The 72,089-nt window shown below is 39.7% G+C and overlaps 2 protein-coding genes and 2 long non-coding RNA genes across 4 annotated transcripts; all 4 read left to right on the top strand.

Annotated features, from left to right (window-relative positions):
- Positions 1-40,038: 40,038 nt before the first annotated feature.
- On the top strand, positions 40,039-41,045 carry LOC147614145 (uncharacterized). Its single transcript, XR_015263072.1, has 3 exons — positions 40,039-40,212; positions 40,352-40,442; positions 40,600-41,045. It is a non-coding gene; the product is annotated as an uncharacterized LOC147614145 (long non-coding RNA).
- A 3,316-nt stretch (positions 41,046-44,361) lies between these two features.
- Positions 44,362-45,495, top strand: LOC147614144 (ricin B-like lectin R40G3). Its single transcript, XM_086780367.1, has 4 exons — positions 44,362-44,560; positions 44,732-44,851; positions 45,002-45,236; positions 45,320-45,495. The coding sequence occupies exons 1-4, from the start codon at positions 44,447-44,449 to the stop codon at positions 45,493-45,495; spliced, it is 645 nt and encodes a 214-aa protein (XP_086636493.1). The 5' UTR covers positions 44,362-44,446.
- A 55-nt stretch (positions 45,496-45,550) lies between these two features.
- LOC147614143 (uncharacterized) lies at positions 45,551-46,771 on the top strand. The gene is made up of 3 exons (XM_086780366.1): positions 45,551-45,763; positions 45,934-46,047; positions 46,178-46,771. The coding sequence occupies exons 1-3, from the start codon at positions 45,551-45,553 to the stop codon at positions 46,544-46,546; spliced, it is 696 nt and encodes a 231-aa protein (XP_086636492.1). The 3' UTR covers positions 46,547-46,771.
- Positions 46,772-53,294: 6,523 nt separating this feature from the next.
- On the top strand, positions 53,295-54,310 carry LOC147614142 (uncharacterized). The gene is made up of 3 exons (XR_015263071.1): positions 53,295-53,468; positions 53,608-53,698; positions 53,854-54,310. It is a non-coding gene; the product is annotated as an uncharacterized LOC147614142 (long non-coding RNA).
- Positions 54,311-72,089: the final 17,779 nt, after the last annotated feature.

Here is a 72,089-nt window from a genome sequence, read left to right as displayed (position 1 = left end):
AAAGTTGATTATTTTATTATAAAAGTGTGACTTTTATCATATTTGGATTTCATGCATAGAGGTATACATAAAAGTTGATTATTTTATTATAAAAGTGTGACTTTTATCATATTTGGATTTCATGCATAGAGGTATGCATAAAAGTTGATTATTTTATTGTAAAAGTGTGACTTTTATCATATTTGGATTTCATGCATAGAGGTATGCATAAAAGTTGATTATTTTATTGTAAAAGTGTTACTTTTATCATATTGAATTTCATGTATAAAGGTATGCATAAAAGATATTCTTTTTATACTAAAAGTGTGATTTTCATCATAAATGGATTTTATGCATAACTTAGATGCATAAGAGAAATTCTTTTATTCTAAAAGTGTAATTCCTACCAAATTGAATTTATGAATAAGAAGATGCATAAAAGATTGATTTTTAAATTCAAAGTGTCATTCTCATCTAAATTGAATTTATGCATAGGAAGATGCATAAAAGAATGAAATTTCAATTCAAAAGTGTTATTCTCATCCAAATTGAATTTATGCATAGGAAGATGCATAAAAGATGGATTTTTAATTCAAAAGTGTCAATTCTTATCTAAATTGAGTTTATGCATAGGAAAATGCATAAGAGATGGAATTTTAATTCAAAAGTGTCATTTTCATTTAAAATGAATTTATGCATAGGAAGATGCATAAAAGATTGAATTTTAAATGAGATGTGATAATATGTGATAAGATGCATATGGGAAGTGATAGGATGTGAGAAGAGGTGTATGAGATGTGATAAGATGTGATAAGATGCGTATGGGAAGTGATAGGATGTGGATGTGAATGTGAATGTGAATGAAGATGTGGATGTGGATGTATGGATGTAGATTCGGATGTAGATGTATGTAAATGAATGTGGATGTATGAATGAGGATGTGAAAATGGATGTATGTATGTAGATGTGGATGTATGGATGTGAATGTGAATGAAGATGTGGATGTGGATGTATGGATGTAGATTCGGATGTAGATGTATGTATGTGAATGTGGATGTATGAATGAGGATGTGAAAATAGATGTATGCATGTAGATGCGTATGTATGAATGTGAAATTGGATGTATGTATAATGTGGATGTATGAATGAGGATGTGAAAATAGATGTATGCATGTAGATGCGTATGTATGAATGTGAAATTGGATGTATGATGTGGACGTACGAACATGGATATGTATGTAGAATAATGAATGTGAATGTGTATGTGAAATAATGTGTAGTCTATATGAGTGAATGGATGAGAATGAGTACTCATTGAATGGAATAGGGAATAAGTAATGTGGTCCGAGAGTGGATAATGTGGAAAGACGAGAGTTCGTTATAGAAACTGTATTTTATGACTGTTTGTAAATGACTGTTTTATGTCAAGAATGCTGGGGAAGCATTTTGACTGTCTTGGGGATTAAGGTCATGAAGACCGAACTAATAAAGTTGCAACTGCTGACGGAGAGTCAATGGAGGACGTCTCGCGTAGCAAGGTCGATCGAGGTCTTGACCAGCCTCGATTCAATTTAAATGGTGAGCTTCCGGTACGGTGGATGAGGGACCAAGGAAGCGGCCTATGAGTGAAGAGCTAGGTCACCTGCGAAGGATCCTAGAGGGTGCTGACCATACGGTGCTCGGGCTCTGGGTCGCCGAAGATACCCACATGTGCGTCGTGGAAGATATTGGAACAAGGAGTAAGAGTTGTTTTCTGAAACCGGGCATGGATCTGGTTGATTGACATTGCTGGTCCTCAACGGATGAGTCCATGGCTCTTTTACATGGATCTGTGGGTTGATCTTGCTGATCTTCCACGGAGATTTCATTCTATTATATGAATATATTGCCGGTTACTATGAGCTAGGAACTATGAAAAAGGCCCCTGAGTGAACTGGTGGTGAGTGTTCTGGTTGCCAATGATGCCATAAGTACACCGATGAATGAATGACGAGAAATAAGGATTCAACCAGAGACTTTGAGGATTGTCATCAGTGACATAATGGTTTCATTAAAGGATTGTTTGAAAGATAATTGATGCTGAGAAAAAGGCAATTTCATATTGGGTGTGTAAGTGGTATGACTAGTTTTATGTTTGTATGAACTTCCGGCTAGGAGGCCTAGGAACTCTTTTCCCCGGTACCCGGGACAAAACCTAACCAAATTCCTAATTGGATCCCATCACTACAGTGGTTGGGCGGTTGGCTCCTAACCCATGGGACTGAGGCTGGACTGATGGATCTGTAAATCGAGACTCAATTTCTGTTAAGTTCTTTCTCTTTGCTCAGAGCACTACATAGACCAATCAAGAAACTAGAACCCACCCAACCATCCCAAATGGATAATGATGATTACATGACATATGCAAAAAGCAAAAAGAAAGCTCAGGAGAGCATACTTAGCTTGGTTGAATGTCTTACAGAGTCACCGGTTGTGATTGAGCCTCATAATGCCAAACCTAAAACAGCAACCAAGATACAAAACCTAGAGGAGTACCACTTTCCCTTTCAAGAGGGAGACTACTCTCCACACAGAAGAATCATTTGAGACAGATTGTACAAACTATAGGCTTCAAAAAGCATATGAGGAATCGATAATTCCCTTACAAGATTAAAACAATCTCTCAAAACCTCATTCGGAGGAATGCTCTTCTCTCATGATAAAGCTAGCATCACATCAACACTTGCACCTTTAATGGCTAAACCAGAATTATACAAGGACATAACGAACTACATAAAAAGGACTGTCAGGATTTGCAAGTTTCCAAACATCCCTCATTAAGAAATGTTAGAGGTCCAAGTGTTCCATTGTACGCATTGGGTACTCTTGCAAAAGCTAAGACCCAAACAGAGGATGAAAGTGAATGGGAATATGAAACAGACATAGGATCTAAAGTTGAAACAATAACCGAAATACCCATGGTTCCTTTGGAAGATTCTATCATGGTATGGTTGGATTTCCCTACAAGTAATGATGTTCAGCACAAACACGCATTGATTAGTCCTCGAGCAGGTCATAACATCATGAGGACAATAGACACTTGGGTGTCATTGGGAAAACCTACACTCACCCTAACAAGCAATAGTCTTGCAAAAGGAACCAATGAACAAAACATTGAAGTTCCAAGTTATCTTAGATACACTACTCAAACAATCGATGGGGCGATATGGAATTTACATTTCATGTCACCCTAGATTCCCTTGAGTATGATGTTATCATTGGCAAACCTTGGATAAGTGAATCACTGTATTCACTGGATGAATTCATGCAAAGAGTCATCTTGAATACTCATGCATGCAATGTAGAATTGCTATTACGGGAGGAAGAAACCTTGCAGAAAAGGAGCTAGAACTTCCAACATATCTTATTGAAAAAATTCCTAGGATATTGGTTGGATTGGAAATTTCAAAAAAAATCACCATAGCTCAAGCACAGCTTTATCCAACATGAGAACACGATCTCATGACTCTAGAGCTATGGAATTTATTAGGTCAACCAACACTCACGGCACATCCTAAAAGGATTACTTTTACACAAGACTTGAATATGCCATGTTTGGGATACTTTGAACATACAATGTATATTAAAACTAACCCCCTCAGTTGCAAGATTTTTGTGGTTGAGTATGTTGGAAGTAGGTTTGATTTTGGGGCATAAATGGACTCTTTTGCTGCCCAAGCACACCACTGTCCTTTGCTAGTGATAGAGTCATCATGTCGATCAACGCATGTCGATTAACGATAAAAAGTTGACAATACCATACTGCTAGGAAGAGGATCCAACTTTAATGGATATCTATGATGCTGAATGCAAAAAGATACAAGCCTCTTCCACAAAATCTCCTCTACACAATGACCACTATCTACACCAATGACTGACTCAGATAAAGCCTCTACTCCTTAAACCCCATCCTCACCTATGAAGTTTGATGCCAAAACCTTGCAATCAGTAGCTATTCGTAAAGAAGTTTTCGGAGCCCACCAACCATCTAACTCTAACAGTAGGGAACTCAAAGGAAAGGCCTCGGCTCCTATGCATCTTCATCAACAAACCTCATGAAAGGCAACAACCACATGCTCAAAGGCTTCATCATCGACAGCTACTCCACAAGAGACTCTAACCTCATCATCAACAATGCCAATGAGTCTTAAACCTGTAGCCTCAGCACCAACCCAAGTCAAGGAGGGCCCCAAACCATCCACATCACCCCAAAAGAAAACTCCACCACGACAACCACAATCAAGATATCTTAATAGCATCAAAATGTGGGTGGAGAAGCAGCTACTTGTAGCTCAACGCTACTATGAAGGTGCCAATCAAATTTGGGTACCTCGACAGTCAAAACCTCTTCCTCAACAAAGCACTCGAAAGCCAAGGAAGAAGAAGAGTACTCCACAACACCATCCACAAAAGCCTATGCGAGTTCCTCAAAGAACTCAACCAATGCAACAAGTGTGGGTACCAAAAACATTGCTGCAAGCGCAAGGGTACTACTAAAGAAATACCAAAGCTTGGGTCCCCAAGTGCATCACAAAGTCCCCTAAGCTTGCACAAAGAAGAAAGCCTCAACACCAAGTACATCGGCAACCAATCAAAGATGGGTGCATGTGCATGTACTTCAACAACAAGGATACTATGATGGTAATTCCATCATATGGTTGCCAAAAATTGAACAATGTGAAGAAAACCTCACCATGGACTTTAACCCCAACAACTTCACCTAAAGTTCGATAAAAGTGGAGACCCAAGCAATAGCAAGCAAATCACTCAACCACTCTCGTGCATTCAGCACCAACACAAGAGCTTGTCTGTTCAAGCAAACAATCAGCAGTTTTTCCTACTGCCTCGACATCATTTCAGCAACAACAAATTCAAGATCAAATACGGAGACTTAAGAGAACATCAAGAACAAAATAACAATGCTCTTGTCACTCCTTTGGGAATGAGAAATGAGTGCACAAGAAGCTGTTGTTTGTAAATCATGACCTAGATGAAAAACAAATAGGGTCAAAATCTGCAAATTCACGAAATTCTATCTCACGGAATTACAATTCACAGAGTTCCATCTCATGGCTTAAGAACCTGAACTTTCACATTTAAGCCTCATCATGGATAAAGCCATATCACACAATAGTCACTATATATCTGTTAAGTTTATTGCTTATTATTCTTTTGGGCTAAATTGATGTAGCAGCTGCTCCATGAGTACATATCCATACTCATGCAGCACTGGAGAACATTTGCACCAAAGCCTTACCCCATCGACAACTTCCAGGTACATCTCTGGAGATGGGGGAGCCATGGTGGGCGAAAGCTTGGTCAATGGTACAACCCATCGCCTGGAATTTTCATTCAAATTACAAACCTCTCCAAACGATGCCACAATCTTCAACTCAATGATTTTCAATCCCTAGTGAAGATCTCTATATTAGTCTCACAAGTCAGCGTAATTCTTTCAATCCTCAGCAAATGGCTACTTCAATGCAGCTCAATAAGAGTCTATATGACTCAATTTTTGTACTTTATGAAAATTTACTTCTAAGAGCACTTAATTATGCATAAAAACATAAAAAGGACATGGGCAAATGCAACATGGGAGTTACTTACAACCTTTGCCTAAGGATAAGAAGGCAACGAGATGTAAGTGGGTCTATAAGGTGAAGCATAACTCATATGGATAACTCAAATGGATTTGTGAGGTGGTATAAGGAAAGATTGGTTTGCCAAGGATTATATACATACATATGGCATTGACTATGAGAAGACATTGAATATGGTTCCAAGGATGGTATCCATGGAGGAGACATTGAATGTGGTTGCAAGGAAGGCATTTATTATGAGGAGACATTGAACGTGGCATTCATTATGAGGAGACATTGAACATGGTTGCAAGGATGGTATCCACTAGAGCTATAATTTTGTCATGGCTACTATGAAAGGTTGGTCTTTATATCAGATGGATGTAAAGAATGCCTTCTTGCATGGTGATTTGTAAAGATGGTGTAGCCACCACGAGGTTATAGAGTAATGAACACCCAAATTTTGTGTGCAAGTTACATAAAGACTTATATGTCTTGAAGAAGGCCCACCTAGAGCATGGTGGAATAAGATCGACACCTATATTGCTACTATAAGTTTTTAGATATCTGCTAAATTATGCATGATTTCAATCTATGTAAGAAATATAGATAGTGGGATCATGTTGTTAGTCATTTATGTGGATGACTTGATCATCAATGGGATGACTTGATTATTATCAATGGTGATAGTGATGCATAAATATATGATATCGAGATGCTCTTATTAATGCAAAAGTTTAAGATGAAGGATCTGGGTAAGCTGCGATATTTCCTAGGTATAGAGGTGGTGAAATCACATGATGGTATTTTTATATTATAGAGGTAGTATGGCCTAGACATGTTGTCCAAGTATGGTATGAGAGGTTGTAAGCCTATTTATGTGCCATTGCAGCATAACACTAAGCTCTCTACAGATATGGGTGAGATTCTAGAGGACCCCACCATGCAGGGGAATATAATGGGAAGTTTGATCTACATGATCATACTGGGCTCATCACTTGCGTGATAATGAGACGCCACATGCAACCTAGTTGAGACGCCATCTATTGTATCAGTTTTTACTAATCAAAAATTTTGATTCTCCATATTCTCTCTCTCTCTCTCTCTCTCTCTCTCTCTCATCTAGAAAGATTCTTTTGTGTTATGTAGAGTTGTAATTTCTTATGTGTCTAAAAACAATATGCCTCATTTTTTTTGGGCAAAAGTAGTAGTTAGTATCTCTCTCTTGTCTACAAGATCGTGCTGTGTTTATACTGTTTTATAGAATTATAATTTCTTACATGTCTGAAAAGAATATGCCTCATTAGTTTTGGGCTAAAGCAGCAGGTAGTATCTTAGAGATAGAAGATTTACTAGTAGATTTGTGTTTTCTTTTAGGAGTGCTGCTTTTAGTTGCAGCACCAAGAAGTAGCCTATAGTTGCCTTGTTGAGTAGAGAGGAAGAGTAAAGGGGTGCTGCTATGGTAGCTTGATGCGTCAGCTTAATGGCTCTGAGAGCCTTGATAAGGTTTGACTCCTTAATGGCAATTAGATGTAAGTGGGTCTATAAGGTGAAGCATAACTCAGATGGATAACTAAAATGAATTTGTGAGTAGGTATAAGGCAAGCTTGGTTGCCAAGGATTATGGAGAGACATATGGCATTGACTATGATGAGACATTGAACATGGTTTCAAGGATGGTAACCACAAGAGCTATCATTTGCCAAGGCTGCTATGTGAAGGGTTGGTCTTTATATTAGGGTGGTTGCAAGATGAGGTTATCTAGTTTCATTGAGTGGGTGCCCTTGGGTTTAGCCTGAAAACAGGTAATTTTTTAAGAAGAATAGCCAATCTCTCCTAGTTAGCCAAGGAGTTTCACTTTAAGGTCTTCTAATGAAACATCACACGCAAAGTTAGGTAACTAAAACTATAATATGATTGAATATCCAATAATTGCATAACCCCTTTTCTTTGGGAACTAAAATTGTATGCAAGCCCTGTGTTGGAGGTTTAGATGGGTACACTAAATGTGAGTAAATTTCCTATAACTTTTACGTTATTACTCATATGATGTTCCCACTTTGCATATCACAAATTCACATAACATAGAGCTTAACTTGATTTATCGAGTAATTTTTGATACGTTATACTATTTTTTATATTATTTAAAATGCATTAGAATTGTTAAAAAACATACTATTTTATCCTCCCACCACATCTACCATTTAAAATGCTCAATTTGTATGGATCTAGTGGTGATTAGATTGGAAAAGATTAGTAGAATGTGAATCTAAGGTAAAATTACAAATCTAACGGTTGGATTTTTATAGATTTACTTTGTAAAATTTGTTCTGACTATTGAGGTCCATTAAATAAATTGTAATTTAATTCTAGAAAATTAAATATTAAATATTTTAATCTAAAAACTCTAAGGATCAATATACTTGTTACCGTGAATTTATAAAAAAAAATGTGGCTTAATTTGAGTATGGGAAGGTCTATTTTCAATCCTCCCAAGTGAAAATTCCCTATTGTGTTCACTCTCCCCTTTTCAAGTCTAAAACCAATCCTAGTTAGGTTTGGAAATCTAGGCTTGGTAATCTTCAAAGCCTAGATATCATTCCATGTGTGAGGCTTGGGTATGCACAAATCTTATATGTGCATGCCACTTTATGTCCACATCAGCTTTGAGAGGATCCACATAAGCACCTTGCCACCTCCACCGTCCATGTCAACATGGTCAACCTAGTTGACTTCCCATCTCTTCTTGTCACCTTTGCATGTCACCTCGCACTTGGTGACACGACATGTCACATCATGGAATACCCTATCCACCAAGTTCAAGAGGAGGAGAGGAAAAGGGTAGCTTGTGAGAGAAAGAGTGGAGAGCATGTCAACAAGCAACACCTTTCATTTTGGCGATGATCCAAGCCTTGTGCCTCCTCTTCCTCTTCCTCTCCCTCCGTCCTCTTCTCCCCCACTATCCCTTAGTTTAGATAATCCACATGAACTAGCCCTTCTTGAGCTCCCTTCTCTTCCACACCCTCCTTTGGGCGCCCATAGTGTGGATAGGAAAGAACTATCAAAGTCAGGGGTGCATTGTTGTTTTCCCATGCAATATTCCAATCCTATTTCAAAGACCTCACACCTCCATCAATCACAAGCATGCATGCTTGATGCTTTGATCGATCTGCCCAACATGGCCAACTACGTGATTTCTCACATTGGAGGTCAAAGAGAGAGGAGAGATGGCATGGCGGTGCTACAAAGAATTCGTCGTTCCTATACAATTAACAAGAAGAGGAACTTTACGTAGGCTTTAGCTTCTTGATGGGCTATTGTGATAGCCATTAAGTAGCTCCCAAATGAAGAGTAAGGTGAGTGCCACATCTCGCATCCTTTCCATAGCACCACAAACACTTAGATTCGGGTCTATTAGACGACAAAGTTTAGATGCCAATGAGGCTGGTTCTTTGTGGGGGGAGTAGTGGTCGTGTAGTCAGGCATGATCGCCTACTAGATGAAACTACTAGAGCCTTGATAGAAAGGTTTTGGGAGGAAAATTATCATGCCTCTCCAGTTTTCAAGAAGAAAGCTTTGCGTAAGAGAGTCACATGAGGAGTGTTCATTGAGCACACTGCTTGCTTTCTTGAAATGACCCAAATAGAGTTGTATTCTCAATTTGTGGCATCATATCTAGACCTTAAAATTGGGCAAAGGTCATTTGAGGGGTGTAAGTCTTGGTTTGTGAGGTACTCACACGACAACGTGACACATGTCATTCGCTACCATGTTGAGTTCCAACTTTTCTATGATGTGTTTCGTTCCCTTATTGGGCATAGAGAGTTGCCTTGCAGTCCTCGTGATTTCATCCACTCTCTTTTGTGTGGATGCACGAAGGATGCCCATTTCCATATGATGCCTTGTGTAGAGAGCAATTGCACATCATGTGGTTCACTTGTGTAGAGAGCAATTGCACATCATGTGGTTCACTTGCACATCTACAGATGGTAGATCTTGATGCAAGTGACTAAGAGATAGTGCCATGGCGACACTTTGAGTATGTGATACACCAGCTCTAGAGTGGTGGGGGTAGTCCATGAAGTTGAAGCTCGTGGAAAAACATACACCACGTTGCCACTTCACAGCCACATTTAGGGAGCAGATCTACCCCTATATACGACATAGTCATCATGCCAAGTGGCAGGATTGTCAGTTTCGAGCACCTGGTAGAGTTTCCTATTGGTGTGGTCGTCTCTGTGGTTAGTTTTGCAGAGAACTAAACCTTCACACCTTTTTAGGAGATACAATCTGAGTATTACTTCTTGGAGCAGGTAATGGTTATACTTCATAATATTTGTTTCATGTTTGAGCTATATTACTCAATTGATTTTTTGTGTCCTAATCATCACTCTTCTTGGAGCAGGTAATGGTTATACTTCATAATATTTGTTTCATGTTTGAGCTATATTACTCAATTGATTTTTTGTGTCCTAATCATCACTCTTCTCCTTACCTCACTGGGTTGCTATGGTCCACATTAGCTATTGACATGTAGAGGTACATGTAGATGGGATAACGAGTACCCCCAAGGCTTGTGTCATTGTTCAAGAGTATCATTTCTATATCAGTGATGATCGTTCACATGATGCACATTTTGTGCAACACTATTTTCGTCTCCATGATGATTTTTTATGAGATTGTGGAGTCACATGGAGCCAGTGATTGATGAGTCTGGTCGGATGGATGTGGTGCACAGTTCAAGTCGACAGGACTGAACTCTATTTGCTCTACAGGTAGTACTTATAGCTCTCTTGGATTCGTTAACTAAACTAAATTCACTAGAACATCTTAAAGAAAACAATAACTAAGACCTGTGTTTATGGGTTTATAGGTGGCATGTGCAGTCTAGTATCCCAGTGATTTGGTCATTCTTTGAGACTGGGGAAGGGTGAGCATGATGGTGCGGATGCGTGTGTGAAACATGCTCTGAGAGGTCATCAACTGTTGTAGGATGCTAAGCGGTTCAGAGATGTGTGCCATGTGGTCGAGTGCTACTCCCAACATTTGTGTGGTAGTGCTGCAACATCCTATCCCAAACATGATGCTTGGATTGTCAGGAGATTTTATTGGTATGTGGATGGTGGCATGATTGACCGTAGAGGCCCCCATGATTCTAACACAATATCTGGCACCTTGGGCTTACATTCCATCAGAAGCACGTGCATGGCGGCTCCCATGATCTACACACGACAGTTTTCATGCTTTTGTGGAGCATGTATGGATGACAATTGGTTAGATTGTGCCTCAAGAGGGATGGGCAGATACATGGATACAAATAGTCCTCTCCCCCCCCCAAGCATCCTTCACATCCAGTGTTGTCCGATTAGCACATTGGTCCTGTGTTCATGGCCAACTATGATGACCTGACAGATTTGATACAGGAGAGTGATGTATTTGCCGTTATGTAGGTGAGGGCAAAGCAAAGGAGTAGAATACTTTCTGATGAGTTGCACTAGGCCAAAGTGAATCCTTGACCAGGATACAGTGGATGATCATGGGTTTTCTTTTGATGCCCAAAGCATGATTATGGCAAGCCGGTTCTACCAGCATATATTGGACTTTATCGGGGGAGTCTTGAGTTCTAGCAATGGCAGTGGGAGCTAGAGGCATTTCCATACTCTCATCTAGTGCTTGCTACCCAAGCCCACTCTTGATTGAGTACAAAGCCAAAAACAGAGATCTCGCCCGCATTTTCAGCTTCGAGTGGATGACCATGAGAGCATTTTAGAGCATTTGAGAGTTAGAGAGGGTGCTAATGACTAGATCTCTATCTTGATAGGTGACTAAACTTAGACTAGCTAGATTAGCTCATTTACATTGTACTCGAGTTTATTGGCAGTGACTAACCTCAAACTAGCTGGGGTAGCTCATTTACATTATGCTTTCATCTATTGAGTTAGTGGCTAAACCCAGAGTAGCTGGGTTAGCTCACATTCTGATGTACTTAGTTGATGTTTATATCTTATGAGTTATGTCTTTATTGAGGATCATTGCATTTTGGTTTATGTTCATGGTTTATGGACTTTTTAAACACTTTGGCTACCATATTGTTTGTTTAACACTTAGAGGCCATGGAAAATCCTACTCTTTCCCATGCCATCGTACCTAAACATGCTCTAATGGTGACCAAACTTTGCGAACATGTGGGGGTGGGTACAACCTACATGCTCGTAAAGTTTGGTCACCATCAGAACAAGTTTTGGTAGGATGGGGAAGAGCCGGATTTTCCATGGCCTCTGGAGCACTAAGAGACTGAAAAATCCGCACTGGGTGCTAGTTGCTAATCCAAACATGCTCTGATGCCAACCAAACTTTGCGAGCATGTGGGGATGGATCCCTCCCACACCTTGGCTAGAGTCTATTTTACCCAAGGAAAACTAGGTGAAGGCCCATCGGCCCCATGACCACAAAGTGCCACGGATGGATGTATCCCTCCACATGGGTGTCCACACATACATAGTGTGGTTGACTCCCCCATCATATCGCATCGAGATCTAGTTGGTGTTATGGTAGTAGCCCTTTCCCCAATGTAGATCGACATCTTTACATGGTGCGAGGAGGGTCATTTTTGATGATGTAGGTCACAAGATGCAGAGTTGTGTGAGGGAGCTATGTGGCATAGTGTTTTCCCATGACACCATGACCAAATTACTCCACCTCCCATCGGAGAAGAAAATAAGAATCTGTAATCAAATCAAGAATGAGTTCAAGCTGCTTCAGCTAGTGCGGAAGTACCTAACAAGTGGATCTACGATCTCATGAGAGACAAGCTGAAACACAAGAGGTCCGATGTCACCCAAGAGGTGAAAATGGGGGGAGAAAAGCCTTGGTTTTGTGGTGGCCAAGAGACATGGGATGAGGAGATGAGGAAGCATGTTGAAAACACTTGACAATACGCACAACAAGAGGAAGCAGCGGCAGTAAGGTGACTAGAGAGCGTGGCGACCTTGCACCTCGGTAGTAGATGGGACTCATTTTATGAGTATTTTGTAAGTATCCATGCTTTCTGTAGCCTCTTGTTTATATGTCAACTAGTGCATATTTGTATATTTTTATTTATGTTTTGTTTTCATGTATGCAAGAGAGAGTGGTTGGACACCAGGCTACCAAGGTGGAGGAGCGTTATGCATTGAAGTATAGAACTTATGCCTTGCTTGAGTGCATTGAGAAAGGTGGCGGAAATGTAGATTGGGCAGTTGTGCTTTTGATAAGTGCTTCATACCATATGCCAATTTGAGGTTTTGGTAAGTTTGTATATGCTAATTTGTGGGTATTACATTGTTTTTGAAGAGAGCTATGCTTGAGCCTCCCTGTTGAGGCTAGCTCACAGATTGGACACCACTTTAGCTCGCATGTTATGCACATTTTTGGAATTGTATAGATCTTTTTTGCACCCCCTTTTGGGCATGTATAGTTTGCTCGCATATGCGAAAACTTTTTTGTATACAACATTTATTGTATAAGTATTGATATCCTGCAATTTATATCAATGTATCTCTGTGGTTTGATATCCAATTGATTGTGTATCAATGTATCTTTGTTTGCCTTAATTCTTTAAGTTATTGTAAAACTTCAGTTGAATACAAATGCAATAAAGTCTCTACATATTTGGCATAATGGTGTATCCAGGTACAGAACTATACCTGGATGCACCATTATGCCAAAAATATATTTTCCTACATCCATCGAAAAAGGCCTCAGAATGGGAGTCAAAAATTGGTTATATCCATCGAAATTTGCATCGAATATTTGTGTGTTGATCGGTATATAAGTGGGAATTTACATCATAAATTTCCTATGTCCATCGGTAATAAATGGCGATAAAAGCATTGAAAACATTATATTATGACATCTTTTTCGACGCTTGTTTTGGACGATGTTTCCGATGGTTTTATAGTGACGCTATTTCCAATGCGCATATAGATGATCATAAATTTTACAAGCAATTCTTTTTCGTGTAAAAAAAAATGTCGGTATATGCTTGTCTTGTAGTACTCTTTCTCTCTCTCTCTCTCTCTCTCTCCCTCTCTCTCGTCTACAAATATCCTGTTGTGTTTACACTTACATAGAGTTGTAATTTCCAACGTGTATGAAAAGAATATGTCTCATTATTTTTGGGCTAAAGCAATAGGTAGTATCTCTCTATTGTCTACAAGATCCTACTGTGTTAATATTGTTAAATAGAGTTATAATTGCTTACATGTTTGAAGAGAATATGCCTCATTTTTTTGGGGCTAAACCCGTAGTAGGTAGTATCTTAGATAGAAGATTTACTAGGAGTGTTGCTTTTAATTGGAGCATAGAAGCAGCCTATAGTTAGTTGCCTTCTTGTTGAGTAGAGAGGTAGATTATAGGGGTGCTACTATGGCTTAAGAGCTTGGCATCCTGTCTGTTGTGCTCTTGTTTTTGCACAAAGAACCAAGATAGTTTTGAGGACACTTAGTATAGTGATCTATGTGTACACAGGTCTACTTGGCTTAGATAACCTATTGATAGGTTGAGATATGATGAATTCATAGCCCATCATTATGCCTATATGGTTAAGGAAATACAAGAGGTAGAGCCCACTTATTTTGAGTAGGCACTTGGAATCCAAAATGGGAAGATGCCATGCATGAAGAGATGGTAACACTAGATATAAATGTAACATGGGAGTTACTTACTGCCTTTTTCGAAGGATAAGAAGGCAACTAGATGTAAATGGGTGTATGAGGTGAAGCATAAATCAGATCGATAACTTAAATAGATTTGTGAGGTGGTATAAGGCAAGATTCATTTGCCAAGGATTATGCACATATATATGGCATTGACTATGAGGAGACATTGAACATGGTTGCAAGGATGGTAACCACGAGAGCTACCATTTTATCATGGTTTATGTGAAGAGTTGGTCTTTATATCAGATGGATGTAAAGAATGTCTTCTTGCATGGTGATTTGCCTGAAGAGGTATACATGGTGAAGCTACCAAGTTATAAGAGTAATGCACACCCAAATTTGTGTGTAGGTTGCATAAATCCTTATATGGCTACAAGCAAGCCCACCCATAGCATGGTCAAACAAGATCGATGGCTATCTTGTTAACATAAGATTTCACATATCTGCCAATGCACGATTTCACTCTATGTGAAAAAGACAGATAGCGGGATCATGTTGTTAGTCATTTATGTGAACGACTTGATCATCAATGGTGATAGTGATTCAGACATATATGATATTAGGATGCTCTTAATGTAGAAGTTTAAGATGAGGGATTTGGGTAAGCTGCGATATTTCCTAGGTATAGAGGTGGTGAGATCACATGATGGTATTTTTCTATTACAGAGGTAGTATGGCTTGTACATGTTGTCCAAGTATGATTTGACAAGCTCTAAGCCTTTTTATGTGTCATTGGAGCAGAACATTAAGCTCTTCGTAGATCCCAGGGAATTCACTTTCCATAGAAAGGGGACGTCACCTACATGGATGAAACTCATAAGAACCTCCTATTTAAGTTTCTCTAAAGAATAAACTATACCTCTTTCTAAGCATATGGGTTGCAGCTATGAAATTCAAGTACCCCTTATTTAAGGTTTAAAAATCAAATAGAAGATATTGATGTTATACATGTGACAACTTGCAGCCCATGTAAGTAGCATGGGTGTAAGTGCTAGAAGCACAAAGACCTACATGTATTCTCCAAAAATTGTTCCATGTGTGTTTAGCTTGAAAGAGTAGTAAACCAATCAAGTTTTCAAACTACACCACTAGATCACATATTGTAAAAACTATAAGAAGAAACAAAACCCCTACTTTCATTCTCCCCTACTCCCTTGTTCCTTGCCCCACCATAAATTCCCCTCACCCCCTAACATATAAGCTTACGCCCCCCCTTCAAAAAACCCCCTCCCTTACACTCATGTGATACCATAAGATATGGCTTGTGAATCCCTCGGGCTACAGATATAGTTGAGCTTTTGGAGGAGAGATATAATTGCGGTGTTGTGTATGTGGGAAAGCACCCTAGAGGTGCAAGATATTATGGAAAGATAACAATGGCACATGTAATATTGAATGGTGTGTGAGTGTTTACTAAAAGAGTGGAAAAGGGAGTGCCAAATGGATGATGTTGTGTAAAGTGGGATAAGGCTAGAAAGCCTATATCATTGTATTGTGAATGCAATAGAAGAAGAGAAAAAGTGTTGAATGTGCAATCTCTCTCTCTCTCTCTACTCATGGAGTTTTTAGTGTGGTTTAATCCACCCTAAGTATGTTGCTTAATCTATGTCTATCACCATGATCAATCCCATTTTAGGATTGTTTAACATGGTATTAGAGCTTGGGTGGGCTCTTGGTCATGGTGAATATTTATGTATAGATTTCTTGGTTATGTGTTCATTTGATTAAGCATTATTTTTAGTTTATTATGAAAAAAATTATGCACACTCATATTGTCATTTGGATTTGCATTTGTAAGGATTTGAGGGAGATTTGGAGCTGCCATTCTCAAGTTTGAGAGGAGATTTGCAAGGAGGTTGCATAGAAGCTGCCCCCAAGAGAGTTGCAAATGGGAGTTTTGCAACCTCGAAAGCCTGCTCATCATCATGGAAGCTGAAAATGGAGATTTCAGCACAAGTATGAAGGCTATATAGTCTTCGATGTCAACAAGGAAGCTACCAAGGAGACGATGGTGTCTCAAGATATGGTATGGTTGCAAGTTCCATTTCAATTTATTGGTTGCAACAAATGTTGTTTCGGTGCTCATATTGGTTGGGCACATGGAGAGATACTTCAAAAGGGAGTCACATATATGTTGCTGTATGCAAATTTATGTTGTTGGTGTCAATTCCTCAAGAAGGTTGAGTATGTGAATGCTTTCACTTGGAAGAAAGTATGGTTGAGTGCTTCAAGAAGAAGGCAAGCATCATGGTAGTGCACAAAAGGGTGCACAATTGGAGCTTGGCAAGCAAGCTTGAGAGAAGAGGATTGTTCCTCTCCTCTACCAGTAAGAAGAAAGCTATAAATGGCCATGGATTTGGCTGGAAATTCATGTGTTTGGATACCTCAAAAGAAGGTAGGTAAAGCATGGATAAGCTCAATGGAAGAGCTTGTGGCCTTGGAAGGAAGGGAAAGAAGTGCAACGAGATTATGGTAGAGCTATGGTAGCCATTATAAATGGTAGAGCTTTGGTAGCCATTATGAATGGCTTTGAAAACATGTAAAAGAAGCTCTTGAATATGAAGGAAGTGGAGCAGCAACACCTTAGAGAAGATGGTGATTTGGAAATGCAAAGATTAGCAATATGATGGCTGCAAGACGAATTGTAGCAACATTGTAGGAAGGCAGCCATTAGGCAAAATATGGACTCTCATTTTTGCCCCATACAGATTTCCACACTCCTCTCTCTAGAAAAATGGGCTCATTGGTGAAATTTTTGCAAATCAACTCAAACGTGAGTGGAGCTTGGACATTTGGAATCTACTTTTCGAGACCTTTCCAATGAAATATAGCATGATAAGCAATTTTGAATATTCAAGAAGTCCCCAAATTAGTGATGACATGGCATGCCACATCATCCCCATATTTCTGAAAGCATTGAAAAGCTTTTTATAAAAAAGAAATCTCTTTTTTTATTTGAAAAAAATAAGCTTTAAATAAAGCTTTTTTAAATATAACCTTAATGGTTTAAAAAAATGAATAAGGGGGGTGGCGATTTTTTGCCCCCGCCACCCCCCCCGTGTTGCAATTTCCAGAAGAGGGAGAGAGTGTCTTCTCTTTCCACTCTCCTCTCTCCATCTTCTTCCATCAAACCTTCTCTCTCCACCCCCTCCTTCTCTCTCTGTTGTTAAACAGAGAGGTTAATTTTTAATTAATATTTTTAATAATATTTAAATCCTAATTACGATCAACATTAATAAAAAATGTGTTTTTTTAAGAGGTGTTTATACACACGAGAGAAAAATAGAAGGAAAATTCCAAATTGAGAGACGAAGAGGGTTCCACGCACACGGGAGAGCATTCAATGCATCAACATGCTGTCCCCTAACTGCATTTCAGTAGAAAATCGACAGAAATTTGATTGCATACCCGCGGAAAAACCTGCAAAAATGTATTAAAAATATAATTTAACCATAAAAATGCTCAAACAATTTCTAAAAAATAAGGAAAAAATTCCTTAAAATTTTAGAAATTTAGGGAATCCATTCTACCAAAAATATCCACAATAAAATATGTGGTACTTTTGTAAAAATTTCTATTGATGCTTATTTTAAACCACAAAAAATAGAAAAAAATAGCATTAAACTCACGGAATTCCTCCGCAACGTCGATTTGTCCATTGAATAGTAGTAACACGCTTTCTAATCGCCATATCGACGATCCACGTGCAAATCATCAACACAAATCAACAGAATAATATTTTTATTAGTAAATATCAAAATTTACTTCAAAAAAATACAAAAAATTATAATAAAAAAGAAAAATCAACAACAATTAACTAGAGATTGCTTCGATACCACTGTTAAAACCCTAATATATCTCTAGATAATTGTTATGCATAAACATGCATAAATCAGGCATAAACTCATCCACCCGCCGACCACCCCCGCGAGCCCAAGGGATGTACACATGAAATATAATAAAATACATCATACCTTTACCTTGATGTCCCATGTATCAGAAATTGCCTTTGTCTGTTGGTATATAAGTTGGAATAAACATTGGTAAAAAGCATCAAAAACATTTTATTTCCAATGTTTTCTCCGATAATTATTTCGATGTATATTACAATATCTTTTTTGATGCTCGTTTCGACGATGTTTTCGACAGTTTTACGATTCTATTTTCATTGTGCACATAGACAATCGTAAATTTTACAAGCAATTTTTTTTGTTGAAAGAAACATTGGAATATGCTTGTCTTGTAGTCTGTGTGTGTGTGTGTGTGTGTGTGTGTGTGTGTCTCTGTCTCTGTCTCTTTCTCTCTCGTCTACAAATATCTTGTTGTGTTTACACTTACATAGAGTTTTAATTTCTTACGTGTATAAAAAGAATATGCCTCATTATTTTTGGGCTTAAGTAATAGGTAGTATCTCTCTCTTATATCTCTCTCTTGTCTACAAGATCCTATTGTGTTAATACTGTTACATAGAGTTATAATTGCTTACATGTTTGAAGAGAATATGCCTCATTTTTTCGGGGCTAAACCAATGGTAGTATCTTAGATACAAGATTTACTAGTAGATTTGTTGTTTTTTTAGGAGTTGCTTTTAATTGCAGCATAGAAGTAGCTTATAGTTGCCTTGTTGAGTAGAGAGGTAGATTATGGGGGTGCTACTATGCCATCTTAATGCATCAACTTGATGGCTGAGAGTAAGTCCTTGATTAGGAGCTTGGCATGCTATCTGTTGTGCTCATGGTGTTGCACAAAGAACTAATATAGTTTTGAGGAAACTTAGTATAGTGATCTATGTGTACACAGGTCTACTTGGTTTAGATAAATAGGTTGAGATATGATGAATTTATAGCCCATCATTATGCCTTTATGGTTAAGGCAATACAAGAGGTAGATCCCACTTGTTTTGAGTAGGCAGTCAGAATCCAAAATGGAAAGATGCCATGTATGAGGAGATGGCAACACTGGATATAAATGCAAGATGGGAGTTACTTACCGCCTTTTGGTAAGGATAAGAAGACAATTAGATATAAGTGGGTCTATGAGGTGAAGCATAACTTAGATGGATAACTCAGGGATTTGTGAGGTGGTATAAGGCAAGATTGGTTTGCCAAGGATTATGCATAGATATATGGCATTGACTATGAGGAGACATTGAACATGGTTGTTGCAAGGATGGTAACCACGAGAGCTATCATTTTTCCATGGTTGATGTGAAGGGTTGCTCTTTATATCAGATGGATGTAAAGAATGCCTTCTTGCATGGTGATTTTCCTGAAGAGGTATACATGGTGCAACCACCAAATTATTGTTAAATTTGCAGCAATGTGATGAAATATGGTGGATCAAATGCTAGAATCAACATCATTAGAAAAGAGATTAGATGATAATTAAGACATGATTAATGAGCAATTAAGTGATAGCTTAATGTAGGCATGGATAATAAAAAACTAGCAAATTGTCATTAGACCAATGCTTCAATTTATAGAGTTTACATCCAAGCATCCAATCCCACTGATTAGTGAGCAATTAACTGATAGCTTAATGTAGGCATGGATAATAAAAAACCAGCAAATTCTCATTAGGCCAATGCTTCAATTTATAGAGTTTACATCCAAGCATCCAATCCCATTGATTTCTCCTTGATTCACTCCACCTGTTTTGCTTGATTCTCTCCACCTCTTTCCAGAATATCTCCACACCTCCTAAATCTCCTTATGTTATCCTTTATTCTCTCTCAGTACTTCTCACCTTTTCATAGCTTCTCTCACATTTACAGATTCTCATTTATAGCCTCTTGCCAAGGACTTGTTCTCGCACACACCCTATTCACTTGTATATTTCAACACCTCCCCTCAAGTGAATACTTCTAGCACACCTAGACCCTATCCCAAGTTTCCTTCTTACTTGATAGTCCGTGACCAGTGCCTCAAGTCCCTAAACTCATAGTCTTTGACACTCTCTCTCTCTCTATGTGTCCAAGGCTACTACAAGTGCCCATGATCTTGACTAAAGTGCGCACCAGTGGCTCAAGTCCCTAAACTCATAGTCCTTGACACTCTCTCTCTCTCTCTATGTGTCCAAGGCTACTACAAGTGCCTCTGAACTTGACTAAAGTGCTCACACATACATCTACCACATGGCCTACATCATCGGTGGCTCAAAGGCGGTTTTACTTTGTTGGGGCAGGTTACATTGGGTTGTGGGGTTTCACTCTCTCTCTCTCTCTCTCTCTCTCTCTCTCTCTCTCTCTCTCAGAAAAGATGATCTGACTCCACTTCCTTAGGAGCCTCCATGAAGTTTGCTGAGGTCGTTCCTTCTCCACTAGGTTTGCTGTAGCAGTCTCTTGCCATGTGTCCTGGTTTTCCACAGTTGTGGCAAGTGAAGGTCCTTCCTCCTACTCTGCCTCGTCCTCATCCTCATCCTTGAGAGAATCCTCCTCGGGTGAAGAATGCTTTTTCTTCTCTTGCTGTTGAGTTCTGTCATTTCTTCTCTTTGCCTTTGGTCTATTGCTCTAGTAGAGCTCCTTCTATCTCATGTAGCTTCAATTCAAGTACATTCTTTAATGTTGCTACAATGTTTTCATATTCACCTTTGTCCACACTCTTCAGAAGCACTACTAGTGCCTCATCACACCAGTTGTTGCTTAATGCTTTTATATCTGTTCAAGTGTATCAATTTGTAGAATTGCATTAAAAGATTTATCTTTGAATTTTTAGCTTGTGTGCCAAATAGTTTATTGAGTTCATCCTATGCATCTTTTGCCCATTGTATCCTTGTGATTGTATCCCTGTGATGTGATGAATGATTTCATCATTTAAACTGAGTGCAATAAGTCCCAATACTTTTTCATTCCTGCTCTTCCACTCATTTTCCCCTCTCACCTCTAGGCATTCATCCCTTCCCTCAACTAGCCCCCATAGATTTTTCCTCATCATGCGCAGATACATGGTTTTTGTCTGCCATGTGTAAAACTACTTCCCATTAAATTTGGCTATCTCTTGTGCTATACTCATGAGTGATGATGTGAAGGGGGTCTTACCTCTTGATCCAATTTCAAGATTCAAGGAGGGAAGTGTCTACCCTTTTACAACTCAATTTGGTATTTAGGTGATGATTACAACAGATTTATCAGCATAATTTTACTAGAAATTACATTAAATCAAGGGTAACAAATCTGTATGGAATGGTTGGAGTGTCAAACCATCTCCGAATTGCAATATGAAGTTATAAGGATCTGTATCAAATACCTAATGGTTAATTTAAACCCTCAATCACACCAAAATATAGTGATTAATACTGATTAATCATTGATTAGTAAATTAATCCTTTATTTTGTGTGCAGAAAACAGAGTATGCAGGGAGTCCAGATGTGAGGCCTTAGAGTTCAAATGAGCTCAAATCCTTTCAAGGCCATCAATAGCAATTAGTCTAGTAGAGGATTACGCCAAGAAACACAAGATTGGACCAAACATTGAATGCTTAATCTTTGTTTTACCAAAGTCACCTCTGCAGATTTAATGAAGAGCTTGGATCTCACTGTAGATTTGATCAAATCAAAATCTGTCTTCACCATCTTGTAGAGCACCCTTGAAAACCCCTAGGGCCAAGAGGAATTAGACCCATTGCATTTGTGGAAGACAGGATCTCCATTTTCTTCAGAAAAAGAGACGCTGGAAAAAATGCAAAATTTTGCTACTTGTGTTGGCGGTTTGCTTGTTTGTCTTGATGGGATGAAGCACAAGGCTTGTGGCTATGTGTGGCTAAAGTGGTTTGGGCCAATTTTATGTATGAAGGGAGAGAGAGATCCTCCACTAGCTAGGGGTGCAGAGAGCTTGTTGAAAAAGAGGTAAAAATCTTAATTATCTACTAATCCTAATTAGCTAAGTGATTAGCAAGATAATGGGCTCATAAGATTGATGGATTCTAGGCTAGGCTCTGATACCATGTTAAAACTCAAATGGATTTGTAAGCAGGTATAAGGAAAGACTCGTGTTGCCAAGGATTATGCACAGACATATTCAGACATTGACTATGAGGAGACATTGTACACGGTTGCAAGGATGGTAACCATTAGAGCTATCATTTTACCATGGCTACTATGAAGGGTTGGTCTTTATATCATATGGGTGTTAAGAATGCCTTCTTGCATGGTGATTTGCATGAAGAGGTATACATGGTGCAACCCCGAGGTTATAAGAGTAATGCACACCCAAATTTTGTGTGCAAGTTACATAAAGCCTTATATGGCTTGACGCAGGCCCACGTAGAGCATGCCTATCTTGTCACCTTAATATTTTAGATATGTGCCAATGCAAGATTTCAGTTTGTGTGAGAAAGATAGATAGAGGGATCATGTTGTTAGTCATTTATATGGATGACTTGGTCATCAATGGTGATAATGATGCATACATTTATGATATCAGGATGCTCTTGATTCAAAAGTTTAGGATGATGGATTTGGGTGAGCTACAATATTTCCTAGGTATAGAGGTGGTTAGATTGCATGATGATATTTAGCTATTACAGAGGCAATATGGTTTGGACATGTTGTCCAAGTATGGTATGACAAGATGTACGCCTATTTATGTGCCATTGGAATGTAACTCTTCATATATAGGTAAGCTTTTGGAGGACCCCACAATGCGTGGGAATATAGTGGGAAGTTTGATCTACATGATCACAGTAGGCTCATCACTTGCATGATGTAACCTCCCCAATGATGTCCCTCTCCCCAATGCAGATCAACATATTTACACGATGTGGGAAGGGAGGGTCATTTTTGATGATGTAGGTCACGAGATGCAGAGTCGTGTGAGGGAGCTATATGGCATAGTGTTTGCCCATGCTACTCTGAACAAATTCCTCCACCTCCCATCGGAGAAGAAAAAAAGAATCTGTAAACAAATCAAGAAAGAGTTCAAGACTGCCCTACGTAGTGTGGAAGTACCTAACAAGTGGATCTATGATCTCATGAGAGACAAGCTGAAACACAAGAGATTGGCTAAGAAAATATAGGAGGTAGAGCCCACTTGTTTTGAGAAGGTACTTGGAAATCCAAAATGGGAAGATGCCACAAATGAGGAGATGGCAGCACTGGATATAAATGCAACATGGGTGTTACTTACTGCCTGTTCCTAAGGATAACAAGGCAATTAGATGTAAGTGGGTCTATAAGCTGAAGCATTACTCAGATGGACAACTCAAGTGGATTTGTGAGATGGTATAAGGCAAGATTGGTCTGCCAAGGATTATGCATAGATATATGGCATTGACTTTGAGGAGACATTGAACATGGTTGCAAGGATGGTAACCACGAGAGCTATCATTTTGTCATGGTTGATGTGAAGGGCTGGTATTTATATTAGATGGATGTAAAGAATAATGTTGTTGAGTAAGACCTGATCTTGTCTTCTTCTGCCCATGTCCTTTTTATGTTTTTATGCATAATTAAGTGCTCTTAGAAGCAAATTTTCATGAAGTACAAAAATTGAGTCATATAGCTGCATTGTGTTGAAGTAGCCATTTGCTGAGGATTGAAAGAATTACGCTGACTTGCGAGGCTAATATAGAGATCTTCACTAGGGATTGAAAATCATTGAGTTGTGAAGATTGTGGCATCGTTTGGAGAGGTTTGTAATTTGAATGAAAATTCTAGGTGATGGGTTGTACCATTGACCAGGCTTTCGCCCACCATGGCTCCCCCATCTCCAGAGATGTACCTGAAAGTTGTCGATGGGGTGAGGCTTTGGTGCAAATGTTCTCCAGTGCTGCATGAGTATGGATATGTACTCATGGAGCAGCTGCTACATCAATTTAGCCCAAAAGAATAATAAGCAATAAGCTTAACAGATATATAGTGACTATTGTGTGATATGGCTTTATCCATGATGAGGCTTAAATGTGAAAGTTCAGGTTCTTAAGCCATGAGATGGAACTCCGTGAATTGTAATTCTGTGAGATAGAATTCCGTGAATTTGCAGATTTTGACCCTATTTGTTTTTCATCTAGGTCATTATTTACAAACAACAGCTTCTTGTGCACTCATGTCTCATTCCTAGAGGAGTGACAAGAGCATTGTTATTTTGTTCTTGATGTTCTCTTCTCCGTATTTGATCTTGAATTTGTTGCTGAAATGATGTCGAGGTAGTAGGAAAAACTGCTGATTGTTTGCTTCAACAGACAAGCTCTTGTGTTGGTGCTGAATGCACGAGAGTGGTTGAGTGATTTGCTTGCTATTGCTTGGGTCTCCATTTTTATCGAACTTTAGGTGAAGTTGTTGGGGTTAAAGTCCATGGTGAGGTTTTCTTCGCATTGTTCAATTTTGGCAACCATATGATGGAATTACCATCATAGTATCCTTGTTGTTGAAGTACATGCACATGCACCCATCTTTGATGAACACTATAATTTGGTTGCCGATGTACTTGGTGTTGAGGCTTTGTTCTTTGTGCAAGCTTAGGGGAGTTTGTGATGCGCTTGGGGACCCAAGCTTTGGTATTTCTTTAGTAGTACCCTTGTGCTTGTAGCAATGTTTTTGGTACCCACACTTGTTGCATTGGTTGAGTTCTTTGAGGAACTCGCATAGGCTTTTGTGGATAGTGTTGTGGAGTACTCTTCTTCTTCCTTGGCTTTCGAGTGCTTTGTTGAGGAAGAGGTTTTGACTGTGGAGGTACCCAAATTTGATTGGCACCTTCATAGTAGCATTGAGCTACAAGTAGCTGCTTCTCCACCCACATTTTGATGCTATTAAGATATCTTGATTGTGGTTGTCGTGGTGGTGGAGTTTTCTTTTGGGGTGATGTGGATGGTTTGGGGCCCTCCTTGACTTGGGTTGGCGCTGACGCTACAGGTTTAAGACTCATTGGCATTGTTGATGATGAGGTTAGAGTCTCTTGTGGAGTAGCTGTCGATGATGAAGCCTTTGAGCATGTGGTTGTTGCCTTTGGTGAGGTTTGTTGATGAAGATGCATAGGAGCCGAGGCCTTTCCTTTGAGTTCCCTGCTGTTAGAGTTAGATAGTTGGACTCTGGGAACTTCTTTACGAATAGCTAATGATTTCAAGGTTTTGGCATCAAACTTCGTAGGTGAGGATGGGGTTGAAGGAGTAGAGGCTTTATCTGAGTCAGTCATTGGTGTAGATAGTAGGTCATTGTGTAGAGGAGATTTTGTGGAAGAGGCTTTTATCTTTTTGCATTCAGCATCATAGATATCCATTAAAGTTGGATCTTTTTCCTAGCAGTATGGTATTGTCAACTTTTTATCGTAGATCGACATGATGACTCTATCACTAGCAAAGCACAGTGGTGCACTTGGGCAGCAAAAGAGTCCATTTATGCCCCAAGATCAAACCTACTTCCATACTCAACCACAAAAAACTTGCAAGTAAGGGGGTTAGTCTTAATATACATTTTTCTTAATATACATTGTATGCTCAAAGGACCCCAAACATGGCATGTTCAAGTCTTGTGTAAAGGTAGGATGTGCCGTGAGTGTTGGTTGACCTAATAAATTCCATAGCTCGAGAGTCATGAGATTGTGTTCTCATGTTGGATAAAGCTGTGCTTAAGCTATGGTGATTTTATTTGAAATTTCCTATCCAACCAATATCCTAGGAATTTTTTCAATAAGATATGTTGGAAGTTCTAGCTCCTTTTCTGCAAGGTTTCTTCCTCCCGTAATAGCAATTGTACATTGCATGCATGAGTATTCAAGGTGACTGTTTGCATAAATTCATCGAGTGAATACAATGATTCACTTATCCAAGGTTTGCCAATGATAACATCATACTCAAGGGAATCTAGGGTGACATGAAATGTAAATTCCATATCGCCATCGATTGTTTGAGTAGTGTATCTAAGGTAACTTGGAACTTCAATGTTTTGTTCATTGGTTCCTTTTGCAAAACTATTGCTTGTTAGGGTGAGTGTAGGTTGTCCCAATGACACCCGTGTCTATTGTCCTCATGATGTTATGACTTGCTCGAGGACTAATCAATGCGTGTTTATGCTGAACATCATTGCTTGTAGGGAAATCCAACCATACCATGATAGAATCTTCCAAAGGAACCATGGGTATTTCGGTTATTGTTTCAGATTTAGATCCTATGTCTGTTTCATATTCCCATTCACTTTCATCCTCTGTTTGGGTCTCAGCTTTTGCAAGAGTACCCAATGCGTACAATGGCACACTTGGACCTCTAACATTTCTTAATGAGGGCTATTTGGAAACTTGCAAATCTTGACAGTCCTTTTTATGTAGTTTGTTAATTATGTCCTTGTATAATTCAGGTTGAGCCATTAAAGGTGCAAGTGTTGATGTGATGCTAGCTTTATCATGAGAGAAGAGCATTCTTCCAAATGAGGTTTTGAGAGATTGTTTTAATCTTGTAAGGGAATTATCGATTCCTCATATGCTTTTTGAAGCCTATAGTTTGTACAATCTGTCTCAAATGATTCTTCTGTGTAGAGAGTAGTCTCCCTCTTGAAAGGGAAAGTGGTACTCCTCTAGGTTTTGTATCTTGGTTGCTGTTTTAGGTTTGGCATTATGAGGCTCAATCACAACCGGTGACTCTGTAAGACATTCAACCAAGCTAAGTATGCTCTCCTGAGCTTGCTTTTTGCTTTTCGCATATGTCATGTGATCATCATTATCCATTTGGGGTGGTTGGGTGGGTTCTAGTTTCTTGATTGGTCTATGTAGTGCTCTGAGCAAAGAGTAAGAACTTGTTTCATCCTCACTTAGTGATGTACTAGAACTTGTTACATTCTCTGACTTCTTTGGTTTGTCAGTTTTTCACTATGTTTACCCATGCGACGAGATCGAATTTTCTTTTGGGTTTTTGTATCCTGTGTTGTACATATGGGTGTTGAGGTTTGTGTGGTGTTCTTTGATGTGGATGCTTCTGCATCCTGTATAGATTTTGGCTCTTTCGTGTTTATGTCCCCTTTTGGGTCTTTGTCCTCTGTAGACTCCTTTTCCCTATCTTTTAACTCGACTTTCGTTTTGATAGTTTTTTGTAGTCCCTTGTTTTTCTTGGGGTTTAGAAGGTTTTGTTTTCTCTCTTAGGTTCTGTTTTAAAACATGTTCTTCTCCCCATGTTGAGGTATTGTCTTTTGCATTTTTTTGACTGTTTTCCATGCCTTGGCTTGTAAGTGTGTGAGCACATTCAAGGGCACCGTGGACAATTGTCCATTTTGTATGCTAAAGATTTTAAGAGTTTTATTTTGTGAGACATGTCACATTGAAGTAACTCGTCTTGGGCAATCTTGGAACGTGTGATCAATGCCACATCGTTCACACATTGGTCACAAGGTGTCAGTGACTATGGGCATGGAAATATTCCAAATTGTGTAGCCTGCCACCTTGTGAGGTGCACGACAATAGAAACACTGAAGTGTCCGATTAACTGCTTCTTAAGCAGTTTCTACCCTTTGGACTGTTTCTGTTTGGTGCATGGGAGATGGAGGTTTTGAGTCCATTGTGGATGAAGAGAGACACTTTTTACTATCATGGTCAAAGGTTTTACAATATATGTAGTATAGAAGGACATGTGCCTTGTATGTAGCATAATGAGGATTGGGATGGTCATATTGATTGCAACATAGCAAGTCCAAGCATATTGCAGTTTATTATCACTATGTTCGACATGAAGTAAAGAAAGGAGCAATAATGGTAGAACATTGTCCAATTGATCAAATGATTGCAAACATTCTCACCAAAGGACTCCATGAAGCTCGGTTTACACTTTTATGATCAGAACTTGGAGTTGTGGTGGTCTCTCTTTTTGGAGATCAACACATCTCACGTCATGCCAATTTTGTCTAGACTTGTATTACATAGCCTATAGACTTTAGGACACTTCACACATTACTTCACATCATGCACATTTATTCTTTGTACTTTGTATATCGAAGCACATTGCACATGGACTTTAAGGTAGCATCATGCATATTTATTCTTTGTACTTTGTATATAGAAGCACATTGCACATGGACTTTAAGGTGGCATTGTAAATTTATATGTAGGAGCTTGGGTTTTTCCCTTGTGCTCCCATGATTTTTTTTTTACTCATAGCTAGAGACCTTCATTTGAGTGGGGATGTTGGAGCTATATATAGCTAGCCCTAACTCACTCTAGGTCTTGCCTATGTATATGTGACTTGTTACTAATATGATTCATTCTTGTGGAGCGTATGTGGTGCCTCTTGTTTCGTCTCTCTCCCTCTCTCAACAATGGAAAGTCTGGAAGTATAGAAAGTGATGAAGGGTATTTGAAAAGCTTGACGAGCTTGATTCCTTTCATTCTTGGCCTCTCCATACCACTCAATCTACTTTTACATATTACTTGAGCTCCAGATGCAAAATTTATTCATCATCTTGTCTCGTAAGGTCATATCCATCCTTCTCTCAATCCCTCGTCCTTGTGTGGGTCTTCTCCAACTACCCTCTCATCCTCTTCTATTGACCAAAGTTTAGGAATTTCAGGGTCTACAGTACTAAACTCTGTGATATACACGAGGGATTCTTGCACAAGTCATCCCATTGCCATACTTCCCTATGGAAGGAGCTCTTTGACAGACAAAACCTTTTAGCATCTTCATGAACCTCTCCAAATAGAACATTCAACGTGAATGGAAAACCTTTCCAAAAAGAACATCCAATGTGAATGGTCGACCCCTGCCACACAGCCACCTCATCCACAACATGAATTAGGAGATGCATTTGTATGGTTAATACGTTGGTTGTTGGGAGAAACTTCTCCACCAACGTAATTGCTTCTATGGCATGCTATGTTTTCAGCCTTGGTAGTGGAGCTGTAAGTTGGAGCAGTAAAAAGCAACCTGACCAAACATATTGAGGTCCACTATCATTTCATCAGAGAGAAAGTGCTAGATGGGCATGTTGATTTGACATATGTAAAGACAGATGAGCAGGTTGCAGATATCTTTACCAAAGCAGTTGGTAAGGATAAGTTCGAGTATTTTCGTACTAGATTGGGAGTCCTAGAGATGGACATGTCGAGCTTGAGGGGGAGTGTTGAAATGTCAAGCTCGTATACAGCTGGAGGATAGCACATGGGTGCTGACAGAGTGACAGTATAATAGATGGATATCGTGTGGTGTGTTTATGACCGCGTCCAGCTGGTCATGTGTGGTGTGAACATTACATTAGGTTTACTTTGTAGTGTGGACATAACACTATGTTGTGTTCTCTTTTGTGTGTGAGAGAGATGATGACTATGGCTTCTCTCCTTCTTTATGATTGATGGATATGGATTAGGGTTTGCTTCTCTTTCTGTGTGCTCCCTCCTCCTTCTGTTTTTTATCAAAGGATTTGGGTGAGTTGTGATATTTCCTAGGTATATATGTGGTGAGAGTACATCATAGTATTTTGCTATTACAGAGGTAGTATGGACATGTTGTCCATGTATTTTGCTATTACAGAGGTAGGATGGTTTGGACATGTTGTCCATGTATGGTATGGGAGCCTATGTAAGCCTATTTATGTGCCATAGGAGCATAACACCAAGATCTCTGCAGATGCAAGTGAGGTGGCATAGATCTCAATGGCTCAAAGATGTCAGCCATTGGGTTGAGTCCTTATGTGATCCCTGGCAATCCCTCTATCGCGGCCATGTCAGAGTGCCTAAATGCTCCTTCATGAGCAATCACAGTTTTCTTTTTTGCTTTTTATACTTTTCCACAGCCCGTATTACAGCCTCAAGAGGCTTTTCGTACTCTTCGTTGGATCAAACAGGTGTCCGTTTCCCAAATTAGCTTAGGCGCTATACGCACGTGAATGACCTTTGAGATATTTTTCTAGAAAAAGTGTGTGCTAGGAGCTTCCCAGATGGAAGAGAAGGTCCTAAAACCTATTCTCCATCACTCTCAAGACGAAAATTTTTCTGAGAATTTTTTCCCTATTTCGCAGCACGTTTTGTGAATCAGACTTCACGTGGAAATTAAATTTCTTTTTTTTTTGCACGCATGAACTAGTGTTTCACGTCGTGAACCGGACTTCATACGAAAATTAATTTTGTTTTGTTTTTTGCCCGCGTGAACTAGTGTTTCACGCTGTGAACCAGTTTTCACGTGTGAACCGAACTTCATGCAGAAATTATTTTTTTTTTCACGTGAACTGCTGTTTCACGCCGTCACGCGTGAACCGGACTTCACGTGGAAATTAAATTATCGATTTTTTTCCACTTGAATTGCTGTTTCACGCCATGAAACGGTTTGCACGCGTGAACTGGACTTCATGTGGAAATTAAATTTTGATTTTTTTTTTTTGCATGAACTGCTGTTTCACACCATGAAATGGTTTTCAAACGTGAACCAGACTTCATGTGGAAATTAAATTTTGATTATTTTTTTCCACGTGAACTGTTGTTTCACTGCGTGAAACGGTTTTCACGCGTGAAGCGGACTTCACGTGGAAATTTTTAAAAAAAATCGCGTGAACTGCTATTTCATGTTGTGAAACTGTTTTCACGCATGAACGGTTTTTTTTAAGTCTAGTGGGAAATACGAATTTTCCTTTTGGGGGGAAATATTTTTTGAATTTAAAATGAAAGGGATATGGGCATTTTTCCAAAAAAGGTAAGTGGAATCAAAACAGTCAACCTTTTAATGACACCCCTTACACCCTTCATAAATGACTCCCAAAATGGATAAATTGACAACTCATGAGCATATTCTCATAGAATGCTCATTAGCCTTAATGAGTTGTGTAAAAAATTGATTAAGTATTAATCCAAGATTAATTCTTTCACTAACCTTTTCCTCATTTACACTAATCAAGGACTCTAATTAACCATTAATCCCTAATTAATTCACACAATTGGACATACCAAGGAAAAACTAATCTTTATGCATCAACAATTGTGTAAATTAATCTAAATTAGAGAATTAATTAGACTCTTAATTATAGTCTCCTCTTTAAGACAAAACTAAGCAAAGGGAGTCAAATTTCTCCAATTGATCAAAAAATTGATGTGATTAGGTGTTTTCATGCATCTAGATGCTCTCAAAACACTCAAAAACCCCAATTTTAACTCTTCATATGATCAATTTAGACCCCAATTAACACCTTTTCTAAATTTTTAGCCTCTTGAACAAGATTAATCAACCTTAATGACAAAAACCAGTTCATTAAGAGAAATTAGTCAAATTGAAGGATTTTTTGATGGTTTTAAGAAATTTTTTGAAAGATTAAGCTACTCCTAATACTTGCTAACACTCTAATCCAAACAATTTCAATAAAAACACACAGTTAAACTAGAATTAATGATCTTAGATCTATGTTTAAACGAAAGAGAGCTAACATTCACTAAGAAATGCATTCTCTTGCATTGTTTGATATGTAATGGATGCAAAATAAGCCTAATACAAACTATGTGCAAGTCCTAAGAACATGAAAAACTGCAAAAACAACAAATTAATCTAAAAAGTAAGCAAAAAGCATTCTTTTCAAATATAAAAAGTAGCTATTCTACACTAAATCTCACACAAATCACCATCAAATCCATATCTTTTTCATGGAAAACCACTAATCAAGATAATGTGCAATGGGTTATGCATAGATTAGAGACAAAATGATGGAAAAAGCCAAGGGATGGCTCCCCGAGCGGTGCCAAAAATGTTATGGCTCACCCTAACCCTCCTTGAAACACATCCAAAAAGAGATTACATGGTGAACCACAATTGTCGTTGAGAATCTTTCCAATAGCCAAACTCATAACCCTTGAGGTCCCCAAGCTCTACAACTCCTTGAGAAGCAATTCCACCGCGTCTCCCGCGAGCGTTGTCACACTGTCGCTTTGCACTAAGGATCCTCGTCCCTCCTCTCACCACACTTCATTCACACACACTCACTAGCATGCATTAGGGAGAGAGATTAGCAAGAGGATTAGAAACAGAAAGACTCAATTGCATAATGAGAGAGTATGTTGTATTATGAGAAAAATTCACTTATATACATGGCCATAAGTGTTCACTCTCACTTAAACTGTGGCTGGCCACGCACTTTAGGCTCATAGGAGGCCTAATGCTATTACAATGACTGCTCTCATAATATATCCATGAAGTACATCACTTACGACTTCATCCTAACTTGCTACCACACACTCTTGAAGCAGGAATCACCATGCAAGAAGGCATTATTTACATCCATCTAATATAAATACCATCCCTTCACATCAACCATGACAAAATGATAGCTCTCGTGGTTACCATCCTTGTTCAATGTCTCCTCATAGTCAATGCCATATATCTATGCATAATCCTTGGCAAACCAATCTTGCCTTATACCACCTCACAAATCCACTTGAGTTGTCCATCTGAGTTATGCTTCACCTTATAGACCAACTTACATCTAATTGCCTTGTTATCCTTAAGAACAGTTGCATTTATATCCAGTGCTGCCATCTCCTCATTTATGGCATCTTCCCATTTTGGATTTTCAAGTATCTTCTCAAAACAAGTGGGATCTACCTCCTATATTTCCTTAACCATATAGGCATAATGATGGACTATAAATTTAACATATCCCAACCTATCAATAGGTTATCTAAACCACGTAGACCTGTGTACACATTCATCACTATACTAAGTGTCCGCAAAACTATCCTCGTTCTCCGTGCACCATCACGAGCACACAACAGACAAGTTGCCAAGATCCTAATCAAGGCCTTGCTCTGCTCTCTACTCAACTAGGAAACTATAGGTTGCTTCTATGCTCCAATTAAAAGCAAAACTATAGGCTGCTTCTATGCTCTAATTAAAAGCAAAACTATACTATGTACATATTCATCACTATACTAAGTGTCCGCAAAACTATCCTCGTTCTCCGTGCACCATCACGAGCACACAACAGACAAGTTGCCAAGCTCCTAATCAAGGCCTTGCTCTGCTCTCTACTCAACTAGGAAACTATAGGCTACTTCTATGCTCCAATTAAAAGTAAAACTCCTAAAAGAAACAACAAATCTAGTAGTAATTCTTCTATCTAATATATTACCTATTGGTTTAGCCCAAACAAAATGAGGCATATTCTCTTCAAACATGTAACCAATTATAACTCTATGTAACAGTATTAACACAGTAGGATCTTGTAGACAAGAGAGAGATACTACCTATTGCTTTAGCCCAAAAATAATGAGGCATATTCTTTTTATACACGTAAGAAATTACAACTCTATGTAAGTGTAATCATAATAGGATATTTGTAGACGAGAGAGAGAGAGAGAGAGAGAGAGAGAGAGAGAGAGAGAGAGAGAGAGAGAGAAAGAGAGAGAGAGACTACTACAAGACAAGCATATACTGACGTTTCTTTCGACAAAAAAGCATTGCTTGTAAAATTTACAATCATCTATGTACATTGAAAATAGCGTTGCTATAAAACTATCGGAAACATCGTCGAAATGAGCGTCGAGAAAGATGTCATAATATACTTCGAAATACTTATCAGAGAAAACATTGGAAATAAAAAAATTTTGATGCTTTTACCAATGTTTATTCCAACTTATATACCAACAAACAAAGGCAATTTTTGACACATATTTCGACGGATGTAGGCAATTTTCGACTCCCATTCCGACCCTTTTTCCGATGGATGCAAGAAAAAATACTTTTGGCATAATGGTGCATCCAAGTACAGTTCTGTAATTGGATGCAACATTATGCCAAATATATAAATACTTTATTGCATTTGTATTCAATTGATGTTTTACACAAACTTAAAGAATTAAGGAAAACAAAGATATGTTGATACACAATCATCTAGATATCAAACCACAAAGATACATTGATACAAATTGCTGGATATCGATCCTTATACGATAAATGTTGTATACAAAAATGTTGCCGCATATGGGAGCGAACTATACATGCTCAAAAGGGGTGCACAAAATATCTATACAATCCCAAAAATGTGCATAACATGTGAGCTAAACTGGAGTCCAATCTCTGAGCTAGCCTCAACAAGAAGGCTCAGGTATTGCTCTCTGCAAAAACAATGCAATACCCACAAATTAGCATATACAAACTTGTCGAAACCTCAAATTGGCATATGTTACGAAGCACATATAAAAACCACAACTGCCCAATCTACATTTCCAACGTCTTGTGCAATGCGCTCAAGCAAGGCATAAGTGCCATACCTGCATTCATAACGCTCCTCCACCTCAATAGCCTGGTGTGTCCAACCACCCTCTCTTGCACATATGAAAACAAAACATAAATAAAAATATACAACTATACACTAGTTGACATACAAATGAGAGGCTACAGAAAGCGTGGATACTTACAAAATACTCATAAAATGAGTCCCGTTAACTACTCCCGAGGTGCAAGCTCCCCACGCTTTATAGTCACCTTGTCGCTGTGCTTCCTCTTGCTGTGCGTATTGTCAAGGATTTTCAATATTCTTCCTCACCTTCTCATCCCATGTCTCTTGGCCACAAAACCAAGGCTTTTCTCCCCCCCTTTTCACCGCTATAATGATGGACTATAAATTCAACATATCTCAACCTATCAATAGGTTATCTAAACCACGTAGACCTGTGTACACATTCATCACTATACTAAGTGTCCGCAAAACTACCTTGGTTCTCCATGCACCATCACGAGCACAAGAGATAGGTTGCCAAGCTCCTAATAATCAAGGCCTTGCTTTGAGCCATCAAGTTGACGCATTAAGATGCAAAGCAGCACCCCTATTGTGGTTGTCATGGTGGAGTTTTCTTTTGGGGTGATGATGGTTTGGGGCCCTCCTTGACTTGGGTTAGCACTCAGGTTGCAGGTTTGAGACTCATTGGCATTGTTGATGATGAGGTTAGAGTCTCTTGTGGAGTGGCTATCGGATGATGAAGCCTTTGAGCATGTGGTTGTCACCTTTGGTGAGGTTTGATGAAGATGCATAGGAGCCGAGGCCTTTCCTTTGAGTTCCCTGTTAGAGTTAGATGGTTGGGCTCTGGGAACTTCTCCAGGAATAGCTGTTGATTGTGAGGTTTTGGCATCAAACTTCATAGGTGAAGGAGTAGAGGCTTTATTCGAGTCAGTCGTCGTTGGTGTAGATGGTAGGTGGATTTTATGGAAGAGGCTTGTATCTTTTTGCATTTAGCGTCATAGATATCCATTAAAGTTGGATCCTCTTCCTACTAGTATGGTATTGTTAACTTTTTGTCCTTGATCGACATGATGACTATCGACATGATGACTCTATCGCTAGCAAAGCACAGTGGTGCTTGGGCAGCAAAATAGTCCATTTATGTCCCAAGATCAAATCTGCTTCCAACATACTCAACCACAAAAAACTTGCAAGTAAGGGGGTTAGTTTTAATATACATTGTATGTTCAAAGTACCCCAAACATGGCATGTTCAAGCCTTGTGGTAAAGGTAATCCTTTCCGGATGTGCCGTGAGTGTTGGTTGACCTAAAAAATCCCATAGCTCGAGAGTCATGAGCTTGTGTTCTCATTTTGGATAAAGTTGTGCTTGAGTTGTGGTGATTTTATTTGAAATTTCCAATCTAACCAAAATCCTAGGGATTTTTTCAGTAAGATATGTTGGAAGTTCTAGCTCCTGCAAGGTTTCTTCCTCTCGTAAATTGTAATAGCAATTGTACATTGCATGCATGAGTATTCAAGGTGACTGTTTGCATGGATTCATCTAGTGAATACAACGATTCACTTATCCAAGTGTCGCCAATGATGACATCATACTCAAGGAAATCTAGGGTGACATGAAATAACACCATATTGGGGAATATGGGAATTTTCCAGTAGTTTGGGACACGTGGTCAAATCTTTGGATTAATCATAACTTGAACACCCTTACTCCAAATTGAGCGCTCTATAGCTCACTAGATTCCATTTTCCAAGCGCTTTCCAACAATAGGTCACATGATATGGTTTTGAGAAACTTACAGGGATGTTATCCAGGTCCCATCTTTTTAGTATTCAAAAAATGGGAGTTGGGAAATTCCCAAACTCACGAATATAGTGTTAAATGTAAATTCTATATCTCCATCGATTGTTTGAGTAGTGTATCTAAAGTAACTTGGAACTTCAATGTTTTGTTCATTGGTTCCTTTTCCAAGACTATTGCTTGTCAGGTTGAGTGTAGGTTGTCCCAAATGACACCCAACTGTCTATTGTCATGATGTTATGACTTGCTCGAGGGATAATCAATGCGCGTTTGTGCTAAACACCACTGCCTATAGGGAAATCCAACCATACCATGATAGAATCTTCCAAAGGAACCATGGGTATTTCGGTTATTGTTTTAGCTTCAGATCCTGTGTCTGTTTCATATTCCCATTCACTTTCATCCTCCTCTGTTTGGGTCTTAGCTTTTTCAAGAGTACCCAATGCGTACAATGGCACACTTGGCTCTTTGACAATTCTTAATGAGGGCTGTTTGGAAACTTGCAAATCCTAATAGTCCTATTTTATGTAGTTTGTTATGTCCTTGTATAACTCAGGTTGAGCCATTAAAGGTGCAAGTGTTGATGTGATGTTGGCTTTATCATGAGAGAAGAGCATTCCTCCGAATGAGGTTTTGAGAGATTGTTTTAATCTTGTAAGGGAATTATCAAATTCCTCACGTGCTTTCTAAAGCCTAAAGTTCGTACAATCTGTCTCAAATGACTCTTCTGTAGAGAGTAGTCTTCCTCTTGAAAAGGAAAGTGGTACTCCTCTAGGTTTTGTATCTTGGTTGCTGTTTTAGGTTTGGCATTATGAGGCTCAATCACAACCGGTGACCCTGTAAGACATTCAACCAAGCTAAGCATGCTCTCCTGAGCTTGCTTTTTGCTTTTCGCATATGTCATGTGATCATCATTATCCATTTGGGGTGGTTGGGTGGGTTCTAGTTTCTTGATTGGTCTATGTAGTGCTCTGAGCAAAGAGTAAGAACTTGTTTCATCCTCACTTAGTGATGTACTAGAACTTGTTACATTCTCGGACTTTCTTTGGTTTGTCAGTTTTTCACTATGTTTACCCACACACGACGAGATCGAATTTTCTTTTGGGTTTTTGTATCCTGTGTTGTACATATGGGTGTTGAGGTTTGTGTGGTGTTCTTTGATGTGGATGCTTCTGCATCTTGTGTAGCTTTTGGCTCTTTTGTGTTTATGTCCCCTTTTGGGTCTTTGTCCTTTGTAGACTCCTTTTTCCTATCTTTTAACTCGACTTTGGTTTTGATAGTTTTTTGTAGTCCCTTGTTTTTCTTGGGTTTACAAGGTTTTGTTTTCTCTTTTAGGTTTTGTTTTAAAACATATTCTTCTACCCATGTTAAGGTATCATCTTTTGCATTTTTTGACTGTTTGCCACCATCATGCCTTGACTTGTAAGCGTGTAAGCACATTCAAGGGCACTGTGGACAATTGTCCATAGAAGATTTACTAGGAGGTTTGTGTTTTCTTTTAGGAGTGTTGTTTCTAGTTGTATCATAGAAGCAGTCTATAGTTGCCTTGCTGATGAGAAGAGAGGTAGAGGATAGGGGTGTTGCTATGGACCTTTGATGGCTCAGAGAAGAGCCTTGATAACGAGCTTGGCATCATGGAGAACCACGATAATTTTGAGGACACTGGACAGTGATCTGTGTGCATAGGTCTTCTTGATTTAGATAACCTATTGATAGGTTGAGATATGATGATTTTATAGGCCATCATTATGCCTACATGGTTAAGGAAATACAAGAGGTAGAGCCCACTTGTTTTGAGCAGGCACTTGGAAATCCGAAATGGGAAGATGGCATGGATGAGGAGATGGCAGCATGGGATGTAAGTGCAACATGGGAGCTACTTATTGCCATTGCCTAAGGATGAGAAGGCATTTAGATGTAAGTGGGTCTTCACACAGACATATGGCATTGACTATGAGGAGACATTGTACAGAGTTTCAAGGATGGTAGCCATGAGAGCTATGATTTTGTATGGCTACTATGAAGGGTTAGTCTTTATATCAAATCGATGTAAAAAATGCCTTCTTGCAAGGTGATTTGCATGAAGACGTATACATGGTGCAGCCACCATGTTATAAGAGTAATGCACAAGTGGGTCTTCACACAGACATATGGCATTGACTATGAGGAGACATTGTAGACAGTTGCAAGGATGGTAGCCATGAGAGCTATGATTTTGTATGGCTACTATGAAGGGTTAGTCTTTATATCAAATTGATGTAAAAAATGCCTTCTTGCAAGGTGATTTGCATGAAGACGTATACATGGTGTAGCCACCATGTTATAAGAGTAATGCACACCCAAATTTTGTGTGCAGGTTACATAACACCTTATATGGCTTGAAGCAGGCCCAAACCCAGAGCACGACTATCTTGTTACCTTAAGATTTTAGATATCCGCCAATATAGGATTTCAGTCTATCTGAACAAGATAGATAAAGGGATCATGTTGTTAGTCATTTATGTGGATGACAATGGTGATAATTATGCAGACATATATGATATCAGGATGGTCTTGATACAAAAGTTTAAGATGATGGATTTGGGTGAGCTGCGATGTTTCCTAGGTATAGAGGTGGTGAGATTGCATGATGGTATTTTGCTATTACACAGGTAGTATGGCTTGGACATGTTCTCCAAGTATGGTATGACAGGCTGTAAGCCTATTTAAGCAGAACTTTGCACATATATAGGTGAGCTTTTGGAGGACTCTACGATGCATAGGCATATAGTATGAAGTTTGATCTACATGATCACAGTAGGCACATGACTTGCATGATGTAGGCTCCCCAATGATGGCCCTCAATGTATACTTCACTATAGAGTAACTCCTGGAGAATACTAAAATGTGGGTGTGCTTCTCTGGCTATGTAGGTGTGCTTCTCTACTGAAATGCCGATTTTAAATCCCAACACTAATCAATAAATCTTAGTCAATATATGGTGAATCATGACGGTGTGGTAGTTTATTAGAGTCCTACAGATTCTTGCCCATTCTGGATTTGGAAAATTCTGTCTCTAACTTTCTAGAGCAAGAGGAAGGGGAACCCTTACCAAGGGCCATATTAAATATATTGGCAAGTAGAGGAGCTAGAGTATGACATGCATGAGGCAAAGACTCAGCTTATAAGTTCTCATGTTCTTTAGTCTCTCTAGTTCTACCAAACATGTATTTATCCACTTTATAAATATATAGAGAGGATATTTATATATTTATCCAATTTTGTGAGATGTCCCCGTAGGGACAATATTTATCCGAAGTAGAGGAGCTAGAGAATGACATGCATGAGAAAAACACTGAAATTTTGTAAATATATGCAGGGGAGGTTGAAATTGAACATCCAAACACGTATACATACCAAAGGCGTGCGCGGGTAAGTAACTACTAGAGACGGCCTAACTTTGTGACGCATTATCTAATCTTTTGGAGATGGCAGCACCGACCAATTAATGTTCTTGGAAATGACAAAAGCAACGTGAAAGGAGCCCAAAAATATGACAAAAGCAACGTGAAAGGACCACCGGGACGACGAGGGCTGCTTGGATTTGTTGATGGACAATGGCGCCAAACAGAGGGCGCTTGCACAAGCAAACAAGGACGGCGCTTGCAGCAGCGGCCGACCAGTCCGTCCACTGTAGGACGCACTCACCTTTTCAGAGCCACATCCAATAATCCAAATCCTATCCCGCATTCTTGATCACATGGGCGCACTCCATATTCCCTCCCGCCCAGCTAATATAAAAGGACCTCCCACGTTCCGAGCAATACACCCCTTGCAATTCGTAAGCTGCTTACTTTAATTCAATTAATTAGTGCTTTTGTTTCTCCGCGGTAGCTAGCAACATGCCTGCTCCAGTTTTCTTCACAATTGCCTCCACGCAGTACCCTGGTTACAATGTTGTGCAGCGTGGGTCTCACATTGTTCTTGCTGCAGAGAATCTGGACAACCCCTTCCAGGTTTATAAATCTATGAGCTGCTCTGCTGCACAGCTTGACTATAGCATGCGTCCGTGTGTGTGTGAGAGAGAGAGAGAGAGAGCTCTATGAATTGTGCTTGTGCGCTAAGTTTCCAGTGTCGCACTGATGTTTTCTGCAGCTGTGGTACAAGGACGATTCATGGAGGTTTTTGAAAGATTAATAACGGATCCAAAGCGGCCCTTAAGAGCAATCTGACTGCACCGCTCAAGGTAACCAATGACAAAATTGTGCTCATTGCATTATGCATGGGACGTGCTCAGGCGGCACGTCCCACTCATCAGGACGTAGTTGGTTGCAAGAGCAAATATTACGACTATTTATGAGCTGGTAGCCCCCTCCCCCCCCCCCCCCCCCCTCCTTTTCCAGGTGTCGCTCCATACAGACTATGGCGCGTCGGAGAGCGCCAATAAGCTTGGCAGTGCCATCTCGTCCTTGGAACTGAACCTCTTTATTACAGAAGAACAAAAAGAAGACAAACTGCCAAAAAGGGCCTCTTTAATAATACTAGTAATCTCGTTTTCACAATGGTGATTCATCATCCTTGTGTACCATCCATATGCTTGCTTGGTATGGAATAATGAAGCTATATTGTTTTTGTTATTGGAAATAGCTATTATGTCAAAAGCTTCTTGCTAAGAGAAGGACCTTTTAACATTTTTTCAAGAGCTTGCATCTATTAAAATGGCCTGTAAAGAGGGCAAGAACAGAAAAAAATGTTGATATCCACCACCACACTAGATATCATGCCTCCCTTCCTTTCTAGATTGCAGGTTGCACTTGAAACCTTCGCTTCCCATGAGAAATAATCCCATTTGTAGTAGTATAATGTGCATCTACTGCTAATTTTGGCTACTCTTCTTCTCTTACTCTTCCATCATAGACTCAAGTAGAAGAACCAAACTAAAATCTTAAAAACAGAGAGTTAAAAACTCCTTCTGAAATCATTAAAATGGTTCTTGTTATGTGACATGTAAAACTTCTGAAAATAGTCATTAGAATCTTCTCATAATACCCATGTTATCCATAAAATATGGATACAAAACATATTCTCCTAATCAATGCTCGATTTGTTGGTCTTTCTAATTCAATGCATCAATGCTTGATTTGTTGGTGTGAGGCTCACGCTCCTGAGGTTCACGCTCATGAGGTTTATGCTTATGAGGCTCACGCCTGTGAGGTTCACACCTCAAGAGCCACACTGAGGAGACTGAGAGGTGAAGGCACAACCCCACTTAGCAACACTCAACAAGTAGAAATATGAGGGGATCAACCTAACGAATCATTATGGATTTAGAAGCATGAGGAACACATGAAGGGGGGGAAACACTGAGGAGGCCGGGTAATATTAGGCTCACACAAAACCGAAAGTCCAAGGAAAGAGAACATCGTAGTAGATAACATCAACTAGATAGTACTACAATAAGAACTAAGGTATCATATTTGGTAAGCAAAAAATATCATCAAACTCTTGCACATTTGTTAGTGGCTTGTGCCCTAACAAAGAAACAACAACAAAAGAGAAGGGAAAACATAGAAAGGAAAATTTAAAGAAGAAGAAGAGAGAGCTAGGTTTTCATTGAAGTTCCCCTTGCTCAGGGAGAGCTTGATACAATCACGTGATCTACCCAAGAAAGTCTATGTGTCCTGAATGTCCACCCCCCAACATGCATATAGTAGGTGCACACTAGCTAACCCTGGCATGCCCATCTTTATAATAAAGTGCATCGGTCATCGGCTTTGACGTCCGGCTCAGCGGTGGGCATGGCAGCTTACCGACTATAGCTGTCCGACCGACACTTGGCACACCCGGTGGGTTGTATTCCCAATCGGATGACCCGAGCCCACAATCATAGGATCATGCCACTGTCGTGCACATAACATCATGAATCGAGTGCAAGTATAGTGAAACGATTTTATGGCAACATGCTAGGGCTAGGAACCCATCAGATACAAGGCCATCCACCCATGATCATACAAAATGAAAACATAAAACCATGTGGTCACAAGAATGTTCACACTCCATTGGCATGGAGTAGACACAACATAGACATAACACTGGCCATCAAAAAGATATGTCGATGAAGCTCCACCATTTGATACATGCTCATGTACCCCAAATGGCACAACACCCCGAGCTCGAATGAATGAACATGGCACATTATCTCCTAAGAAATCTGTTAAATAGCACAAAAGTGTGTGCATAAGCAACAAATTAAGCACTCTATCCACATCTAGATGATGCTGTGTAGGCTCAACAAGAACACTCAATCCATGCTCCACTGGATCCAGCATACAAGCATAATCTGCATGATCCACATTGTCTTCCAGCAAGGTGTCAAACGAAGCTGCATCAACCTCTACAAGGCTATCACCATGGATAGGCACTCCGTCATTGGTAATCAACATGTCAAACCAGTCTATGTCGTCATTTTGATCGAAACTGGATGTTTCACACTATCCACACCATGAGGGAAACCTAATGCAAGGTTAGAGACATCCAAGGGCATCACCTGGCTCTTTCGTCTTCATTCTCCTTCCATGCTCTCTCAACCTTCACCATAACCATCCCATCATCATGGCTAGAACTACCATTTGGATCATCCGAATCTCCCTGGCTCAACATCCGAGCATAAATTGCATCCAAGGTGATTCGACTGCTTATCCATAGCGTCTCAAGCACTAAGAGACTTGAAAAATTTACGTTGGGTGCTAATTGCTAATCCAAACATGATGCTTGAAGATTTTGGTCACCACCATCAGAGCATGTTTAGGTGCGATGGCATGGGAAAGATTGGGATTTTCCGTGGCCTCTCGAGCACCAAGAGACTTGAAAAATATGCACTGGTTGGTAATTACTAATCCAAACAATCTCTGATGGTGGTGACCAAACTTTGCAAGCATGTGGGGGTGGGTCTCCCCAATGCTTACAAAGTTTGGTCACCACATCGGAGCATGTTCGGGTATGATGGCATGGGGAAGAGCGGGGTTTTCCATGGCCTTAAGAGACTTGAAAAATCTGCACTGTGGGGGGCACTAATTGGTAATCCAAACATGCTCCAATGCTGACCATTCTTAAGAGAGAGAAAGAGCATGAAACTCCTTAGAAGGCCCCAAAATAAGCTCATAATTTCCCTAATGAGCATCCTGAAATCATATATTTTTGCATCACTATCACCATTGATGATCAAGTCATCCACATACATGACTAACAACATGATCTCTCTATTTGTCTTTGTCACATAGAGTGAAATCATGCATTCGCGGATATCTAAAATCTTATGGTAACAAGATAGTCATCAATCTTATTTCACCATGCTCTACGTGGGCTTGCTTTAAGACATAAAAGGATTTATGTAACTTTCACACAAAATTTGAGGGTTCATTACTCTTATAACCTTGTGGTGGCTACACCAGCTTTACAAATCACCATGCATCCATCTGGTATAAAGACCAACCTTTCACAATTGCCATGGCAAAATTATAGCTCTCATAGATACCATTCTTGCAACCATGTTTAATGTCTCCTCTCGTGGATACCATCGTTGGAACCATGTTCAATGTCTCCTCATAGTCAATGCCATATATCCATGCATAATCCTGTTCAATGTTGCCTTATACCTGCTCACAAATCCATTTGAGTTATCCATATGAGTGATGCTTCACCTTATAGAGCCACTTATTTATAGTTTCCTTCTTATCCTTAGGTAAAGGCAATAAGTAACTCCCATGTTATATTTGCATCCAATGCAACCATGTCCTCATACATGGCATCTTTCCATTTTGAATTTCCATGTACCTACTCAAAACAAGTGGGCTCTACCTCCTGTATTTCCTTAAGCATGTAGGCGTAATGATAGGCTATAAATTCATCATATCTAAACTTATCAATAGGTTATTTAAATTAAGTATACATGTGTACACATAGATCACTATCGAGTGTCCTCAAAACTATCCTGGTTCTCCGGGCTACACTAAGAGTACAATTGACATGATGTGAAGCTCCTTATGAAGGCTACACTAAGAGTACAATTGACATGATGTGAAGCTCCCGCATTTTTGATCACATGGGCGCACTCCATATTCCCTCCAGGCTCCCGCCCAGCTAATATAAAAGGACCTCCCACGTTCCGAGCAATACACCCCTTGCAATTCGTAAGCTGCTTACTTTAATTCAATTAATTAGTGCTTTTGTTTCTCCGCGGTAGCTAGCAACATGCCTGCTCCAGTTTTCTTCACAATTGCCTCCACGCAGTACCCTGGTTACAATGTTGTGCAGCGTGGGTCTCACATTGTGCTTGCTGCAGAGAATCTGGACAACCCTTTCCAGGTTTATAAATCTATGAGCTGCTCTGCTGCACATCTTGACTATAGCATGCGTCCGTGTGTGTGTTTGTGTGTGTGTGTGTGTGAGAGAGAGAGAGAGAGAGAGAGAGAGAGAGAGCTCTATAAATTGTACTTGTGCGCTAAGTTTCCAGTGTCGCACTGATGTTTTCTGCAGCTGTGGTACAAGGACGATTCATGGAGGTTTTTGAAAGACTCTGAAGGAAACCCAGCATTTGCGCTGATTAATAACGGATCCAAAGCGGCCCTTAAGAGCAATCTGACTGCACCGCTCAAGGTAACCAATGACAAAATTGTGCTCATTGCATTATGCATGGGACGTGCTCAGGCGGCACGTCCCAGTCATCAGGACGTAGTTGGTTGCAAGAGCAAATATTACGACTATTTACGAGCTGGTAGCCCCCTCCCCCCCCCCCTCCTTTTCCAGGTGTCGCTCCATACAGACTATGGCGCGTCGGACAGCGCCAATAACACCACACTTTGGACGTTACGCTCTGATAAGCTTGGCAGTGCCATCTCGTCCTTGGAACTGAACCTCTTGTTGGACTTGGGAGTGGGGAAGTCCCCGCCAGAAAACGGAGACGGGGTGGCCGTGATCTTGCAAAAGGCGCCAGCTAACGGCGGGACCAGTAGTACTCAGCGCTGGAAATTGAATGAGTATGGTAAGGCAAATGAAATGGAATTTTAAAATCCGTGCTGTATCAACCAAGTCTTATCATCCTGACGTGCGCCTTATATATTGCAGTACCATCCGTCTATACAATACAATCAGCATGGGTTTCCCAGATTTTGATCGTCAAGAATCCTCACGAAAATCTCACATTCCCGCCTACAAGCGGTACTATCAACGACGAGCTCACGGTTGTCGCAGTGAACTCTCAGAATCAGGATGGTGATCGAGAGGTACGTCATGACCATTAGCCCCTCTCTCTCTCTCTCTCTCTCTCTCTCTCTCTCTCTATATATATATATATATATGAATGAATATGCGTGGTCTAAGCCGTATCAACCGTGCGCCTTATATATTGCAGTACCATCCGTCTATACAATACAATCAGCATGGGTTTCCCAGATTTTGATCGTCAAGAATCCTCACGAAAATCTCACATTCCCGCCTACAAGCGGTACTATCAACGACGAGCTCACGGTTGTCGCAGTGAACTCTCAGAATCAGGATGGTGATCGAGAGGTACGTCATGACCATTAGCCCCCCTCTCTCTCTCTCTCTCTCTCTCTCTCTCTCTCTCTATATATATATATATATATATATATATGAATGAATATGCGTGTCTAAGCCGTATGCCTCCTCTTTGTGTTGAAGTACACTTCTCACATGAATTCATGTGTTCGTGTTTGTAGGTATGGTATAAAGTTCCTGCTCGTGGCCGGCACGAAGATTCTAACTCTTCCTTTATAGTCATAAGCAGAAGCAATGGAAAAGCTCTGAAAGGCTCTACTAAACCAGGAGATAAGGTATCTCCATTTCATGCATGCATATAAACTACCTCTCATCTCACATAATCTTTTAGCCTCGCTTTGTGTATCATCTACTTTGTTACTAACATTTTATATAACCTTGGCTGTATGTTGCGATGACTAATAGGTCATCGCAACAGAGTTCGATCCTCTGGATGATAACTTTGTGTGGTCAGAGAATCGTAGCGTAGGCTCTCAAAGAAATTATGTTGCGATCAACCTTGCCAATGGAGATAACACACTTAGTTGGTACCTCCCCAGTGATACCGATTACCAAAATGCTGCATATTACCACCCTTTGACAGTACGCGTACCTGTAACTGCTTCAAACGTGCAGCAACAATGGCAATTCATTCCGTTTTCCTCTTCTTCTTGTGAGATCATATTCTTTCATTATATCTCTCCTTCGTTTGAATTGCAATATTTTATCAGAATGCATAAAAGTCACACACTCGGGCATATAAAATGTTGTTGTATTGATGTCTCTGAGAACTAACATACGACCGCTAATGATGCTTTTTTTTTTGCAGAAGAACAAAAAGAAGACAATCAGACGAAAAGGGCCTCTTTAATAATGTAGCCAGTAATCCCGTTTTCACAACAGTGATTCATCATCCTTGTGTACCATCCACAATAATGATGCTTTATTACAGAAGAACAAAAAGAAGACAAACTGACAAAAAGGGCCTCTTTAATAATACTTGTAATCTCGTTTTCACAATGGTGATTCATCATCCTTGTGTACCATCCATATGCTTGCTTGGTATGAAATAATGAAGCTATGTTGTTTTTGTTATTGGAAATAGCTATTATGTCAAAAGCTTCTTGCTAAGAGAAGGACCTTTTAACATTTTTTTCAAGAGCTTGCATCTATTAAAATGGCCTATAAAGAGGGCAAGAACAGAAAAAAATGTTGATATCCACCACCACACTAGATATCATGCCACCCTTCCTTTCTAGATTGCAGGTTGTACTTGAAACCTTCGCTTCCCATGAGAAATAATCCCATTTGTGGTAGTATAATGTGCATCTACTGTGAATTTTGGCTAGACTCTTCTTCTCTTACTCTTCCATCATAGACTCAAGTAGAAGAACCAAACTAAAATCTTAAAAATAGAGAGTTAAAAACTGAGGAGACTAAGAGGTGAAGGCACAACCCCACTTAGCAACACTCAACAAGTAGAAATATGAGGGGATCAACCTAACGAATCATTATGGATTTAGAAGCATGAGGAACACACCTTGAAGGGGGGGAAACACTGCGGAGGCCGGGTAATATTAGGCTCACACAAAACTGAAAGTCAAATTCATCATATCTAAACTTATCAATAGGTTATCTAAATTAAGTATACGTGTGTACACATAGATCACTATCGAGTGTCCTCAAAACTATCTTGGTTCTCCGTGCTACACTAAGAGTACAACTGACATGATGCGAAGCTCCTTATGAAGGTTCTGATCTGAGCCATCAAGTTGCCATAGTAGCACCCCTATACTCTACCTCGCCACTCAACAAGGCAACTATAGGCTGCTTTTGTGCTCCAACTAAAAGCACTCCTAAAAGAAAACACAAATCTACTAGTAAATCTTCTATCTAAGATACTACCTACCTCATTAGCTCATAAATAATGAGGGATATTCTTTTCATACATGTAAGGAATTATAACTCTATGTAACGGCATGAAAACAATAGGATCTTGCAGACAAGAGAGAGATACTACTTGCTGTTTTAGCCTAAAATTATGAGGCATATTCCATTTATACACGTAATAAATGACAACTCTATGTAAGCATAAACACAACAGGATATTTGTAGATGAGAGAGAGAGAGAGAGAGAGAGAGAGAGAGAGAGAGAGAGAGAATATGGAGAAACAAAAACTCAGATTACTAAACATTGATAGAGTAGATGATGGCAACTAGGTTACAGGTGCGGTCTCATTATCATGCTCCATCATGTAAGTGATGAGCCTGGTGTGATCATGTAGATAAAACTTCCTACTATATGCATGTGCATCATGGGGTCCTCCAAAAGCTCACCTATATATGCAGAGTGCTCAGTGTTCTTGTGCATCATGGGGTCCTCCAAAAGCTCATCTATATCTGCAGAGAGATTAGTGTTCTACCTTAATGGCACATAAATAGCCTTACATACTTTTATACCATACTTGGACAACATGTTCAAGCCATAGTTCCTCTCTAATAGTAAAATACCATTAATTGATCTCGCCACCTCTATACTTAGGAAATATCACAGCTCACCCAAATCGTTCATCTTAAACTTTGGCATCAAGAGTATCCTGATATCATATCTGTCTGCATCACTATCATCATTGATCATCAAGTCATCCAAATAAATGATTAATAGCATGATCCCTCTATCTGTATTTTTCATATAGAGTGAAATCGTTCATTGTGGCAAATATTTAAAATATTATGGTAGCAAGATAGTCATCTATCTAATTTGACCATTCTCTAGGTGGACTTGCTTTAAGCCATATAAGGCTTTATGTAGTTTGCACAAAAAAAATTGGGTGTTCATTACTCTTATAACTTGGTTGCTACACCATGCATACCTCTTATTCAAAATCACCATGCAAGAAGGCATTCTTTACATCCATCTAATATAAAGACCAACCCTTCACAATAGCCATGGAAAAATGATAGTTCTCATGGTTACCATCCTTGCAACCATGTGCCATGTCTCCTCATGTTCAATGCCATATGTTTGTGCATAATTCCTTGGCACAAGCAATATTGCCTTATATCTTCTCACAAATCCATTTGAGTTATCCATCTGAGTTATCGACCCACTTAATATTGTTACATAGAGTTATAATTGCTTACATATCTAAAGAGAATATGCCTTATTATTTTTGGGCTAACCCACTAGGTAGTATCTTAGATAGAAGCTTTGCTCTAGTAGATTTGTGTTTTCTTTTAGGAGTGCTACTTTTTAGTGGAGCACAGAAGTAGCCCATAGTGGCCTTATTGAGTAGAGAGGTAGAGTATAGGGGTGCTCCAAGGGCATCTTAATGCCTCAACTTGATGGCTCAGAGCAAGGCCTTGATAAGGAGATTGGCATCCTCTCTATTGTACTCCTAGTATTGCATAGAGAACCAACATAGTTTTGAGGACACTTTGTATATTGATCTATGCATACACACGTCTACCTGGTTTAGATAACCTATTGATAGGTTGAGATATGATGAATTTATAGCTTATCATTATGCCTATATAGTTAAGGCAATATAGGAGGTAGAGCCCACTTGTTTTGAGGAGGCACTTGGAAATAAAAAATGGGAAGATGCCATGTATGAGGACATGGCAGCATTGGATATAAACGCAACATGGGAATTACTTACTGCCTTTTCCTACTGATACCTTTGATGTAAGTGGGTCTATGAGGTGAAGCGTAACTCAAATGCATTTGTGAGGTGGTATAAGGCAAGATGGTATGCCAAGGATTATGCACAGATATAAGGCATTAACTATGAGGAGACATTGAGCATGGTTGCAAGAATGGTAACCACGAGAGCTATCATTTTACCATGGTTGATGTGAAGGGTTGGCATTTATATCAGATGGATGTAAATAATACCTTCTTGCATGGTGATTTTCCTAAAGAGGTATACATGGTGCAGCCACCAGGTTATAAGAGTAATGCACACCCAAATTTGTGTGTAGGTTACATAAATCCTTATATGGCTACAAGCGGGCCCACCCAAAGCATAGTAAAACAAGATTGATGGCTATCTTGTTACCATAAGATTTTAGATATCGCCAATGCACGATTTCACTCTATGTGAAAAAGACAGATAGAGGGATTATGTTGTTAATCATTTATGTGGAAGGCTTCATCATCAATGGTGATAGTGATTCAGACATATATGATATTAGGATGATATTGATACATAAGTTTAAGATGAAGGATTTGGGTGAGCTACGATATTTCCTAGGTATAGAGGTGGTGAGATCACATGATGGTATTTTGTTATTACAGAGGCAGTATGGCTTGTACATGTTGTCTAAGTATGGTTTGACAAGCTCTAAGACTATTTATGTGTCATTGGAGTAGAACACTAAGCTCTTTGTAGATACAGGGAATTCACTTTCCATAGAAAGGAGACGTCACCTCCATGCATGAAACTCAACAAAACCTGCTGTTTAAATTTCTCTTTTAAAAAAACTATATCCCTTTCTAAGCATATGAGTCCCAATTATGAAATTCAAGTACCCCGTATTTAAGATTTAAAATACATGTGACAACTTGCAGCCCATGTAAGTAGCGTGGATGTAAGTGCTAGTAGCACAAAGACCTACATGTACTCTTCAAAAATCATTCCATGTATGTTTAATTGAAAAGAGTAGTAAACTAATAAAGTTTTCAAACTACACCACTAGATCACATATTATAAAAACTATAAAAAGAAACAGACCCCTACTTTCATTCTCCCCTACTTCCTAGCCCCTTTCCCCACCATAAATCCCCCTCACCCCCTATAAGCTTAAGCCCCCCCTTCAAAAAACCCTCTCCCTTACACTCACATGATACCATAAGATATGGTTTGTGAATCCCTCGTGCTGCAGATACAGTTGATCTTTTGGAGGACCCTTGATGTACATGCACTTGGGAAGTTTGATCTACATGATCACACTAGGCTCATCACTTGCACAATGGAGCATGATAATGATATGCCACGTGCAACCTATTTGCCATCTACTTTATCAGTTTTTAGTGATCAAAGTTTTCGATTCTCCATATATTCTCTCTCTCTCTCTCTCTTTCTCTCTCGTCTATGAATATTTTTTTGTGTTTACTATTACACAGAGTTGTAATTTCGTACATCTCTCTCTCTCTCTCTCTCTCTCTCTCTCTCTCTCTCTCTCTCTCTCTCTCTCTCTCGTCTACAAATATTTTGTTGTGTTTACTATTACATAGAGTTGTTATTTCTTACGTGTCTAAAAAGAATATGCCTCATTATTTTTGGGCAAAAGCAGTAGGTAGTATCTCTCTCTTGTCTACAAAATCTTGGTGTAGAGTGATAATTTCTTACTTGTATGAAAAGAATATGCCTCATTATTTTTGGGCTAAAGTAGTAGGTAGTAACTTAGATAGAAGATTTACTAAGATGTTTGTGTTTTCTTTTAGGAGTGTTGCTTCTAGTTGTATCACAGAAGCAGTCTATAGTTACCTTGCTGAGAAGAGAGGTAGAGGATAGGGGTGTTGCTATGGCAACTTGATGGCTCAGAGAAGAGCCTTGATAACGAGCTTGGCATCATGGAGAACCAGGATAATTTTGAGGACACTCGACAGTGATCTATGTGCACAGGTCTGCTTGATTTAGATAACCTATTGATAGGTTGAGATATGATGATTTTATAGGCCATCATTATGCCTACATGGTTAAGGAAATACAAGAGGTAGAGCCCACTCGTTTTGAGTAGGCACTTGGAAATCCGAAATGGGAAGATGCCATGGATGAGGAGATGGCAGCATGGGATGTAACTGCAACATGGGAGCTACTTATTGCCATTGCCTAAGGATGAGAAGGCATTTAGATGTAAGTGGGTCTTAACACAGACATATGAGGAGACATTGTACACAGTTGCAAGGATGGTAGCCATGAGAGCTATGATTTTGTATGGCTACTATGAAGGGTTAGTCTTTATATCAAATCGATGTAAAAAATGCCTTCTTGCAAGGTGATTTGCATGAAGACGTATACATGGTGCAGCCACCGTGTTATAAGAGTAATGCACACCCAAATTTTGTGTGCAGGTTACATAACACCTTATATGGCTTGAAGCAGGCCCAAACCCAGAGCACGACTATCTTGTTACCTTAAGATTTTAGATATCCACCAATATAGGATTTCAGTCTATCTGAACAAGATAGATAAAGGGATCATGTTGTTAGTCATTTATGTGGATGACAATGGTGATAATTATGCAGACATATATGATATCAGGATGGTCTTGATACAAAAGTTTAAGATGATGGATTTGGGTGAGCTGCGATGTTTCCTAGGTATAGAGGTGGTGAGATTGCATGATGGTATTTTGCTATTACACAGGTAGTATGGCTTTGACATGTTGTCCAAGTATGGTATGACAGGCTGTAAGCCTATTTGAGCAGAACTCTGCACATATATAGGTGAGCTTTTGGAGGACTCTACGATGCATAGGCATATAGTATGAAGTTTGATTTACATGATCACAGTAGGCACATGACTTGCATGATGTAGGCTCCCCAATGATGGCCCTCAATGTATACTTCACTATAGAGTAACTCCTGGAGAATACTAAAATGTGGGTGTGCTTCTCTGGCTATGTAGGTGTGCTTCTGTACTAAAATGCCGATTTTAAATCCCAACACTAATCAATAAATCTTAGTCAATATATGGTGAATCATGGCGGTGTGGTAGTTTATTAGAGTCCTACAGATTCTTGCCCATTCTGGATTTGGAAAATTGTGTCTCTAACTTTCTAGAGCAAGAGGAAGGGGAACCCTTACCAAGGGCCATATTAAATATATTGGCAAGTAGAGGAGCTAGAGTATGACATGCATGAGGCAAAGACTCAGCTTATAAGTTCTCATGTTCTTTAGTCTCTCTAGTTCTACCAAACATGTATTTATCCACTTTATAAATATATAGAGAGGATTTTAAATATTTATCCAATTTTGTGAGATGTCCCCGTAGGGACAATATTTATCCGAAGTAGAGGAGCTAGAGTATGACATGCATGAGAAAAACACTGAAATTTTGTAAATATATGCAGGGGAGGTTGAAATTGAACATCCAAACACGTATACATACCAAAGGCGTGCGCGGGTAAGTAACTACTAGAGACGGCCTAACTTTGTGACGCATTATCTAATCTTTTGGAGATGGCAGCACCGACCAATTAATGTTCTTGGAAATGACAAAAGCAACGTGAAAGGAGCCCAAAAATATGACAAAAGCAACGTGAAAGGACCACCGGGACGACGAGGGCTGCTTGGATTTGTTGATGGACAATGGCGCCAAACAGAGGGCGCTTGCACAAGCAAACAAGGACGGCGCTTGCAGCAGCGGCCGACCAGTCCGTCCACTGTAGGACGCACTCACCTTTTCAGAGCCACATCCAATAATCCAAATCCTATCCCGCATTCTTGATCACATGGGCGCACTCCATATTCCCTCCCGCCCAGCTAATATAAAAGGACCTCCCACGTTCCGAGCAATACACCCCTTGCAATTCGTAAGCTGCTTACTTTAATTCAATTAATTAGTGCTTTTGTTTCTCCGCGGTAGCTAGCAACATGCCTGCTCCAGTTTTCTTCACAATTGCCTCCACGCAGTACCCTGGTTACAATGTTGTGCAGCGTGGGTCTCACATTGTTCTTGCTGCAGAGAATCTGGACAACCCCTTCCAGGTTTATAAATCTATGAGCTGCTCTGCTGCACAGCTTGACTATAGCATGCGTCCGTGTGTGTGTGAGAGAGAGAGAGAGAGAGCTCTATGAATTGTGCTTGTGCGCTAAGTTTCCAGTGTCGCACTGATGTTTTCTGCAGCTGTGGTACAAGGACGATTCATGGAGGTTTTTGAAAGATTAATAACGGATCCAAAGCGGCCCTTAAGAGCAATCTGACTGCACCGCTCAAGGTAACCAATGACAAAATTGTGCTCATTGCATTATGCATGGGACGTGCTCAGGCGGCACGTCCCACTCATCAGGACGTAGTTGGTTGCAAGAGCAAATATTACGACTATTTATGAGCTGGTAGCCCCCTCCCCCCCCCCCCCCCCTCCTTTTCCAGGTGTCGCTCCATACAGACTATGGCGCGTCGGAGAGCGCCAATAAGCTTGGCAGTGCCATCTCGTCCTTGGAACTGAACCTCTTTATTACAGAAGAACAAAAAGAAGACAAACTGCCAAAAAGGGCCTCTTTAATAATACTAGTAATCTCGTTTTCACAATGGTGATTCATCATCCTTGTGTACCATCCATATGCTTGCTTGGTATGGAATAATGAAGCTATATTGTTTTTGTTATTGGAAATAGCTATTATGTCAAAAGCTTCTTGCTAAGAGAAGGACCTTTTAACATTTTTTCAAGAGCTTGCATCTATTAAAATGGCCTGTAAAGAGGGCAAGAACAGAAAAAAATGTTGATATCCACCACCACACTAGATATCATGCCTCCCTTCCTTTCTAGATTGCAGGTTGCACTTGAAACCTTCGCTTCCCATGAGAAATAATCCCATTTGTAGTAGTATAATGTGCATCTACTGCTAATTTTGGCTACTCTTCTTCTCTTACTCTTCCATCATAGACTCAAGTAGAAGAACCAAACTAAAATCTTAAAAACAGAGAGTTAAAAACTCCTTCTGAAATCATTAAAATGGTTCTTGTTATGTGACATGTAAAACTTCTGAAAATAGTCATTAGAATCTTCTCATAATACCCATGTTATCCATAAAATATGGATACAAAACATATTCTCCTAATCAATGCTCGATTTGTTGGTCTTTCTAATTCAATGCATCAATGCTTGATTTGTTGGTGTGAGGCTCACGCTCCTGAGGTTCACGCTCATGAGGTTTATGCTTATGAGGCTCACGCCTGTGAGGTTCACACCTCAAGAGCCACACTGAGGAGACTGAGAGGTGAAGGCACAACCCCACTTAGCAACACTCAACAAGTAGAAATATGAGGGGATCAACCTAACGAATCATTATGGATTTAGAAGCATGAGGAACACATGAAGGGGGGGAAACACTGAGGAGGCCGGGTAATATTAGGCTCACACAAAACCGAAAGTCCAAGGAAAGAGAACATCGTAGTAGATAACATCAACTAGATAGTACTACAATAAGAACTAAGGTATCATATTTGGTAAGCAAAAAATATCATCAAACTCTTGCACATTTGTTAGTGGCTTGTGCCCTAACAAAGAAACAACAACAAAAGAGAAGGGAAAACATAGAAAGGAAAATTTAAAGAAGAAGAAGAGAGAGCTAGGTTTTCATTGAAGTTCCCCTTGCTCAGGGAGAGCTTGATACAATCACGTGATCTACCCAAGAAAGTCTATGTGTCCTGAATGTCCACCCCCCAACATGCATATAGTAGGTGCACACTAGCTAACCCTGGCATGCCCATCTTTATAATAAAGTGCATCGGTCATCGGCTTTGACGTCCGGCTCAGCGGTGGGCATGGCAGCTTACCGACTATAGCTGTCCGACCGACACTTGGCACACCCGGTGGGTTGTATTCCCAATCGGATGACCCGAGCCCACAATCATAGGATCATGCCACTGTCGTGCACATAACATCATGAATCGAGTGCAAGTATAGTGAAACGATTTTATGGCAACATGCTAGGGCTAGGAACCCATCAGATACAAGGCCATCCACCCATGATCATACAAAATGAAAACATAAAACCATGTGGTCACAAGAATGTTCACACTCCATTGGCATGGAGTAGACACAACATAGACATAACACTGGCCATCAAAAAGATATGTCGATGAAGCTCCACCATTTGATACATGCTCATGTACCCCAAATGGCACAACACCCCGAGCTCGAATGAATGAACATGGCACATTATCTCCTAAGAAATCTGTTAAATAGCACAAAAGTGTGTGCATAAGCAACAAATTAAGCACTCTATCCACATCTAGATGATGCTGTGTAGGCTCAACAAGAACACTCAATCCATGCTCCACTGGATCCAGCATACAAGCATAATCTGCATGATCCACATTGTCTTCCAGCAAGGTGTCAAACGAAGCTGCATCAACCTCTACAAGGCTATCACCATGGATAGGCACTCCGTCATTGGTAATCAACATGTCAAACCAGTCTATGTCGTCATTTTGATCGAAACTGGATGTTTCACACTATCCACACCATGAGGGAAACCTAATGCAAGGTTAGAGACATCCAAGGGCATCACCTGGCTCTTTCGTCTTCATTCTCCTTCCATGCTCTCTCAACCTTCACCATAACCATCCCATCATCATGGCTAGAACTACCATTTGGATCATCCGAATCTCCCTGGCTCAACATCCGAGCATAAATTGCATCCAAGGTGATTCGACTGCTTATCCATAGCGTCTCAAGCACTAAGAGACTTGAAAAATTTACGTTGGGTGCTAATTGCTAATCCAAACATGATGCTTGAAGATTTTGGTCACCACCATCAGAGCATGTTTAGGTGCGATGGCATGGGAAAGATTGGGATTTTCCGTGGCCTCTCGAGCACCAAGAGACTTGAAAAATATGCACTGGTTGGTAATTACTAATCCAAACAATCTCTGATGGTGGTGACCAAACTTTGCAAGCATGTGGGGGTGGGTCTCCCCAATGCTTACAAAGTTTGGTCACCACATCGGAGCATGTTCGGGTATGATGGCATGGGGAAGAGCGGGGTTTTCCATGGCCTTAAGAGACTTGAAAAATCTGCACTGTGGGGGGCACTAATTGGTAATCCAAACATGCTCCAATGCTGACCATTCTTAAGAGAGAGAAAGAGCATGAAACTCCTTAGAAGGCCCCAAAATAAGCTCATAATTTCCCTAATGAGCATCCTGAAATCATATATTTTTGCATCACTATCACCATTGATGATCAAGTCATCCACATACATGACTAACAACATGATCTCTCTATTTGTCTTTGTCACATAGAGTGAAATCATGCATTCGCGGATATCTAAAATCTTATGGTAACAAGATAGTCATCAATCTTATTTCACCATGCTCTACGTGGGCTTGCTTTAAGACATAAAAGGATTTATGTAACTTTCACACAAAATTTGAGGGTTCATTACTCTTATAACCTTGTGGTGGCTACACCAGCTTTACAAATCACCATGCATCCATCTGGTATAAAGACCAACCTTTCACAATTGCCATGGCAAAATTATAGCTCTCATAGATACCATTCTTGCAACCATGTTTAATGTCTCCTCTCGTGGATACCATCGTTGGAACCATGTTCAATGTCTCCTCATAGTCAATGCCATATATCCATGCATAATCCTGTTCAATGTTGCCTTATACCTGCTCACAAATCCATTTGAGTTATCCATATGAGTGATGCTTCACCTTATAGAGCCACTTATTTATAGTTTCCTTCTTATCCTTAGGTAAAGGCAATAAGTAACTCCCATGTTATATTTGCATCCAATGCAACCATGTCCTCATACATGGCATCTTTCCATTTTGAATTTCCATGTACCTACTCAAAACAAGTGGGCTCTACCTCCTGTATTTCCTTAAGCATGTAGGCGTAATGATAGGCTATAAATTCATCATATCTAAACTTATCAATAGGTTATTTAAATTAAGTATACATGTGTACACATAGATCACTATCGAGTGTCCTCAAAACTATCCTGGTTCTCCGGGCTACACTAAGAGTACAATTGACATGATGTGAAGCTCCTTATGAAGGCTCTGCTCTAAGCCATCAAGTTGCCATAGTAGCACCCCTATACTCTACCTCACCACTCAACAAGGCAACTATAGACTGCTTTTGTGCTCCAACTAAAAGCACTCCTAAAAGAAAACACAAATCTACTAGTAAATCTTCTATCTAAGATACTACCTACTTCATTAGCTCATAAATAACGAGGGATATTCTTTTCATACATGTAAGGAATTATAACTCTATGTAACAGCATGAACACAATAGGATCTTGCAGACAAGAGAGAGATACTACTTGCCGCTTTAGCCCAAAATTATGAGGCATATTCCATCTATACACATAATAAATGACAACTCTATGTAAGCATAAACACAACAGGATATTTGTAGATGAGAGAGAGAGAGAGAGAGAGAGAGAGAGAGAATCTGGAGAAACAAAAACTCAGATTACTAAATATTGATAGAGTAGATGATGGCAACTCGGTTGCATGTGGCGTCTCATTATCATGCTCCATCATGTAAGTGATGAGCCTGGTGTGATCATGTAGATAAAACTTCCTACTATATGCATGTGCATCATGGGGTCCTCGTTTTGCAAGTTGCCAGAAAACTTGTTGCTACAACTAGATAATTGTGCTGGAGAAAATAAAAATCGGTACTTATTTGCCTATTTGTCATTGCTTGTTGCACGGGGTGCTTTCAAAACTGTACAGTTGGGATTTCTAATGGTCGGACATACACATGAGGATATAGATGCCATGTTTAGCAGGTTTTCAAAGAAATTAAGAGTGGGGCAAACCTTTACTTTACCACATTTGATGGATACTTTAAGAACCAGCTCAACTTCTTCTCCACCTCCCTTCTTGCTTACAGAGGTCCCTGACTTCAAGGCATATTGTGATGGGCAAGAAGCACTTATAGGTCACTCCAAACCACTTCTATTCAGGTTCTTCATGCAAGGAGACACACCGGTAATGCAATTTAAGGCACATGTAGCTATTCGTAATTGGAGTGGAAGTATCCGTCTTTGGAAGACAGACAGTGAAGGTAAACCAAGGTTACCAAAAGGAGATCCACCTCTACTACCAATGGCCGAGCATATAAAGATGCATGCAGAAGTAATATCAGGATTAAAGGGTTACATAAAATTTTGACATAATCTAAGTAATGGTTCATTTGTGCCAAGATATTATAGGCCTGTCATAGATTATTGGAGTAATGTAATCGAAGAGCTTGGAAAACCAATACAATCAGAGGCAAGAAAGTACACAAATTTTTGGCCAAAATCTGAAGGGTCCCATCAATTAGATGATATGAATGTTGAACAATTGCAGGCACAAAGATTCTTAGGTATTGAAGAACATAATGATCATTATTGTGGGCTTGCATGGGATAAACCAAGGGAGGCATTTAACCCTATGCTACATGTTCAGCAAGGACACTTTGTTATGCTGCACCCAGATGACACAAACATCTATCCAGTTTGGCTTGCTATGGCTGAATCGGATATTGATGATGAGCCTACATCACCAAATTACAAGAAACTCTTGATTCAATATTGGGGACCTTGTGCAAGGAAGAAAGGTTTGACAGATACTCAAGCTTATGCTGATTGTTGGAAGGGATATTGGCAAATTAATGAGACAGAACAACAAGTATGGGAAATGCTGATGCAATTCTTTGGTCGTGGAGACCAAGGAATCCACCACCATACAAAAGAATCAAGATACCAGAAAAGGAAGCCCGTAAAGCAAAAGCATGCTTAGGCTTGGCCTGTGAGGATGAATCTCATATTGATGGTTCCTTCAATGAGGAGTAGCATTTGTAGATGCAATATTGACAATGTGGATTTTTAGGTTATAACTCTAATATCCAAAAGAGATGTACTTTTGTACTATCTTCTTTTAAATTACTTTTTATTTTCACTTATTGAATGAAATTTTTCTTTGTGCCTCCTACATTTTTTTGATATAATAATGTTTCTATCTTATTTGTTCAATTGTTTCATAAATTTTGTGCAGTGTACAACTCAATTGGTGCAGGTCCTTGTTGCAAAGAAACAAATACCACTTTCTTATTAATGGTGTTTATCAACACCACCTTCCTACATGATTATCAAACTCCTTTCAAAATATGTTTATGCACAAATACTAATTATACCACTTTTTTGGTTCGAACAGTGATTATCTCAACACTACCTTCCTCCGTTCTATATTAAGAAATTCCACAATAACTATTCCCACATTAAGTCCATAATACATGAAACCTCTCAATTTCAAAATTCCCATAATGCGGGATTTTTCCCATAATACCTAATACGGTCTTGAATTATAATAGTTTTAAGTGTACGGCTATTGGTTTTAGTCCGTTCATGCTTATGTATGGGTATCAACCCAAGGCACCTATTGATGTCGGTCTTAAGGACATCGAGCTTGATGTATCGAGGGATTTCTTGTGTGATATGCAGGAAATGCTAACCGAAGCTCTGGATTCTATCAGGAGTGCTCAGGATAGGGCACGGTTCTATGCTAATAGAGGATGCTCAATTTGGCCTTTTGAACTAGGAGCGTTGGTTTATTTAAAAGTTCCTAAAGATTCTGAGATTTTGTCAATAGAAAAATACTTGAATTTATCTCCTAGATATCGTGGTCCATTTTAAGTTATACATCGGATTGGCACGCTTGTGTAAACTACCTCCAATTGTTAGAGTTCATCCAGTCTTTCATATCAATAGATTGAAAGGGAAACTAGGAGGTGAGGATAACATAGTTACTTCTTAAGAACTTGTTGAACTGGAAGAATTATCCTATGTTCCACATGAACCTGATAAGGTTTATGAATTCAGGTAAGTTAACTACACCCTGAGGTTAAAATTAGGTAAAAAGATAAGGAAATAGAGGATTCGACTTGGGAGTCAGTTGAGATTGTTCAGCATAGTTCTCCTTCTTTTCATTGCAAGAGTGCAATGTTTTAAGAGAGGGGAAGTATGTTATATGCACATTATGTGTGCATATACTAGGAGGCTAACCCACATTAGGCTTGTGAGCATGGGAACAAGCTCTAGTGGAGTATGGGCTAGGACTAACCTTAAGGATTTGTTGAAATGTAGAGAGAAAGAAACGAGACAAGAGACACATCATGTACGCTCCCAAAGACTGATTCATATTGAGGACAAGATACATATATATAGATGAGACCAAGTTAGGTAGAGTGAGCCATATATAGAGCTCCAACACCCCCACTTAAACAAGGGTCTCTAGCTATGGATGAAAAAACCCTTGGGGAGTACAAAGGAAAAACCCAAGCCCCTATACAAATGTGAAAATATGAACCAGAAGTAATGATGTGAAAGTGCATTGTGCATCTATGTACAAATATACAAAAGGACCAAGAGGTCATAGTGAGCAATTGTGGAATGTGCAAAGTGCATGGTGTCTAGAAGATTACAACGATATATGTACAAAGCTACCATAAGAGTAAAGAGCCTAATCTAGAAAGAGTGAGCCTGAGGCAACTCCAAGCTCTGAGCGCAAGAGAATGAAGCGTGACTCATTGAGACCTTTGGTAAGAATATCGGCAATCATCTGGTCACTTGGACAATGTTCAATCATGATAGTGCCTTTGCGTACTTCGTATCGAACATAATGGTAATGCACAGCAATATGTTTTGACTTGTTATGTTGGACATAGTCTTTTGCAAGACTAATAGCACTCTGATTATCACACCGCAAGGGTGTACTAGAAAGAGGAGAATGGCCAATATCTGTCAACACTTGTCGAAGCCAAATGAGTTCACGAGCTGCAAGTGATGCCGCAACATATTCAGATTCGGTTGTAGAAACTGCAACACAACGTTGTTTCTTGCTGGTCCAAGAAATAAGACAACCATTAATGAAGAAACAATTGCCACTAGTAGATCGCATAGATAAATGTGAGCTGGCCCAATCTGCATCTGTGTAACCCAAATGAGAAAGAGATGGAATGGAGTCGGATGTGAATTGTCGTTGATAAACCAAACCATAATCTATAGTGCCTTTCAAGTATTTCAACACGCGCTTTGCTGAAGACCAATGCTTAAGAGAAGGACATGCAAGGTGTTGCCCAAGATAGTTAGCAATAAACAAAATGTCAGGACGAGTGTTCAAACCAACAACTTGAAGACATCCAACCAAATTAGCATATGGTTGATTTGTAACAAGCTGGCCACCACCATCAGAAGTGTTTTTCATGGAACTCGCAAGACAAGGAGTAGTTGCTGAATGTGCAGATTCCAAACCAAACTTCTTAATAGTATCTTCAATAAACTTTGACTGTCGAAGTAATGAAATACCTTTACTGCGATCCCTTTGAATCTGAATGCCAAGACACGAGTGAAGCTCTCCAAGATCCACCATATCAAATGCCGAAGATAACAACTGCTTACTTTGGTGTAGAAATCCCAAATCATTGGAAACAAGGATTGTATTATCCACATAAAGGGCAAGGATTACAAAACTACCATTTTGGTGTTTGGTAAATAAGTTGGGATCAGAAGAGCAAGAGAGAAAGCCATGGGAGGTAAGAAAAAGATCAAACTTGATGTACCAGGCCCGTGAAGCTTGTTTAAGACCATATAAAGCCCTATGAAGACGAGCAACAAGATCTTCCTTCCCTGCAATAACAAATCCTTCTGGCTGTTCCATGTAAATTTCTTCATTCAAATCTCCATTCAAGAAAGCTGTGCGCACGTCCATCTGATGAATTTCTAAGTCAAATTGAACAGCAAATGCCAATAAAACCCGAATACTAGTAATGCGAACAACTGGTGAAAAGGTTTCATGATAATCAACGCCAGCAACTTGAGAATAACCTTTGGCAACTAAACGTGCCTTGAATTTGTCAAAGGATCCATCTGCTTTATATTTTGTCTTATATACCCACTTACACTTAATGGCAGTACGGCCAAGAGGTAGCTCAGTGAGTATCCATGTACCTTTAGAGATAAGAGAATCATACTCTGCTTCCATAGCCTCTTGCCATTGATCCTTTTGTGGAGAACATATAGCATCACTGTACGTGGCTGGATCTTCAGAAGTAGAGAAAACATTAGCCTCAAAATCTTCATCATAAACATGACAAGAACCATGCTCAAAATCAATAGGCAGATCAATAAAAATGTCAACATCATCAATGATAGCATTCGGAATCAATGGTTGTGAAGAGGAAAGTTGCTCTTTAGATGGTTGTGAAGAGGAAATTTGCTCTATAGAAGAAGATTCATCATCACACAAGAATGGAAAAGCTTGAAGCAAAGATTTAGTATCATCAGAATCATCCATGGACCATGTACCGCCCACAAGGTGTTCATTGAAAATAGCATCACGATTCACAAGCACTTTCTTGGAGGACGGGTCATAGAATTTGTAGCCTTTGGAAGTGTCAGAATACCCAATAAAAATAACTTTAAGCCCAGGAGCATCAAGCTTTGCTCGTGTTTCTTTAGGAACATGAATGTAAGCAATACATCCAAAGGTTCGAAAATGAGATACAGAAGGAATTTCACCTGTCCATGCTGTGATGGGTATCTTACCAGAAGGAGCAGTAGTAGGAAGATGATTCTGAACAAAGACTACTGTCAAGAGAGCTTCACTCCAGAAGACACGAGATAACCCAGAATGAATCAGCATACATCGTATAGCATTGATAATAGTGCGATTCTTACGTTCAGCAACACCGTTCTGTTGAGGTGAATATGGAATAGTATGTTCATGATGAATACCATGGTCCGTACAATAACTCTCAAACTCACGACACATATTCTCCACCATTATTGCTGTGAAGTTTCTTAAGGTGACGTCCAGTTTGAAGTTCGGCAGCCTTGTGAAATTGCTTAAAAACAGATAACGCCTCAGATTTTTGTTGAAGCAAGAAAACAACTGTATACCGTGAGTAATCATCAATAAACATAATGAAATAACGATGTTGTGTTCTCGATGGAGGCAAAGGTCCACAAATGTTGGTATGAACAAGATCCAACAAATCATGAGAATGAACTGAATTCGAGAGAGGAAAGGGTTTACGATTGTGTTTGCCAAGAGCACAAAACTCATAGATTCCCATATGAGGATGAGCTTTAAGATCCATTCCGCGTACAAGACCTTGACGATAAAGATTAAGAAGCTTTGAGAAATCAGCATGAACAAAGCGATGATGCCATATCTTGCAATCATGATCCCCTGGAGCAGTGACAACATTTGCTACAGCATCATTAAGAGAGAGCTCAAACAAATTGCCATTACGAGAAGCAGTTGCAATAATCTGTCCATCTTTCTCAATGCGGCATTTGGTGTGGTCGAATCCAACAAACAAACCAAGATCAACAAGTCTTGCAACTGAAAGAAGATTATGTTGAAGTTCTGGGACATGTAAAACCCCTCGTAAAACTCGAGTTGAAGAAGATAAGGTGCCAAGATATAAATCTCCAATGCCCTTGACTTGGCAAGTTGTATCATCAGCAAGATAAACAACACGCTTAACAGGTAAAGAATGATAGTTATGTAGCCACTTAGATTCATATGTCATATTTCCTGTAGCACCAGAATCAATAATGAAAAGTGAACTATCACGTACATGAAGTATTCTGTCTGGGGGAACTGAACATAAAACACAACTTGTTTCAGGCATAACATTATCATGATGCTCGACTGCATATGCTCGATTTCGATCTGCATCAAATCGACGCTTAAAGCACATGGAAGAGGGATGATCAGATTTTCCACAATAATCACAAGAAGAAGAATCTCTAGATAAACGTGGTTGTTTTGTGGTAATGTTGTGTTCTTCATCATATTGACGTGCCCAATAGTCATCTTCAGTATGACCATTCCTATTGCAGTAAGAACAATGCTTGTTAGGAAATTTGAGACGAGAGAAACTACCACCACGACGACCACCTCTACAGTTGCCTCATTGAAAAGAACGCCTTCGCACATTAAAGGCCCGTTCCAACTGTTGTGACTCAGGCTCCTCTTGTTGTGAAAACATAACTGCATCATGACCAATGCTACGTTGTTGTTGACGTTGAGAATACTCAATCAAAGATATGCAAGTTTGGTCAAAATCAAGACCGTCCTTGTTAGAAAGAATGGTAACAATGTTGTCATAAGACGGATTAGCCCAAAAATAATGAGGCATATTCTTTTTAGACACGTAAGAAATAACAAATCTATGTAAGTGTAAACACAACAAGATATTTGTAAGATGATATATATATATATATATATATATATATATATAGAGAGAGAGAGAGAGAGAGAGAGAGAGAGAGAGAGAGAGATGTAAGAAATTACAACTCTACGTAATAATAAAGACAATAGAATATTTGTAGATGTGAGAGAGAGAGAGAGAGAGAGAGAGGGAGAGAGGGAAAGTATCGAGCATCAAAACTCTGATCACTAAAAACTAGCACAATAGATGGAAACTAGGTTGCAAATGGCATCTCATTATCATGCTCCATCTTGCAAGTAATGAGCGTAGTGTGATCGTGTGGATCAAAGTTCCCAATTGCCTATGCATCAAGGGGTCCTCCAAAAGCTCAACTATATATGCAGCTCGAGGGATTCACAAGCCATATCTTATGGTATCACGTGAGTGTAAGGGAGAGGGTTTTTTGAAGGGGGGGCTTAAGCTTATAAGTTAGGGGCTTAAGCTTATAAGTTAGGGGTATTTATGGTGGGGCAAGGAGCAAGGGAGTAGGGGAGTAGGGGATTATGGGAGAATGAAAGTAGGGGTTTTTCTTCTTCTTATAGTTTTTACAATATAGTGGTGTAGTGTGGAAACTTGATTAGTTTACTACTCTTTTAACCTAAACACACATGGAACAATTTTTGGACAGTACATGTAGCTCAATCACTTTCTCTTTGCCTTTATGTGATGTACTAATCACATTTGCAGGATTGGTATTATGACGCAGCCTGCCACTCCATGGTCTATCAACTGAACCACTAGATGAGGACTCTCCTGGTCCAGTCAAAGACTGTGATTGCTGACTTGTATTCTGTGTGCAACCACATTTCCACTCACATCAGCCCTAACAACTTCTTTTTCAGTAGCATACCAGTTGCTCATCCCATCAAAAACAACATCCCTGCTTACCCTTAACTCACGTGTAGCAGGGTTATAACACATGTATCCCTTTTGCTCAAGGGAATACCCAATAAACACACATTTTTTAGCTTTTGGATCCAGCTTAGTTCTCATCTCATCTGGCACATGCACATATGCAATGCATCCAAAGACTTTTAGATGAGAACAAATCAGGTTTTCTGCCAGTAAACCTCTCCTCTAGAGTTACATCATATATGGCTGCAATTGGAGTCCTGTTCATAATGTAAACTGCTGTAGAAACAGCCTCAGCCCAATAGCTATGCGGCATATTCTTCTCTCCCATCAATGCTCGTGCAATCTCAGCAATGTGCTTGTTTTTCCACTCAGCAACTCCATTTTGCTACGGATTGTATCTGCATGTAAACTGTCTGTGAATACCATTCTTCTTCAAAAATTCAGAGAACTCATTGGAGAAGTACTCTCCCCCTCCATCTGACCTTAGGCACTTTACATATTTCCCTGTTTGCTTTTCAACCATAACTCTGAAATTCTAAAAATGAGTGAACACCTCACCCTTCTCCTTCATGAAGTATACCCACACTTTCCTTATGTGGTCATCAATAAATGTCACATAATACCTATAGCCTCCCAAAGACATGGTCTTCGTAGGACCCCATACATCTGAATGCACAACATCTAGTGCATATCTGCTCACATTTCTATCATGTGAAAATACATGCTTTGTTTTCTTTCCAAATTGGCATGCTTCACATATTTTCTACATACCTTCAACTTTAAACTTTGGCAGCCTTGTCACAATTCCTTTTGTCTGCATAGACTCCATTCTCTACACATTCACATGTCCAATTCTTTTATGCCAAATGTCTGTGTCTGCAACAATTCCTGAACCATTTGCAAGCATCGCAGCACTCACTTCAAGCATGTTTACATTCAATGTAAACATTCTGTCCACTCTATTGCCTTTTGCAAAACCAATCTGCACTTGTCTTTAAAGTCTTCAACATAACAACCATCAGGGTTAAACCGAACCTGCAAACCCTGCTCATGTGAGATGGGATTTCTATTCGGAGGGACTTGGTGCCCGAGGGGTATGCTAGCCCGCCCCGAATATATTGCATCTATATGGGGAGGAAGTGCTAGGAGAGGGAAACCCCCGGGGCACTCAGCAGGCATGGACCCATGGTAGGCACCCTAGGAATGCACTTACACACCGAAGGTACTTCACTTTGCATCTTGCATAGACAATGGCACATCTCCAACATGGGCAATTGGATGAGCACTGTCATCCCCTGTTTCCACAAAACCTGGTCTTTCAAGGTTTTTCATCTCCTTTAACCACTCCCCATGACTTGTCATGTGGTTCCAAGCACCTGAATCAACGTACAATACATCATCTTTATGTGCTGCTTCAACATTTTCAGACATGGCATTAATGACATGCTGCATAACAAACAACCTTTCATTATCCTCATTGTTTCTGCCCGAGGAGGCATAGTTGTTTTGCTGCAATTTCCCATTTTGCATGTCAGGTTGCTTCTTTTATAACAATCTGCCTGCACATGTCCAGGCTTACCACAATAAAAGCATCCATGTGTATCATTATACTACCTTTGCCAATTTCCACGACCTCTATGACTCCCCCTGCCTCTGAATTGGCCTCCTTCACCTGTGTGTTGTTGTTGTTGTGAATTCTGGGATTGTTGTTGTTGCTGCTGGCCATAATACTAACTTTTCCAATTTCCATGACCTCTTTGACTCCCCCTGCCTCTGAATTGGCCTCCTTTACCTGCGTGTTGTTGTTGTTGTGAATTCTGGGACTGTTGTTGTTGCTGCTCTGCTGACCATAATTCTATTACCTATTTAGCCACCTCCTTGGCCGCTTCCACGGCCTCCTCTACCTTGTCCTCTTCCTGAACTTGTGTAGAAGGCTTGTTGCTCTGAACTGTTTTTGTTTTGTGAAGGCTGTTTGGTCTTCACCCAAGCTCTTCTCTTCTATAATAAACATAAACACCGAATCTGTGAAATTGGGAATGTTTTCTCGAGTCTGAATAGATATCTTGAATGCCTTGTATTGTGGCCCGAGACTACGTAGACAGACTTCCACCTTATCATCATCATCTACTGAAACACCAATAGATGCAAGGGATTCCACAATACCCGTGATTTTCAATGCATAGTCATTCACAGACATACTCTTTTTCTCCACAGTATGAAGTTCATTCTTCAATTGTATCTTTCGTGCCTTGGTATTCATTTCATAGAGTTTTACGAAGGTGTCCCATGCCTCCTTGGGGGACTTGGCATCCTGTATGTGCCCAATTATGGTGTCTTGTATACTGATAGAGAGCCAATATATAACTTTTTTGGCTCCTTGGTTCCAATCCTTGAACTCTTTCACATCTGCAGCAGTCGGATTGATCTCCGGTATCTCCAGTGCCTCTTCATGCTCACCTTCTATTATGTAGTCCCAATAACCCTTTCCCATCAGGAAATTTGTCAACCTGAACCTCCAAGCATGGAAGTTGTTCTTATCAAGCTTCTCAGCAATAATCTGGTTTATGCCATCATTTGACATCTTGCCAGACACAAATTTACCAGAAAACAACACTCTGGTTTGTCCTACACAAACTACTGTATTTTCTACAGCGGTACTGTACTACACTCAAATGTCACAACCAGTGACCTCAATGTGCATACATACACCCAATGGTAACTTTTTGACCTCCTTGTAGCACACACAATGTCTGCACAACCAATCTGTCTTCCTGCAGTTCTTAAAACAGAGTTCTGCAGAGAATCGATGACTTACCCGTATTGCTCGAAATCGCCTGCTTTCCGAAAAACGAAGGTTCTAACGCGCCCGAAACACGTTTTCGGCCCGAAAAATTTTGTTTGTCTGATAGGACAATAAAGTTGCCCTATAGCTTTAATCCCGCGAAGAAATCTCCTCAATCAGAGATCATTTACCGGTGCCTCTCATAGAGCTCCCAATAAGGGTGTAGTCTCGCCAACACAAGTAGAGAAGAGTAGTTGAAGCTCTTACCCTCGTACCGCTTCCTGTGCTTCTCTTGCTTGTTGCAGCTCAGCCCTTAGCATGAACCAGGCTCTGATACCATGAAATGATGTAGGGGAGAAGAGAGCTTGAGCTCTTGCAAGCACACACACACTCACAACCTACATGTCGAAGTACAACAAGATCAAGGCTTAGACGAAGGTATAGAGATTGAATAATTAGACACAGGAGATGTCTCAAAAAAAATAATGCATCTTCTATTCCTACAGGATTCAAATATGGAGGGATTTTCCTTGAAATAGATCTTTTCGGGGCCAATGATCTTTTTGAAGATGAGAGAGTTGATAATAATAAACTATGATTTTTTAAACATGCAAATATTCTCACATCCTATGATTTCATGGTAATGTATATGTGTATGTGGAAAGGGGTGTGTGAAGACCATGATCTACATGTGTGTGTACATGGTGGACAGAGAGTGTGCTACTACATATGTTTTTACAAGAATCACCTGGACAGGATAAACTTTCTTTTTTTTGTTGGTTTCATTTAATTTTACAAGTATTTGTATATACCAAAGGTGAGAAAAAAAACATATATATTGGTTAAGATATAAATACGTTGAAAATATAAAAAAAATCTAGAAAAGAAACAATTGTGATGTTTATTCAATCTAATCCATTCATATATCTTGATCGAGATGCAATCTAATCCATTCATATATCTTGATCGAGATACGCAGATGCAATTAAAGCTGTAGAAATATCTCCATTGATAATATAATCTAACCCCTCCATTAAAATCCATTCGGAGATGTGATCTCAGCCACCATCGACATGTCTCGATCCAGATATGTAGTCGAATAGGGACCATCCAACGTATCTTCATCGAGGTACGTACTCAAAATCAAAGCCGTCCATTTATCTTAATCGATACATAGGCGATACACCTATGTTAAATGAAAGTCATCGATCACCACACCAACCCTAAAATCAAATGAATATTGGGGCCATTTGTTTCACTAGGCCTAAAACCACGCATACATCCGGGTCGTTGATCTTCCAAAAACCGTAAAATGCACGCCACATATCCTTGATTGAGATTATAATACCATAAAGTTTTCTCCCCCTCATTCTCTCACATCGTTTTCACCCTCCTTACTCTCTTGGGTTGAAGCACAATTAGTGGGCCTTGAATCCATCATTAGTGTAGTTTTATAGCTTCATTAGTGCTACATTAGAATTTTCTTAACACTAAGCATTTTCTGACGTGACAATGCCTTATTTGTCCTTATATCCACGGCTTGTTAACGGAGGTTTTTTGGCAACCTCTCCCTCAAGATGCCCCACCATTCCTCTGTGATGCCTACTATGCTCTATGCCTCAAGGACATTGACAGTACTGGATGGGATGTGGACATTTTTTCCATTTTTCTTGCATCAACCAAGAGCTAGTATGTTTCTCGAGATGTCCCTCTTATTGAGCATGAATCGACCTAGCGATATGCAGAGTTCTCGGCATTAATGATCTTCACCAAGGCTTCGCTCGAGTCAATGCTAGGACTAGAAGGCCGCTTCATTTTACATCAGCTCGTGACTTAGGACTCGATGCCGCTGATGACTAAGATCAGGAGCCTGAGGTGCCAAAGATTGAGTGGAGTGTACACAAGTTCGATGGATACCAAAGAGGCCATTTCACAGCACACCAGTGTTGGTGGTGATAGTCCCAGTGGCACCTTGGGTGATGGTGTTGGTAGAAGTGCTCCTTCACATGAGCAATGTGTGCTTACAATAGAGGAGCTTACACACACAAAGTGGCAAGCATGGACCAATGTTGATGATAGATTTTGGGTTTACAGATAGGGAGGTCTGATAGTAGCACGACGTAGAGAGAGGGAGAGGGATGTAGCTGCTTATGGGACTCGTGAGATCCCGAGTACACTAGCACCAACTTATGATCTTGACTTTGATGTAGACCTCCCCACAGATATTCGACCACCCCCATAGCTAGCACACCCTTCTCGATGTGCACATCGACCACACTAGATGACAATATTGATTGGGTGCCCATTGATAGTGACTAATCTCAAACTTGATGGGCTAGCTCGCTTACATTGTACTTAGATTTATTGGCTACTAACCTCATATACTAGCTAGGGTATCTCATTTTTATTATGACTTGATCTATTGAGTTAGTAGCTAAACCCAGAGTAGCTGGGTTAGATTAGATTATGATGTACTTAGTTGACTTATATCATTTTGAGTTTTTTCATTATTGAGGATCATTGGATTTTAGTTGATATTCATGGTTAATGGGTTTTATTAACACTTTGGCTATTATATTGTTTGTTGAAAATCCCCATGCCATCCTACCCAGTTATCACCCAGAGTGGATATTTCAAGTCTCTTACTCCTTGAGAGGCCATGGAAAACCTTTCTCTTCCCCATGCCATCGTACCCAAACTAACCAAACTTTGGAAGAATGTGGGCAAGAGACACCCCCGTATGCTCGCAAAGTTTGTTCACCATCGGAGCATGTCTCTCCTAGTATAGATTTTCCAAGTTTCTTAGTGCTCGAGAGGCTATGGAAAATCCCGCTTTTCCCAATGCTATCCTACCTAAACTTGCTTCGATGGTGACCAAACTTTGCAAGCATGTAAGCAAGACCCATCCCCACATGCTTGAAAAGTTTTATCGGCATTGAAGCATATTTGGCTTAGCAATTAGCACCTAGTACAAAGTTTTCAAGTCTCTTAGTGCATGACAAGCCATGGAAAATCCCACTCCTCCCAAAACAATCCTAGTTCTTTGTGATATACCAAGGGCACAACTGACATGATGCCAAGCTCGTTATCACGGAGAACTATCCTAGTTCTCCATGATACAGCATGAGCACAACTCTCATGATGCCAAGTTCGTTATCAAGGCTCTTCTCTGAGCCATCAAGTTTATGCATCAAGTTGCTATCGGAAAACACCCCTGTACTCTACCTCTCTACTCAGAAAGGCAACTATAGACTACTTCTATGATACAACTAAAAGTAGCACTACTAAAGGAAAACACAAATCCATAGTAAATCTTCCATCTAAGATATTGCTTACTACTTTAGCCCAAAAATAATAAGGTATATTCTTATCAGACATGTAAGAAATTATAACTCTGTACCAACATAAACACTTTAGGATCTTGTAGACAAGAGAGAGATACTACCTGCTGCTGTTTAGCCCAAAAATATTGAGGCATATTCTTTTTAGACACATAAGAAATGAAAACTCTATGTAAGTGTAAATAGAACATGATATTTGTAGAGAGAGAGAGAGAGAGAGAGAGAGAGAGAGAGTGGACATGTTGTCCAAGTATGGTATGAGAGGTTGTAAGCCTATTTATGTGCCATTGGAGCATAACACTAAGCTCTCTGCAGATATAGGTAAGCACAGACACATAGTGGGAACTTTGATCTACATGATCACACTAGGCTCATCTCTTGTAAAATGGAGCAT

The sequence above is a fragment of the Cibotium barometz genome, chromosome 42 (assembly GCF_041138505.1).
Source record: "Cibotium barometz isolate CiBa-2024 chromosome 42, ASM4113850v1, whole genome shotgun sequence".
Taxonomy (NCBI): domain Eukaryota; kingdom Viridiplantae; phylum Streptophyta; class Polypodiopsida; order Cyatheales; family Cibotiaceae; genus Cibotium; species Cibotium barometz.
This window is presented reverse-complemented; position numbering and strand designations above follow the sequence as displayed.

What these genes read in the sequence shown, in the direction of transcription:
- LOC147614143 (XM_086780366.1), top strand. Translation starts at nt 45,551, where the DNA reads ATGAATGAATATGCGTGGTCTAAGCCGTATCAACCGTGCGCCTTATAT. An exon ending in ATCAGGATGGTGATCGAGAG is followed by an intron (nt 45,764 to 45,933) that starts GTACGTCATGAC and finishes TCGTGTTTGTAG; the next exon opens with GTATGGTATAAAGTTCCTGC. An exon ending in CTACTAAACCAGGAGATAAG is followed by an intron (nt 46,048 to 46,177) that starts GTATCTCCATTT and finishes GATGACTAATAG; the next exon opens with GTCATCGCAACAGAGTTCGA.
- LOC147614144 (XM_086780367.1), top strand. Translation starts at nt 44,447, where the DNA reads ATGCCTGCTCCAGTTTTCTTCACAATTGCCTCCACGCAGTACCCTGGT. An exon ending in ATCTGGACAACCCTTTCCAG is followed by an intron (nt 44,561 to 44,731) that starts GTTTATAAATCT and finishes TGTTTTCTGCAG; the next exon opens with CTGTGGTACAAGGACGATTC. An exon ending in ATCTGACTGCACCGCTCAAG is followed by an intron (nt 44,852 to 45,001) that starts GTAACCAATGAC and finishes CTCCTTTTCCAG; the next exon opens with GTGTCGCTCCATACAGACTA.